This window comes from Ambystoma mexicanum, chromosome 13 (assembly GCF_040938575.1).
Source record: "Ambystoma mexicanum isolate Mex_15411 chromosome 13, UKY_AmexF1_1, whole genome shotgun sequence".
Lineage (NCBI taxonomy): Eukaryota > Metazoa > Chordata > Amphibia > Caudata > Ambystomatidae > Ambystoma > Ambystoma mexicanum.
The window spans coordinates 87,259,470-87,331,558 of record NC_090938.1 but is presented as its reverse complement, the minus strand read 5'-3'; positions in this window follow the sequence as shown (position 1 = coordinate 87,331,558).

Sequence of the window (72,089 nt, the reverse complement as noted above, 5' to 3'; positions counted from 1 at the left end):
AACCTGGAGTCCGGGTGCAGTTCGAGCTGATGGTAGCCCGCTCGTAGGTCCAACTTCGAGAATACTCTCGCCCCCTGAAGCTCTCCGATAATGTCATCTAGTGTGGGTGTAATGTGCCTCTCCCTCTTAATTGCAGCATTTGGGAGGCGCATGTCTACGCAGATCCTCACTGCCCCAGGCTGTTTTGGCTTGGGGGCCACCACTATTGGGGACACCCAGGGCGTCGGCCCCTCCACTCTCTCAATGATGTCCATCTCTACTAGTGACCGGAGTTCCTCCTCCACCTTTTCCCTTAGGTGGAACGGGATCCTGCGGTGCTTGAGGGCTGTCGGTCTGATGGACTCGTCGATATGCAGGCGCACTGGGGGTGCTTTAAGTTTCCCTATGCCCTCGAAGATGCCCGAGAACCTGTCCAATAGTGTCTCAATGTCTATCTGGTATACACCATACGCAAAATGAACCAAATTGAGGGCCTCCGACGCCGCGCAACTGAGAAGCGAGTGAGGGCTCACGTCTGTGACAAAGAACTTTGCCTTGATGGTACTATTCCCCTTCGACACAGGTGACACGAACACACCCTTGAGTGGCAGTGGGGTGTCTCCTCCAAAAGTAAATATCTTCGCCATGGACTTGTCCAGTGCCGGCGGGCCTGGAAGTTTCAGGTAATCTTCCTCTGCCAGCACGCACACAGAGGCTCCTGTGTCTATGAGTATCTGAGTCGGCACACCCAATATGTCCACCAAACACCTGAGTTGCCTCCTCCGTTTGTCTTTCGAGGCAATGTTAGAGATGAAGAACACCTCTTCTTCGTCCTCCTCCTCTTCTTCCTCTTCCTCCGCGAGTTGTAGCCTCCGTATCTCCTGTTCGAGGGCTGCAATGCTGCGCTGCCTTCTGAACCCGCCGCCTCTCATTCTCGCGGGGCCTCTCTGGGTGGGTACAGGGGCCGGTGCGCGGCACATGCGAGCATAGTGCCCTAGTCCATTGCACCGTCCGCACGACCTCGTCTTGGCGGGGCACTCCTCTGCATGTGGCAGGTCATATCCGCAATCTGGACAAATCGACCCAGGCGTGGACAGATGCCTGTTCTCTGATGCCTTCGGGGCCCACCTCTCCTTCAGCTTTGTTCTTCTGGAAACGGCAAAAGCCTCCTCCCTTGCATTCGGCCTGACCGCCGCGTCCATGCTAGCACCTCTGGATTCCGCTAGCTCATATGTCCTTCCACTGTCTAGTATCTGCTGCAGTGACCACCCCGGCTCCCTCAGCACTTGCCGCCGCAATTTGCCCGAGCTGCAGCCCTGGAGCACCTGGTTCCTTATCATCAGCTCGTCATTGTCCCAGCGACACGTGCTGGCTACCAATCGCAGTCTGGCACAGAATTGATCAAGAGATTCTTCTTCCCTTTGCTTCTCTCTGCAGAATAGGAACCTTTCGTAGTCGACATTTGACTGTGGGATGAAATGGTTTTCAAGCGCGGTCTTGACAGTGTCATACGTTACCACTGGTAGGGCGAGTGATTCATAGATGCGCATAATGTCCAGGCCAGCTGAATATAGAAGGGTTGCCCTTTTTGCATCGTCATTCGAAGTCCCAGTCGCAGTAAAGTACATTTCCAACTTCTTGACCCATAGGAGCCACCTGGGTCCCAGCTTGGACGGGGGCCCTGACATGTCAAACTCCTGCATGGGCAGCAGCGATCCCTGTTGTGTCCTCACCACTCTTGTCGCCACTTCCGTTTCATCCTCGCTGATTGTCATCTTCACAGGTCGCACAGGCACCTCTCGGGGTGGTAGAGGCCGTAAACCTGGCTGGTGTGCTCTTCGACGTACCTTCTGCTGTGGTCAGCCGCTCTAGCCTCGTGTCCAGCTTTTATTTTTTTTGGATTGTCCCCAGGTTGCTGGGGACAATCAAGAGTTCCAAAAATTTCCTTTGTGGCAGTGCACGAGCACCTTTGCAGGTCGCTACTGCCTCGAGGCAAAAAAAACGATGTGTATAGTGCGCCCACCTTTCGCACTCGATCCGCGTCGTGCACTCGCGTGCCGACGATGTGTATAGTGCGCCCACGTCCGTTGGGCAAACGCTGTGGCAACGATCCCGCCTCGTCGCCAGTTGTTGTATCTGGCCCCTAGGCCCACGCAGGCACACGCACACAGACACGGACCAAAAGAACATGCGGGACGCGATGCTGCTTGCTCCGCGTCCTGGCGGCAACTGCCGCACGGATGCACTTTATTCAACCACGCATGCGCGGGACCATAACGAGGCCCGCGCATGCGCACCAACAAACTGGGACGTCACAAACCCCAAAAACCGCTTCTGTACTGGTTTAAAATGATTGAAAATAGCCAAACCTGACTTCCTAGGGACATACGCCAAAGGTCTATTGCCAAAAATAGGGTTGCTGAATCCTGCAGTATAATGGGATTCCTGAATTGCCATCCCTATTTCAACTCGACAGGGAAAAATCTTCTCCAAAAAAAGGTGCTGTCATTTCACGACTTTTAGAGAGTGGCCCGGTAGCACAGTCTAGACAAACTTCCCGATATCCATTTCTATTTAGGAGTATTTACATGGGATTATCTCCAGTCTAAACAAGTGGGCTATGTTTGTAAACTGTGCCATGTTTGTAAACATCATTGAGACACACTGGGCATCAGGTTCGCTAAGATTCTGTCCTTTTCTCGGTTTTACTGTCACTTTACATTAGTGCATGGCCGAATACTTACATCAACCTTTGACCTGAAGCTCAATTGTATAGGGCATTAACTGGAGTGCCTTAATCCATACTTGTTTGTTTTCAAACTCCTGTAGGCTTCTTGCCAGCCTTTACCAAACCTCAGTTTCTGCACATCCAGTACCATTCTCATTCTGTGGGGGTCATTATCACCCAGATATGGTTAGGCCTTGGTTGCACTCTCTGTCCATGCATTATGGTTAACTGTGTTTAGGCCCTATATCTATTCTCATCAAGCACCTCTCCCTAACCAGTGTCCATGGTCAGGCTGATCCAGCCCAACCATCTTTTGGGTTTTTGATGGCCGCATGTGTCATTTCCTATCTGTCTTGCATCTTTCTAAATAGCTTCCCACAAATGAAGCTTCTCTCTTGTTCAAGAGCCAGCCCTGCTTCACTTGGGCCTGATTAACCATTTATGTTCACTGTTTTGTAAGGGTGATCCACATTCCTTTGGATTTCAGCAACAGCTATTATGTGTGTTTCCTTTTCTTCATGAGCTTAGGCAGTGAGGGGCTCATTCCTGGTTTGGCAGTGCTGTAAAACAGTGGTGGTAAATCTGTTTCCTGCACTGCCAAATTGTTTCAGTGAAATTACCACCGGTGGACTTATTGAGTGATAATTCCAGCGATATGTGGAGGAAAAGTGGAGGATTTGGCAGTCAGTAAATTGTGCTGGTGGTAATTGTGCCAAAAATCCCCAATGGAGATCTATGGACTTCATAAATATAGACTGTTGTAGTATTTCATGGACCCCAGAGACACAGGACTACCTGATTTATTAGTATATTGGGATCATGAGTGGCAAGCTAAAAAACAGACATGGTGTGCACTAGGAAACAATTATTTTACTTTAGTGGTATTTAGATGGTGGTATTGTTATTGGTGGTATGAAATTCAGCACCTGAAGACTGTAATATGAGGAATCAGCTCTGTATGATTTGCCCCAGTTCACAGTATTTTGGTGAAACTTGCTTTATACAACAACATCAAATACCCCCTTAGCTTTATACCTGTCTATATGCTACCATGAGCAGGACACACCATGAATAGAACAGACTGATCCAATTCCATGTATATGTTTTATAGGTAATTAGGATTCAAGAGTAATACAAACAACATATGCAATGGAATGCGTTTCTTAACATGACACTTCCTGCAATTCAAAAAAATAAACATGCATATCCCAATCAGTTTTCCCCGCGGCAACAGAACTTTTTTATACAATGAACCTGAATTAGCCTTTTGACGAAAGCTCGCCAGAACGCTGCTATTTCTAACCTTGAAGTTTATCACTTGTCTTGGCAGTTTAACAGCTTCAATTATATGTGAAGCTTGCTACTTGGACGGTGAATAAAGCACATGAGAACATGCTGTCTACATTTTTAAATGTAGAACAAAATTCTAGAGCCTGCAACTGCCTGTAATATGCACTCGCAAAACAAACAGAACACACACCTCAATTATACTGGGTTGTCACCTAAATTATGCTTGGTTCAGCATTCCTTCGCACAGCAGGGCCAGGACTCTCCCTCAGCTCAGCTGTTGAGAATCTCTCCCACCACAGGCTGCCTGGACAGTCCTCACATGGAAACCTTTCTTATCTGCTTTTGTCCCCTTCTCAGCAGGACAGTTCAGCACACACTCTTCCAAGAGACAGCCAGCATGCACACCATCAGCAAATGCAGCACACTCCTTCACCTGTTTCTCCTGCTGAAAATGGTGGTGCTGCTGATTCCCTGAAGGCAGGGGGAAATTCTAGAGCGTACCCCTCAAGCTCCACTCTAAGTCCACCTGTGCCAGATAACAGGCACAATGGGGGTGTGATGAGCTCTTTCTAAACAGATGAGGAAATGACTGAACTATTGTATGATCAGTTAGCTCACCCACAGTTGCAGGATGCAAATTTTCCCCTGTCACCTGCTCTTTACACCAATAGAGAGGGTCATGGGACTGAAACAGATATATCCATCACATCATATGCCTCTATTCCTCGACCAAAGAACTTCAAAGACCAGTCACCTTCTCCCTTACACCCTGACCCTGACAACAGCCCGAGGGCAGAAAAAGTGCTCATCACTCTAAACTATGTTCTTTCATCATTTGTTACCTTATATGAAGGCATAAAGTCAGAAGTGCACATGCACACACTTGCGCTTGGGGCTATACAGAGGAAACTCGAGTCTGCATCAAAGGAAGTGAAATTGAAGGCTCACTTCCTACCTAAAGACCAGTCATAGTATCCAGGCATATCAGATCACTCTCAGGCCATTCAGATGCTGCAAAATACTGGTAACATGTTCCAAAATAAGTGTGAAATTGACTGAGGCCTTTCAATCTCATCACCTCCATTGTTGGAAACTAACAGCCCACTAGTTCCATGTGTGAACATCAGTTCAAATCCTTCACCCCCCTCTAGCGGTACCTCCGGTAGCAACTGTCCTTTTGCATGAAAAAATTACACAGAAGCATAAAAACATTGGAACTCACTTGGGGGAAAAAGCCAAAGAACTGTAAGGCCCTGAATCACAACAGAAAGTCATCTTAAAAAATGATGGCGAAATCTAACAATCCAGGACTCGTTTCCAAAGATGAAACTGAAAGCTTTGCGATTCATACCGAAATTAAGACATCCACTGTGAAGGTGATTATAGACAGTTTTTCAGAGGGAAAGGAAGATCTAGAACTTGATGACTGGATCCATCTACAGAAAACTACTGTCTTGCATAAGGGGGTCTGTGACCTTCAATCACTGACTACTTCTGCTGCTGCTCAGCGTGAACAAGGTTTGTGACTTTCATTGGGTTCTCTCCTGGAGATAGGGTTCACAGACAGATGCATGTCAGTGGTCATGTGTCAGAAGCTTGATTCAAATCACAAAACCATTGCATATGCTAGCAACGCCTTGCCACAAGTGGAAAACAAATGTAATTAGCATGAAAGCCCTTTTGGTGACTGTTTGGGCATAACAGCATGTCCGCCTCATTATTCAAAGAGAGTGGGTGATTGTTGAGATTACTCATCAACCCCTGCAATATTCGCAGAGTGAGAGGATCGGGGAACCTAGCCCAGTCAAGAATCACATCATGAACATTTGCATTAGAGGGATTCTCTGTGGAAGTGAGATATAGGCAGAACAATAAGCATAACTCTGTAGTTGTAGATAGTACAGACAGTGCAGAGTTAGAAACACATTTGGTTACATTTGAACAATCACCACACAAGGCCTTTGATGAATAAGAGTGTAGACATTTCCCGAATGTATATGTGGATGGGTGTGTATATGGCTAGTGATCCTGAAAATGAACTGGTAGCAGGAATTGGGAATGTGTGAGTCAAATGTGAGGTATCCCATGAGTGAGCATGAGGATAGGTCCCAGGAGTAGTCTGGTGGCAGAGTTGGTCAATTTACAGGGCAGTATCCACAGCAGTAGAAAACAAATTAAAAGAAATAGTGTTGGCTACCAATTCTGACTATACCCAGAATAGTTTTGTGGACTGCTTACCGGGGTGGAAGCTGATAGGAATGATCACGTGTAGCAAAACACCACTGAAACATGGAAAGCTGATTCAGGCAATTGACAATCTTGTTCCAGAGAATGAGATGAAAATTCACTGGAGGAAGATACAAGGGCATTCCAAAACACAAGAGGAAGATCAAGAAGGGAATGGCAAGGCTGATCAATTGGCCAAAATTGGGGCAGTGATGGGGGAAATGCTTAACATTGAGAATTTGCTCGGTGAGATCCAAGTGGATGTGGTAACACATCCCAAATCTCAAGGAGTAAGTGATCAACCAGTTGTGCACTGGAGCTTTGACACGCCCGATCAGGATTTGATTAAAGCACAAAAGAAAACCCAATCACAGGTATATTGTGCCATCATGTGTCGGATGCAGAACATAATCCTTTAGAAGAGGAGGACTGCAAAGGAAGAGAGGAATTGAGAGTGAAGTTCAAGAATAGAAAGCAGTTTCAACTGCAAGATGGACTGTTGGTTCGAAAATCAATTTCAGGTCAAATCCAATTGGTGGTCCCTGTGTCATTTTGGGGGTTAATGCTACATCATGCCCATGATGTGTTAACAGCAGGACATAGAGGTTCACAGAAATCATTGTAAGTAATAAAAGAATATGCTTATTGGCCGCATATGTCCCAGGATGTGGAATTGTATTTCAAAGGGTTTATGTGCACGTAATTCAGCTTGCTTCACCAACACATAGGGCACCATTAATGAAGAGAGGTTTGACGATTCCCATGTCAGATTTGCAAATTAATTTCTTTGGCCCAGTCCAAAGGTCATCACGGGGAACACATACATGATAACAGTAAAGTGTTTGATGTCAAAATGGTTAGATGCATACCTGCACCTGATTGTAGTACACCGACTGCAGCTACATTGTTAGTGAATCACATATTTCCTAGTTTTGGTTTGCCTCCGCGAACAGGTTCAGACCGTGGAAGTCATTTTCCTAATGCAGTGATGACCAAGGTGTGGCAGATTCTGGGAGTAAAAAGGAAGTTACACTTTTTGTACCAGCCATCCTCGAGTGGTGGAGTAGAAAGATGCAACCAATCAATAATTGACATTCTTAAAATGTTTGTGGCTGAGGCAAGGTCTAGTTGGGATTTGTGACTCCATTTAGTGTTGATGAACTTTAGAGCAACACCATCAAACTCTATAAATCTCAGTCCACTTGAGATTATCACAGGCAGGAAAATGGTACTTCCTCAAAATGTGTCATACAGGGCCAATGAGAAAGTCTTGGTAAATGTATCCACAATTCATGAGGAAGAATTTGCAGCACGCATTTGTGTTTCCAAAGCGAAATTTGCAAAGAGCAGCCGAGGGTGCCAAATCATACTTTGAGAGGAAGTCATCATGAAATAGGCAACCAGGTGTCCAAATCAATTTCATGGCATCCTGGCGTGGACCATACAGGATTGTGTACAAGGTTTCACCTATAGTGTACCAAATAATGGCAAAGGAAGGGATTCTGACTGTGGAATAGTTTATCCATGCGAATCAAATAAAACCGTTTCACCTGAAACAGGAGGTGAAAAGAATGGAGCAGACTGGGAAGGCCGGTAGGGAATACGAAATGTAACAGTCACGTCAGGAGTAAGGTGAGTAGCTCACAGAGGGGATACACGTTTTCATCGTAGCAGGTAAGTAAGTGTGTTTGTTGTGGTGTGCCTGAAGGTATGAATGAAAGGTAGGGTTATACATGCGGAATAATAAAAGATATAGAAAGAATATGTGTAAAAGTGTACACAAATAATTAAACAAAAGACAAAAATGTATACATAGAGAGATTTTCTGGAACAGTCAGCAGTTCTAGATGTTTTCAAGTCCAGCTTCCGCCCTGTCATGGGAACAGATTTAGCATTGATCTCAGTTCTGGGTGATCTCTCATTGATCCTTGATCTGGGTGTTGTAGGGCTGCTTATTATGTTGGACCTCTCAGTAACGTTTGACACAAATGATCATGCTATAGTGTCTCAATGCCTAAAGAAGAGTGGGATTGGCGGTGCTGTTCTTGCTTGGTTTGGGTCTTTTCTGGATGACAGAATACAACCCCTTATCCTTACGCTGCCCCCACTACTCTTGCATTTGGGGTGCCGCAGGGTTCAGCTATTTCCCCTCTATTGTTTAATGTCTATGTCGTTCCTTTGTTAACACTCATTCATGTCCACGGCTGCTGCCTCGATGCATATGCAGATGACACACAGCTGATCCTTCATATTGATCACGACTGTGATTTTGTGTCATCTTGTCTGAGAAATCATCTCATAGTCATAGGGAATTCAATGAATGCAAATTGGCTGAAGTTAAATTCTGAGAAGACAAAAATCAAGGTCTTGGGCAAATCCCCTACTGTGTCTTCTCTATGGACAAAGGACTTCCGGCCCATCTCCTGGGGCCTTCTGTCAACCCTGGTTTCCATTGTCAAGATCCTGGGTGTGAAAATCTCCTGCGCTCTTCATAGTTCCTGAGTTAAGTGCCAGGTGCAGTGTGGACTATTTCAAACTTAGAACACTAAGGACAATTCTGCCTTACATACCAGAGAGTCTGATGTGCCAGGTGGTCTCTGCTACCATATCGGGCATTATGAACTACTGTAATGCGCTGTTCCTGTCTCAGCCCAAATCTGTGATTCAACGCTTACAGTTCCCACAGACCTCTACAGCCCACCTAGCCGTGGACCTGCCCACATTTGCCCACACCACCGGGGTGCCACGTGAGCTTCACTGGCTCCCAGTGGAAGCAAGAGCCGAATTAAAATCCAGCTTTATTTTCCTTCTTATAATCTTCGCTCTGCAGACCGTTTGTTCCTCCGTGTTCGTCAAGTGGTCACGAGCACTATTGGTGGCTGGGCATTTCTGTGGCTCTTCATCCCTTTGTAACTCCCTCCTGCTTTCTTGGCGGACCACTGCTGACCATCTGTATTTCAAGAAAAAACTCATGACCTTCTTATTTGTTTACTTAGTGGTTTCTGTGGCCCCTCTAGTCGTGGGTACCTTCAGGTGAAAATTTGACCACCAGCACCAAGATGCATTCCAATCTTTGCTGTGCTCAATACATTTCCTTAACATAACATATATATGTAAGAGGGAGACCATTTTAAGTCTTGATTCCATGCAAATTGAAAAGAAGGGAAAATCCAAAATTATTTTGATTATTTTTGCTTGGTGCTTAACTGTCTGTCTCTCTCTTCTGGTTTAGATTGGCTAACTCATTTTCTTTCATAAGTATTCTGGAGCGCAGGACAAAGAGGGGTTCCCAGAATGAAGAGGAGTCCCCGGGATGAAGAAAAGAGGCAGGACAGGCTGCCAGACACAAAAGGGAAATCCCGATGGTGGGGAGGCGGTCCCTGCGTCGCGGAAGGAGTTGTCATCTTATTGCCTTTAAAGATTTACTGGTTATAACGTGTTTATTGACCTGGACATGTGCCTCACCAGAAAATGTGCAGGTTCTGAACTAGCTGGGGCCAGCAACAGGAATTGTAATGGAGGATTCACCAAGATTCAATTCTATTAGGGAATAGACAACTTGTACAACAGAATGTATATTCAAATGTATATCAAGATAGAATTTTGGAAAACAGTTTAACTTTTACATAAATGAAATCTGAATAAGTGAGGCAATGGGTTCAAATACACAGGGAGGGGGCTCAAAGGATAGTTAAAGACATTCTAACGTAGCTGGAAAAGACATTTATGAGCATGGCGAACGTCAGGAGAATAAGAGAACACAGAATGGGAGAGTTGTTAATATCGACTGTTGTCATGATAATTGGGGCTTTAGTGGGGACACATGTTTAAACAGCAAATGCAGTATCTGTGAGCACACTGGAGGACAAGGCCTGAGAATTAGGCCAAGATTTTAACTTGATTCAGCAGAGGCTGGACAATGCTATAATGGAACAGAAGGAACTCATTCAGCATGTGAATCAAACCATTGGTACCTTGAATGATCAATCAACGCTTTGGAGCATTGGATAAATGTGATGGTTTAGCAAGGATTTTGGAGGATATTTAGAATGTTGCTAATCCAATGGAGGAGATGCTTATTAAATTTGTTTGCGAGATCCAGGATGGGGTATCCCAATTGATTCAGGGTCGTATTCTATTGTGTTTTTTTTCATCGGATATCAACCAGCAAATAATTACATTGGTAGCCCAAAGAGAAATTGGGACAATGCAGGAGAGGATTGCATTTGAAATGTGAAGCGCGATTCCCCTGTACATAGATGTAGAACAGATGGAGATTGGTTTTCCCTATGTCAACCCAGAATGTATATACCAGACCAAAATAGTCCATAATCCGGGATAAATATGCAGGAATCATGACTCCTGAAATGGTGGCCTTTTAGAAGTGGGAGACGTCGGAGGCAAATCTAGCTACTTATGTAAAATTCAAAGTGCAAAACTACATATGTCCAGGGAAACCATTCTTACCTGATGCAACAAGTGCATTGTGTGGGTTGCAGGCAGATCAGAGTGTTACTGAGGATTGTGTGATGTTTATAAGTAATCTAAAATCTGAAGAGTTGAAGCATGCCAAATTGATTAAACACAGGTGGCTGCTCAGTACATGTGCAGTGAATCATACAATCACACACCTCTATCATGAGTCGTTTGTTGTCGGGCCATTGCAGTACAATGTGTTTTTTGTCACAGTGCCTATGCGTACCCTGGTAACGGTTGATGGTCTAACATTGTTTCATGTAGGGGTGATCTGTGGGATTGGAGAGAAGAAAACATTGAGTTATTCCAAAGAAACACATATCTTATGGATCCCAATACAGAATATCTCCTGAAACATAAGGAAGCTCAAACAATAAAATTGAATATACAAAATGATAATATTATTGTAGTTGACCTTAGTTGGACGGATGGAAATGTGCACAAGTGGGAGAGGTTGCAATGGACATAAGGGTTTTTGAACATTGCGGGAGTGTCTCTGGTTGCCATTTTGATATACTTATTTGCTCTCACAATATAATTATACATCTGTTCAGATGGGTTGGCAGCAGTAAAAGATGGGAAAAGACATCTGAATGGGACACGTCATTTCTAATCAAGTAGTTTGTTCAGTAGCGTCACTGTGTTTGATCAGTGTCCTCAGCAGAAAGTTGGGGATATGTAGGAAGGGCTATGTGCTCAAGAATATCTGCTGCACGTGCTGTGTGCTGAAGGACTACATGCTACAAAATATGTGCTTCACATGCTGAGTTCTGTGTAGTGAGCTATATGGATTAGTAACATGGTTTACTAACATGGATGCTAACATTTAGCATTAGGAGCTGAATGGAGGGTGACTGTAGCATCAGCAACTGAAAGGGGGTGACTTTGGGGTACTAAATGCAAATATAGGGGTGGTTTGTGTGGGCTAGATTTGTAGGCTGCAGCCTTTGCGTGTACTAACAAAGCAGTTGGTAGATGAACAACATGCTGGCTGTTAATGGCCAGTTTCAAAATAATGTAAAATTAGGAGCTGGCATCAGTCATTGCAATGTTTAGTGCATTCAGTACAGAGAAAAGGGCCTTGGAAAAAATGATTTGTTCTAAGCAGAAAAGAGGAAAGTAGAATATGTTATGTTATTGGGAGGTGTGTTCCAAATACTGTTCAAAGGTTGTTCAAGCCTGGGCTGGACAATTACACAAGAAGGAGGCAGAAAAGTACCGGAAAGCTCTCCAAGGTTCTAGCATGTGATGAAAATGCAAGTGACTTCATGGAGGGGTTGTGACAGCTAATATCAGAGAGGCTGGAAAATGGTAGAGGGAATATACAGTAATATAGCACTGGGGGCAGTGCCACTGAAAGGCTTAAAAGGGAGTAAAAGGCAGAAGCGGGGGAAGCAGTGTTTTTTCTGAGAGCTATTTTCCTTGTCGGGTCTGCTGTTGGAGCTTTCCTGAAGAGAGGGGGACCTGCCGGGTGCTTGCTTAACCTTGACGGGTGAATCCTGTGGAATGACAGGCTGGGTTTTAGAGGAAGTAGGGGGAGCGCTGCAGAGCTGGTGTCTCTGGAGACTGGTCTAGCTTCCAAAGGGAGTTTGGAAGGCAGTGTCAAGCCAAGAACAGTGCTGGCAGAGACGAGCTGATCATTCTTAGCAGCCAGGGGGCCTAGACACTTGTAAGTATAAATATGGAAAAAATCATTCAATTGTTTAATTAATCAGCAAGAACCCTTTCTACAGGGTATTGCAATTTGGGCTGGTGTCAAACTAACACAGAAAGGCACCTCTCCATCTGTCGCTGAGGTACTGAGTGACCTAGGAAGTAGCCTGTTTTCTAAATTTGGTAACTGGAAGTACTGTTTATATCACGCAGAAGTGGTCACCTTCTCAGTATCCATGATCTCACAAACTCTTAGTTTGACAATGACCCCAACGTTAGCAAAGGGCAGGGGGAGTAAATGTGACTTGAAGCCATATCTATAATGCATCTTTCATAACCAAGGTACTAGCTGGGCGATCTTAGGTCTGTGTTGAATCAATATGAAGTCTTTTTTTCCCTCATGTGTTCATTGCCAACGTTACTTCGAATGTTTCTGTACTCACCACTGTACTTTGTTTTATACATAGTTTGATAGTCTACATGTGCATTCTTTTCCTCTGATGAATCAATATGAAAGCGCCTAAGTGAAGTGAAGAAAGGTGAAAACGTGTGGTCGCTATTTTTGTGTCTGGTTTTAGTTCATAATTTCCATTGTTACAAGTACATTATGTGTGCCTGGTGCAGTACAAAGCCTGAAGGTGTCTAGCAAAGCCTGTGGTAAAATTGTGGAAAAGTGAAAGTGGCAGGAAATACCTAACAGTACAAACAGTACAACCTGATTCGAATTGGAACATTTGTTTGTGAAGCTAAATATACTAATAAGCAAATGGTTTGACATCAATCCCAGGGGTAATTTAGTCCTAGCTGGGGATTTGAATGCTTATTTCAATATGCACAGTAGAGATGGGATATGGGTCATGGCCTCCATGGGATCTTCTACTCACGCAACTCGGAATAAAAAACACAGAGGAAGCTTATGCTTAGACTTTGCACGAGGTTGGGGGCTGCAATCTATGTTTAATACTACTCCTGCATGGTATGCAAGGGGTGCAGTTTGATAATTGATAATTTACAGGATTCCATATGTGATATGTGTGTGCAGAGATCTGATGTGGAGATCATGCAATGTTGTCCATTAAATTGCCCTGGGAAAAGACAAACAATGATGTTTGCTTATTTGCTGAGCAAGTTGAGGTGAATACCTCAGGTACACGTGTCAAATGGACCCCATATAAAATAGAGAACCTCATTACTAACATGTTGCATGATTTCATCACATATCCGCTTTCAATGATTACTTCGAATTAATATTACAAATTTCGAATGTTATGTCTCTTAGTAAGGTTTTTATGGTAAAATACAATAAACATGCATATGATATTGAAATTAAAAATCATAAAGCCTGTCTAAGAAAAGAAGTCCATGAACTAAAAAAAGGGTCTACTATTACAAAAGAGGTTATCAATAAGATAAATAAATGTAAGCAAATATATAAAAACCGTCTGATTGCTCATAGATCATCCATTGCACAAAAAGACGGGGAATTAATGTTGCAAGCAATGAGAGGTCACGACTCACGAAAATTATGGTCAATTATATATAGCACCGAAATTAGTCAGACTCAACTTACTATAAATCCCATTGACTCTCAGGTGTGGATGACATACTTTGAAAATGTATACAAAAGTCTCTGTAGCGAATACCATCTACCACATGGGGCTTATTCAGTATGGTCGGTAGACATTACAGTAAGGAATATATCAAGTCACATTAGAAAAGTGAAACCCACAACTACCCCTGACCCAAATAATTTATCCTTTGCTAATATGAAATATAACATTCCAATGTGGGCGGGGCTCCTTCATCTTATGTTTAAGGTCATCATTGGTAAAAAGACGATACCTGCATCATGGAAGATCACTAATATTTTGTTAATCTTCAAGAACTGTGATCGTCTATGACCGATGAATTACCATCCAATAACATTGACATATGTAGAGTCTAAGATTTTTGCAGGAATTGTCTTGGAGCAAATAAATATGTGGATCACTAATCAAGATATTTTAGACTGTAGACAAATTGGGTTTAGGAGTGCAGTGGGGACGGATGTAGGTGGGGCGATTGTGGCACAACTAAGGAGTATGGCGCAAAGTAAAGGCCAACAACCAATTTATATTGCCTCTATGAATTTAACAATGGCCTTTGATATGGTGGACAGGCCCACTCTTTGGAAAACGCTATTGGACTTAGGTCTGGAAAGAGGGCTACTTGATTTGATAATCTATTTATACTCCAATAGGGTTCGGAGAGTAAGGTTGAATAATATGAGTCTGATGTCAAATGAGATTTGTACACATAATGGCTTAAAGCAAGGGTGCAGACTTGCTGCCACCCTTTTTAGTTTATGTTTCTTAAGCAGGTAGTGTACTAGACACAAGTGGCCTGATTTCTCCCAAGATAGGAGGTGTGAACATGAAATGGGTTGCCTGCGCAGATGATTTTCTCTTAATGGATTGCACAAAGGTAAGCCTCCATAGAATGATTGTTACTTTTGGAAAATTCATCTGCGAAAGGAAATTGTTAATAAATCCCAGCAAAGCACTTATATTCCAGATAGGCGTTAGAGTATGTAAATCTTCAACACTAATATAGAGTTGTGGAGGTATTAGAATCAAAAATCATTCATTGTTGAGGTATCTAGGTTATATATTCTCAAACTCTCATTCGTTTAACACTATTAAAAATAATTTAATAGAAAAAGCAAAGGTATCTTCAAATCAAATAAAAGCGATTGAAAGAAGATATGGTAGATTTATCCATCAAATTAAGGTTATCCCCGTCTACCGTATGGCTTAGAATATTTACCTGGTGCTCTAACCTCATTTTTAAAAAGTATTGAAGTGATGGTATGGCGTAATGTTTTGTTCGATTTACCAAAATGTGTTCCTTTTGAAATGATACGGTACGAATTTGGGTTGTATTCACTTAAAAGCCACATGTATTGGAAAAAGTTACCCCTGTTGAGAACATTTTTATTGTCTGATAAGGACTCAATGTACCATTACTTAGGTAACAATCTGAATGGGTATTTTATGGCAGCTTTGAAAAATGAGGGTGGGAACATATTAGTAAATCTGGGTTTAACAATTGAAACTTTGATAAGGAATCCTGTAAAAGTGAAATAATTAGTGAAAGCGTTTGATTGGCTAGAAAATAACACAGTTGTGTTAATCTCGAACCTGTATTGTCAACTCATCTCGTTTTGGAAGTGGCTACCAATCCCAGAAAACTACATTGTTAAATATCCATCTCGGTCATTTAGAAACAGCACTATCCGATTTAGATTCAATGTGTTAAATGCATACGAGGTTATGAACATTCACTCAGAACCTGTGGTAGTGACCAAGGGGGTAATTCATAGAATTCAGTGCAGAAGCAGCGCACACGGCTGGCACCAAGAGGGAGCGTGCGGCAGCTTGTGCCAGCCGCGTGCGCCAAAACCCATTTTGAGGATCAGCGTATTCATGGTTACTTACATCCATAACCAGCCGTGGCACAGCGTGGTGCAGCGACCCTACAGCAGCACCAGTTATGCCCCCAACCTCGCCCCGTGCGCCAAAAACATCCGCACAAATCCCCTACATGGCGCAAATGCCAGTGGCCCAGCATACAGCCCCCCAACAACGAAAACGCGCTAAATACGCCACACAGCCCACACGCGAGAACCCAATTGCGTGCAAAACTCCCCGCGCACCCCTTGGAATACGCGTATCCCGCTCATGCAAGGCCAATCGCGTGGAAAAAAACTCTCCGCACCCCCCTCGGAATATGCATACCCCGCTCGCGCCAGGCCAATCGCGTGTAAAACTCCCTGCGCACCCCTCGGAATATGCATACACCGCTCACGCCAGGCCAATCGCGCAGATAACTCTGTGCGCACCCCTCGGAATACGCGTACCCTGCTCACACCAGGCCAATCACGTGGAAAATTCCCCGGGCACCCCTCAGAATACGTGGAACCCGCTCGCGCCAGGCCAATCGCGTGTAAAACTCCCTGCACACCCCTCAGAATATGCGTACCATGCTCACGCCAGACCAATCGCGTGTAAAACTCCATGCGCACCCCTCGGAATATGAGTACCCCGCTCGCGCCAGGCCAATCGCATGTAAAACTTCCCACGCACCCATCGGAATATGCGTACCCCGCTCGCGCCAGGCCAATCGCGTGTAAAACTCCACACGCACCCCTTGGAATACGCGTACCCCGCTCGTGCCAGGCCAAACGCGTGTAAAACTCCCTGCGCACCCCTCGGAATACGCGTACCCTGCTTGCGCCAGGACAATAGCGTGTAAAACTCCCCACGCACCCCTCAGATAACACATACCCCGCTCGCACCAGGCCAATCGTGTGTAAAACTCCATGCTCACCCCTCAGAATACGCGTACCATCGCTCGCGCCAGGCCAATTGCTTGGAAGAAGTCCCCCCTGTGGTGTGTGCTGGCTGTGGGGCATGTGCAGGGGTGATGGGCTGCCTGCGGGTCATGGTCAGGGGTGATGGGCTGCCTGTGGTACATGTGCAGGGGTCATGGGCTGCCTTTGGGTCATGGTCTTGGGTAATGGTCTGCCTGCGGGGAATGCCCAGGGTGGATGGGCTGCCTGCAGGTCATGGTCAGGGGTGATGGGCTGCCTGTGGTGCATGTGCAGGGGTGATGGGCTGCCTGCCGGTCATGGTCTGGGGTGATGGACTGCCTGCGGGGCATGCCCAGGGTGGATGGGCTGCCTGCGGGTCATGGTCAGGGGTGATGGGCTGCCTGTGGTGGATGTGCAGGGGTGATGGGCTGCTTGCAGGGTATGGGGAGGGTGAATGGACTGCCTGCGCATACTCCGGGGGTGCACGTGGAGTTTCACACGCGATTGGCCTGGCGCAAGCGGTGTATGCATATTCCGGGGGTGCGCAGGGACTTTCACACGCGATTGGCCTGGTGCGAGTCGAGTACACGTATTTCGGGTGTGTGCGGGGAGTTTTGCATGCGATTGGCCTGGCACGAGCAGGTACATGTATTTCGGGAGTGCGCGGGGAGTTTTGCACGCGATTGGCCTGGCACGAGCAGGGTAAGCGTATTTCGTGGGTGTGCAATGAGTTTTGCACATGATTGGCCTGGCGCGAGCGGGGTATGCGTATTTCGGGAGTGCGCAGGGAGTTTTGCACGCGATTGCCCTGGCGTGAGCGGGGTATGCGTATTCCGGGGGTGCGTGGGGAGTTTCACATGCAATTTGGCAGTGTGGGCCCTCCCGGGTGTGCACACCCCCCCCTCGCCATGCCCCGCAGGCAGCCCACACCACAGGGGACCACCCTACACCACTGGACATGCCCTGCAGGCAGCCCATCAACCCTGACCATGACCTGCAGGCAGCCCATCACCCCAGATCATGACCTGCAGCCAGACCGTGACCCGCAGGCAGCCTACATGGCACCATGCACTTGGGAGCCCTGACACATGTCCCCCCACCCCACCCCAATTGACGGCAAACTGCCTGCAGGCCCCGACTCATGTCCCCCACCCCACTCCCATTGACAGCAACCTGCCAGCAGGCTCCCACTCATGACCCCCACCCAACCCCCATTGACTGCAACCTTCCAGCAAGCCCCGACTCATAGAATAATGAAATGTATTAAAAATTAAACAAAATGTCAAAAAGAAAACCACACAAGCAAATGAAGAAATAATCTGAAAAAGAAAGTAAAAATCAAGGAAAAATGAAAAACCAAGACATGAAAAATGAAAAGTGGTCCATTGCCAAAGTCCATAGAAATTTATCAAAACATGAAAAGCATAAAAAACCATTACACCATGGGATGAGAAAAAAAAAAGAGTACTTACATATCTGGAACTATTTACAATGAAAGTCTGAAGGGTCCATGATCGCGAAACAAAAGGAAACCTACCTAAAATACAACTATGTACCAAAAGTGGAGCAAAGTCCGTGGATTCCAAATAATAATAAAAACCAAATGGAACCTAAACCTAAATAACTATATACAAAGGTGGCGGGCTAGTGCAACGGCTCACTCATAGATGTCCCGGGCCACGGCATCATCAGACTCCACTTCAATGTTCCGAAGGTGGGCCTCTTCCCTGGCCCCAAGCTCTCGCAGGGATGCAGCCATGGCCTCCTTCAACTCCCTGCAAGTTGCCTCGAGGCACTTGGCCCGCCTCAACACTCGGTGCATGGAGTTATCTGCCCTGACCATTGTGAGCCGGGCCCTCTCCGCCTGCCGCCGCTCAGCATCTACTTGCCGGCCCAACCGCTGCCACACGGAAGTCACTCCCAATCCTGGGTCCTCCTGCCCGCCGGCCGATGCCTGCCCCTGGGATGTTGATGGCCCCAAGCCATGATTGTTCCCACGCTGAGCCTGCTGTTGCCTCTAATGCAACTGTCTCTAGCACCACAACGGCCTCCAAGCTGATGGAATACTCTGGTGCTGCCGTGCACGTGCCCTGCTTGATGATGCCTGCACGTCCTCCATCTGCTGGGGTCCAGTTGGTGGGGTGGTCACCCCTGCTGGACCTCCGACTCCCGACTGTGGCAGGGATTTGTCCTCTACCAGCCTGGCCGCTGGCTCAGGGGCAGCTCCACAGGGGGCCAGGTGATACTTGGGCGGGAAGATGGCACAGAGGACGACTAGCACATAGGGGGTTCAGTTGAGGAGTGGGTCACAAGAAGATCCAGCACATGGATGAACCCAGTGCCGATGACCTGTCCTAGTAGGTCGACTCGGCGAAAGAGGTATTCGAAATGACATGCATTGTCCACCAGAAAACCCTGCATGTCGTCCTGTATACCACGTTGGCGCCACCCCAGCTAGGACAGGCTCAATCCGGTCACGGATTGTAACATCCACAGGGAGAGGAAGGCCAGTTGTTTTATGCGCATCCCCTCCCTGAAAACGGGTCTCGACGGAGGCATCCCTGCTGGTGCCGGATGATGCAGTCACAGGATCGGGGACAGGATTACACACAGGCACCTCCGCGGTGGCCTGTGCTGCCTCCTGTTCCTGCCCCTGGACTGCACCAATAGCATCAGTGGAACCCCTCCTTCCAGACCCCGTGTGTGGGGCTTCCATGGCCTCCTCCTCAACCAAAACCCCCACCATCCTGGATGAATCCGTGCCATCCTCCGCCGTAGGTCCATGTGTGGGCTCAGCTGCCCCTACTGCTGCCAAGGAGTCCATCTCCAAACTCTGCCTCTTGGACCTTCCCTCGGCAGCTGCGGCCATGGACGCGGCACCAGACTCCTCACTCCTGGAAGAGATCACTACGTGGGAGGGGAGCTGGGACTTGCGTCTACGGTTGGCGGTAGGATCCCTGCCGCTGTGCTCAACAGCACCGTCTCCGCCCTCTTCATCAGTCGACGCTGCAGACAGGGAGAGACAGAACATAGGCATCAGGGCACTGTACAATGGTCTGATACACACATGACAGTTGCACATGAGTGGCAGTGTCAAACTTCACAGATGGCATCACACTCCGCAAATCTCATATCATTTGAACCCACACACATGCACAAATTAATCAGGAATCATGCAGCAGGCAGCAGCATCCATACACACACGACAACATGACCATCCGAAGGTTGACATGACGTCACAAGCAACATGGGGAGTGCCAAACACATGCACACACGCCACCAGACAGACATGCATCTGTACATCTCCAACACCTGTCACAGTGCAACGATTGGCAACTATGTCACATCTGCCAATCGGGTTCCTACATGTCTGTGTCACATGCATCCATCGCGTATCACAGTCGCATACATGTCAAACACACACACATGCACATGTACACCGTACACGTACATGAAGGTGGAACCAGCATGCATGTGTCACACCCCAACCATGTCATGGTACATACACAGAAATGCTAACATGTGTGCGTCTCCACATGCAGTTGTGCAGCATGCTTTGGGACACATACACCATTGATGTGCATCACACATGACTGGACTCACATGCAGCAGGGTCATGTCCCTGCACATACACATCCATACATGGGCCTTTCCAGACATATGTCATAGCTGCACACTCCTGGCACACCTCAACATGCACTGCGTCCAATCAGCACGCATGATCACTTACCATTTGGGGATCGTGTACATGTGTTACTGGGTTATTTTTGTTGCTTGTCCTTTTAATTGGATGCTCAAGGTGTATCCCCAACACAATGGCTGCTCACTGTGCTGAGCGGTGTGTTGCAGGAGACACACACAGCACACAGGTTTGGGATTTGCGGATTTGGATTGGCCAATGTGCATCCCAACAGGCATTCCGTCTTTTGTTGATGGTAGCGCTGGTGGCATGCATTTGTGTATTACTTTTTATGTGTGGGAGGTTGTTGGTCAGTCATTTCATCTGATTCCATGTCAGGTGTGATTGTCTCAGGCCTCTTTCCATTTATCACGTGTCACTTCCTATCTAATTGGTCATGTGTTGTGCTTTTGGTTTGCTCTTTTGCTGTTGCATGCCATGTCATGGTGTGGCCGACAAGGGTGATGTGGGTTGGGAGGGTTTGGGTGACATACCAGTGATTTTCATGGCCTGTTTTGCAGGGGGTGGTGTGATATGCACCTTGCATGTGTTCCTTTTGGTCACACAGGATTGGTTATGTTTAAGTAGCTAGGGACGCACACAATGTAGCACTTCCGTGGCAACATTCTCAGGGTGGTAAGGTTGTGACAGCTGAGTGTCTCTTTGTCATCACCGATTGTCACCTGGTATGTGCCAGGCCTGTGTGTGCTCTGCAGGGGTGGGAATTTTGGTGAAAAATGTGGCCACAAGCTGGGTCCATTCTGCCTCACCAAGTGCCCTTTCCCCTCCCATGAGCAGCACCTGTGCCTGTGGTTGGGGATGTGGGACACCACCATGTACACCGGTATGCCCCGCCATGTTGCAACATTGTACAGGACACATGCTGCCACAATGATCCTGCACACTACTGTGGGTGCATATAGTAGCTGCCCGCCAGAGCAGTCAAGGGAGCAGAAGCGTGACTTGAGCACTCCGGATGTGCACTCCACTATGACCCTGGTTGCAATATGGGCAGCGTTGTATCTTACCTGGGGTGGTGTGGTGGGGTTCTGTATTGGCATCATCACGTGGTTGCTCAGAGGGTAGGCACTGTCCGCTGGGGAGGTGAGGATGGTTGTCATTAGTTGGGTTTGTATATTTGTCTGTGTGTGACATTTATGCATGTGCACAGACATTTGTACTCACCAATGAGCCGTGTGTCGCCATGCTTCCCAGCTTCCAGGTCCCCGCTTAGGGCGGACATTCTGTATATGAAACTGTCATGGGTAGACCCAGGATAGTTTGCATTGACAGAGGTGATGATTCCATGGGCATCGCATACAACCTGTACGTTCATGGAATGTCAGTGCTTGCGGTTGCGGTAGATGTTCTCAGTGGCCCTAGGTGGACGTAGGGCCACATGGGTGCAGTCTATGGCACTGAGCACTTTGGGGAAGTGTGCCACCCTGTAAAAGTCCTGGACCACGACCTGCTTTTCTGTGGGTGTTCTGGGCATGTATATGTGCCTGCGGACTGAGGGGCGCGCAGTCATGATTGCCAACACCTGGTGTAGGCAGCGTGACTGCGTGGGCTGTGAGACACCCCCAACTATGGCAGTTGTCTGCTGAAATGACCCAATAGCCAAAGAATGCAGGACATTGAGCACCTTTTCCAAGGGGCTCAGTGCTTGGGAGCACAAGGTAGGTGATGTGAGGTCATCTTCCCACTCAGTGACCAGGTCTAGGATGATACGAGGTGGAAACCTATACCTACCATAGACATTGTCATCAGGCATCCCAAAAAGGCTGGTCCTGGGAAATAAAATGCGGATCTGGCTATCCTCCTCCTCCTGCGGTGTCCCATGATCAGTGCTGCGAGAAATGGGACATTCATACTAGCTGTATATACGTGTTTGTTGTTTGTGCGCACTTTTATACTGCGCTGGGACGCTTCCGCCTGCCTTCGTGCGGCAGACATGTTTATGCCTGTCCATGTTTTTTGGCGTGCGCGGGTTTCCCCTATTCGATTCCATGAATACGTGTTGTTCGCGTACATGTGGGCGTTCTGTGTATTTCCCAGCAGTACTTCCCTAGTTACACCCTCATTTTCACGCATTGTTCCCCATTCCGCATGTTCCGCCCCCTTTTTGGTGTGTGCGTTACACGTTGTGTGCTTTCACTGTGTGCGCCACGCACAGCGTTCGGGATGTCACAGTGACGTGTGCGCCCATGTGCGCCACGTGCATTTTCAGTGCAGCTCCCTTGGAAAACACGCGCACAGAATGAATTGCTTGCGTGCGCGTGTGCTAGCTTTTTCACGCTTGCACCAGCTTGTTCCACGAATTTCGGTGCACAATTATTCCATGAATTACCCCCCAAATTCTGTCAATTTTGTAAAAAGAAAGGTGCAGTTGAGTCTCTACTACATGACTTACTGATTTGCCCGAATCTGCTGTCTCAGAGAGTATTATTCTTTTCGCAATTTACGGTTGACTCATCAAATGTGAAACGTGAGAATTTATGGCACGAAATGTTGCATGGTAACTCTGCAGCCATGAAAATAAGAGTAAATGCATTTCTGAAAAATAAATGTGCTATAGAGTAATGAGCAAGGCTATAAAAATGTTGGGTATTACGTGAAAATTGGCATTGCCTGTAAAGTATAGAATGTAAAATGTAAAATGTTTGTAAAATGTTTTTAGTTTGTGTAAAATGTGGTATTGTATAATGTGTTGTTTTAAAGGTCTTGTTACTTGAATATTTTTACCTTTTATATGATTGTAGTTGTGTTATAGTACATTTTGTAAAGGTTTAAAACAAACCAAAAACAAAGAAATGAAATGAACATACTGATATTGTGGACCTGTTGCTTCAACTGCTCCTTTAACCTTTGTCGCTATGATTTCTCATTGCTGCTTGAAATAATTTCGCCAAATTACAGAGTGTAACATGGTTGCCAATAGGCCAATTGCCCAAACTCTATCTGCTCCCCGTTTTGAAATGAGGTGTCTGCTGAAGAACTATAACGAGGTGGTGAAGGCAGGCCTTAGTACTAATTGTTCACCGGCTACCATACATACAGACTTAAATCTGGTGTATAATTCAATAGCTTAAGATGTGCATGTAGGGCCTGCCGAGTCATAAAGCTGCCTTCGCCTGTTGCCATCGAGTCACAAGACTTTTGGCCATTGAAAAAAGCCTGTGCTTATAGCATTTTGAGAGGGTGCCTGTCAAACACGTCATTTAGAGGTCGCCAGGGGTCGCACCTGCGACCCCTGAGGTCTCCTTTGCTACCCCTGTGATCTCTCTTGATAGCCATAAAAACTTTTTTATTTTTTTTAATTGAGGCTCATGGGCTGTCACCAGCAACATGTGGCTCTGTTTCTGGAGTGGCTAGTTTTCTGATAGCTTTAGCAGGTAAGATAGCTCAGTGGGTTGTGCGCAGGCTGCTGCAATGTGTGTGTGATATGCAGGGTGCAGGTTCGACTCTCGGCAAGGTCAACTCAGCCTTTCATCCTGCTGAGGTTGATAAATGAGTACCAATACAGGTTTGGTAATATTGTATGTAAATGTATGAAGCGCTTAAGCAGAAGTGCTATATAATAACACATCATTATCGTTTGGCCTTGGATATCAAAACCATATTTTTCGTTGTGTACTTAAAACAATGCTATGTGATGCCACTTCCCGTTCTGTCAAGGGGTGAAAGGTTGTGTTCCGTCGCTTACCGTTATGTCACTTTGGGGTGGGGTCAAATGTCATCATGTCCTGTGATGTCATCAGAGGTCAAGGGTCATGTGATGTCACTTCCGCTACCGCTGGCATTTTGGTGAAATGATGTCCCTGGCGCCTGTGGCTCTTAAAAACTGAGGCTGGTGTTGCGATTCCGACAGTGGGGAAGTTGGGAAGAACAGGCTGGCAGATTTGCCCCTGCATCATGCTGGTTTATCATGCAAAGCATTTTTAATGATGATTTGAGACTAGTACTGAACAGATCTGCCATCCTCACAGTTTTGTGGGAGATTCCGAACGTGGACGTAATTACCTCTGAATACATCGGTAAGGGTAAGAGTAGAGTCTGTTTCCATTGACTACATCTTCATGGATGACATGTTGCTCACTAAATAGATGCATCTTAGGGTCCAGGCTACTTCCTGGAGTGATCACTGTATGCTGGATTGTGTATTGGATTTGCAGTTGGAAGATTAGGTGGTAATAGAATTGTTTGGAACGTGGGTTCAATCACAAGATCTAATGAAAGGGGGAAACGTGTTCTAAGCTCTTCAGATTATCAACACCAATTTGGGTTGTTTACTGTCAATAACATTGACCGCGTGTTGATTTATATAATTTGACTGCTGCTTTGTGTATGAATCTTGGGGAGTGATGAATGAGTTGAGAGTACAAGCACACATCACTCTCATGTTCCTGACTCGTGTATTGCAGATACGAAGACTGAACTGAAAACCGCAATTAGGTCTCTTGGAAAAAGTGATACTCCCACTCCCATTTTAGTGAAAGAGAACGAAATCGCCAAGCTCACTCTAAGATTTAGGAATTGGGTTAAGGGCCAGAGAGCGTGACTTCAACAGCAGGATGCTGAGAGGATGTTGGATTGTTTGAGGACCAGAAATATGGCAGCGTTTTGGAACATGGTTAATATCATGAAGCGCGGGTGTAAGGGTTCCCAGGTGAATGCGGTCTCAGTGTCCACATGGGCAATACACTTTGAAATACTCTATGCTAGGGATAAAGCAGCCCTTTTTTCCAATGAACCTCCTTGAGAAAGAGAAGGCTAAACAAAATGCAATTAGTTGTTCCCCCACTATTCCTACTTGTATTTCTCCATAAACCCACTACCACTACATATGCATGCTAAGCTGATAGACCCCTGTAACCCGCAGCCCCCAACTATTCCTACAAGGGAAATCCTCTCAGTAGGGCAACCATTTTGTCCCTCCTCTTTGTGCATATTTAAACAAATGGTTGCTTTCCATCATCTTGGAGAACCGTTTTTTATACCTATATATTAGCATGGTTCTCACTTAGACCCCCAAGAACTACTGCCCCATATACATTCTCGATGCAGAGAGTAAAATCTATGCATCAGTTCTCATCTTGAGTCTTGAGCGGAGAAGGTGGGTCGCCTGAGAAAATGGCAAACCGGGTTTAGGATATCCCACGGCACTACCCTCAATGGTTTTGTGCCATGGCGGACGCTACAAATCAAATCATGTAGCTACGGTCGATCTGTGTTTCCTCGTTTGACTTAGTAAGTAGGAACCTTCTATGGTCGAAGATATACAACTGGGTCATCCCTATTGGGCTTTTGAAATGTATTATATGGCACCATGATTGCCAGTAGTGCAGGTCAGGTTAATCAACACTGGGACTATGTCCCGCAGGATTCCGTTCAGAACGGATTACGACAGAGGGCCTCATTACAAAGTTGCCGGTCCGGTAAAATCGATAATAGTATCAATGTACCACCATCGTTTAACGCACCAGAGTATTATGAGCAGCGAAGCCGGTGTCACTGGCATCGGCAGGGACCCGTTGTGACTGGCCTCCTACCTTGCCGGTATGAGCGTCGACACGTGGCAGCCGTGCCAGTGACACTGGCATGCCGCAGTGAAGTGCACATTAAGAGGTGCACGGAGATGGAAATACCAGTATGGACATGCCAGTAATAACGAACAAAATGATGCCGGTAACACCGGCATCGCGGAGCAGCCGTTAATATAGATTTGGTGTGAAGAAACCTGCCACAGGTGCAAATAATCAGTACAGGTGAAGGCAATGGAGTGTGGTACAGCACAAAAGGAGTACTCCCACACACCACACCCCTCCCAAATCCACAATGCTACCATTAGCACTTGCAATACTGGAGCAGGAGGACATGCCTGCACTGCTACTCCTTGAGGAGGCATTAATCCAGAGAATGCAGCAGAGGCGCAGCAGGAGGAGAAGGAGGGTGAGACGGGGCCAGCACATACCTATTGTGCAGGCAATTGCACCCCGCAGGCAGCCACCAATCCTTTGCCTAAGGGCCAACCCATTCAACCTAACCCCTACACAGATCCACACCCTGTACTGGCTGGACAGAGACACCATCACCACCATAGTGGACCTCATTTATGATGACCTGGTGAGCCTGATCAACATCCGGACAGCCATCGCCCCCCCTTGCTAATGGTAGTGTCTGTGTTACACTTCCTTGCCACAGGCACTTATCAGCACACAGTAGGGCAGCTGCATGGGATCCGCAACCCGGTTTCTCACGTGTGCCGAACTAGGTGCTAGATGCACTCCTGAAGCATGCAAGGAAGCACATCAATCTACCACGGACTGCAGAGGAGGTGAATGCAACCAAAATAGCATTCTTTGCTGTGGCAGGCATGCCAAATCTAATTGGTGCCCTCGACTGTACCCATGTGGAGCTCATCATCAGGCATGCTGTGGAGGTAGTGTACCGCAACAGGAAACTGTACCACTCTCTGAATGTCCAGATGGTGTGCAATGCACACAAAATCATAACGCTTTTCTGTGCACGATTCCCAGGCTCCACACATGACGTCATGGTGCTGCCCAACTCGACGCTTCCCTGCTACATGGAACGACATGCTGCCCCATGTACCTGGCTGCTGGGTGAGTCCTACCACAGGCCCATGACGGGTCTTGATTGGGGCAGTAATCCAAGCACAGTCAACGTGTCTGCTGGCAGGGCCACAAGGGGTCTTGATTGGGGGGGGGGATCCAAGCATAGGCAACGTGTCTGCTGGCAGGGCCACAAGGGGTCTTGATTAGGGGGGATACAAGCATAGGCAACATGTCTGCTGGCAGGGCCATGAGGGGTTTTGATTGGGGGGATCCAAGCATAGGCAACATGTCTGCTGGCAGGGCCCTGAGGGGTTTTGATTGGGGTTGAATCCAAGCATCGGCAACGTGTCTGCTGGCTGGGCCACGAGGGGGCTCCTAACATAATACAGGATAGCATGCATGAGGAGCAGAAGTGCAGACCACATGCATGAAACCATCATCATAAGCTTCAACAGGAATGCAATGAAGTGCAGAGAGACCAGTTTGGGCAATAGAAGGCAAAGCTGGATGAGGAATCAGACCTAGCAACCTCTACATCCCCAAGCTGCACAATAACGATTCACACACATAGAATGGCACAACAGCACACACAGCGTCCGGGGTGGAACAAACTGTGACCTCAGTAAATGACACAGAATGTAAAACACAGCCAATGCTTACAGATGTGCCAGCCCTACACAGATGTGTTCACATGCAATCAACAGACAAAGTGCATATACCGGCACATGTATCAGGAACTACATACAACATGAACCACATCTACCACAATGCACTACCCTGCAGTCACACGGCATGAAATACATGACCTTAGCAAAGGAAATCATGTGTCATGCTGCCCTGCATGAGCCAAATACATCTGCCACATAGAGAAATTTCAGTCACTGCACTCAGTCCACAGGTCCACCACAGATCATCATGCCTGTCCTGTCACCTCAAGGGGCACCTCTAAATACAATGGCTGAAGTATATGAATGATCTCAATCATCAATCATTTCCTAATGCCAAGATATGAATGAGAGGAGCAGGACTCGTCCAAAATACCTTTTCCCACCATGCCACCCCTCACCCAGCTGTGTCACAGAAACAATCATCCTGCACCCATGGGCCATTCCACCATTGTGACACAGACCTACTCATATGGGTCTAGGTGTCGATGGACATGTTCATGGTGACATGATTCATTACAATGCATTACGGGGATACCACTGTGTCACATGAAGCACAATAGGCGAATGTGTGATCAGGCACTCTACATGCACAGGCCATTCCCATTGTTAACACATCAATGTAATCCAAGGACATCAGGGACTTTTGGACTTCATCTGTTAGAGCGGTGGTTTCCAGTGAATGGTCTTTGGAAGTGAAATGGCACCCATCCCCCCACTGACCATGTATCATCCCTAAGTACACTTAGCTGTTTTTATTTTTAATTGAACATGTCATGTGCACTTATGAGTCCTTAGATGTAACAACAAAACAATCTACAAGTACCCTTTCTATTGCTCCCATGCAGGTGATGCCGGGTATCCCCTCAAGCTGTGGCTCCTGACCCCAATCAGACGACCTGCCAACAGGCATGAAGAAGACTACATCTGTGCACATACACGCACTCAGGTAACCATTGAGCAGACATTTGGGTTGTTGAAGATACGATTTCGCTGCATTTGGAGGTCTGTGGGGGTACTCATTTACGGGTTGGAGAAGGTGGATAAAATTGTGTTGGTAGGTGCCATGCTTCACAACATGTGCATGCAGCACAACGTACCCCTGCTCCATGACGTGTTCATGATGTCACCTGAGGATGAGGATGATAATGTGGAAGATGGTGGAATTCCTCAGCGTCACAACGTGAATGAAGGACATGTGATACGGCAAGATGTAATTACCTTCTACTTCTGGTGGACTGGGGTGGAGAAGGCACTGTGGTAGAGAAGGCACTGGGCATTGCTCACAATGTGAACTGTACATAAATAAATTGACACACACTCAAGAAGCAATGTCCAGTCATGTGTTTCTTTTACTCACACCAGCTGTATTGTCTGTTGAATAACTATGTACATGTTACCATTAAGGAACTACCACTACTATCCCATTAAATTGTACACACCCTCCTCCCCCACTACCCCTACTCTCAATTCGATAACACACCCTTCCCCACTACCCCAACACCCAATACACCAACACACCCTCCCCCAATACCCCAACACCCAATACCCCAACACACCCTCCCCCACTACCCCAACACCCAATACCCCAACACATCCTCCCCCACTACCACCACAACAACTGTGCAACTACTGCAAGCCAACATGCACTTCTGAGTCCTCCTAAACACACCCTCTTTTTGGAGTGGGGGAAGCCTCTGTGTGGCGTAGAAGTCACTGCGAGCAACGCACGGGGCTCGTCTGTGTTGAACTGGCCAGTGCAATGCTCGAAGAAGGGGCGGGTTGGGGGGTTTGGTCAACATTACGCTGCTCCACTATTGCGGCTGCCAACTGTGTGATGGCCTGGGCCATGGCAGCCATGACTGCATTACCCTCATGCATGCGCCTGGCCATGCATTACACCTCCTTGCTGAGGTGCCTGCTGATTGTCTTGCAGGGCATCCTGCATGGCCTGCCGTGTTTGCTCAACATCTGCCACGTACTGTGTCACCATAGCCTGCATCTCTTGCTGCCGCACTTCCATGCGTGACAGTCCCCCCTCAATGTCCCTGATGTGCCATAGCCTAGGTATTGGCAGGGGAGGTGGGCTGTGAGGGCTTGCGGGGCTGAACGCAGCTTCGTCGCTGGAGGTGTCAGGTACAGGTGCAGCACTTGTGTGTGCCAGCCTGGGTGGCGTTGATTTGTCATCCTCATGCAGGCTGTGTCCTGGGGTGTCTCCTTTCTCTTCCTCACTATGCAGTGTCAACTGGGCCTCCTCTCCCTGCTCACTCTGCATCACAGATCGTGCCTCCTCCAGCTCGCTGGCCACAGGGTTTTCCGGCTCATCCACTTGGAGTGGCTCCTGTGCCACTGATGTAGATTTTGCCCGGGGGCCTCGGTGGCAGGAGCAAGTATTGCCCTGGGAGGTTTTGCTGCCAGGAGTTGGTGTGTCCCTGGGGGGTTTTGCTGCCAGGAGTTGCTGTGGTCCGGGGGGATTTGGTGCCAGGAGTTGGTGTGGCCCGGGGGGATTTTGCTGCCAGGGATTGATGTGGCCCAGGGGGCTTTGCTGGAGGATGATGGATGCAGCTTGGGCTGCTCGCCAGCATGTGTTTCCTCTTGGCGGGTGGACTGTGCCACGGAAGGTGTGGTACCCTTATGTCTTGCCGTGGAGGAAGATGGCTCATGGCCGCAAATGGTGTCCTCCCCACTGCGCCGATGTGCAGCAGCTCTCCGGGGGAGGGGGGGGTTGTGGCGTGTTCGCCCTTGCTGTCTGTTACTGTGCCCGTGGGGGACAGTGAGGAAGGGCATCAGTTCTGGGTGTCCATACATCCGACATACATGGATGCTAGTGCACTGCGAGTCATGCGCGTTCGCATGGACATGTTTGAGGGCCTGGCATGGTGCACACAAGAATGTGTGGGGGTTGCAGTGTCGGGGCATCCTTATGGTTCGGACATGTTGTGCATGGTGTCTGTTGGGTGGGCTACGGGTGTCTAGTGGGTGCGCGTAGTGGCCATTCCACAGGGACTGTGTGCCATGTGATCTTTCATTGTGGTAATGATGTGCTCCAATTCTGTTGGCGGATGCATTGATGTGTACTCTGCATGTATCCACATGGCGGGTGTGAGAGGTCTGCATCTGGTGGTGGTGATCTGAGCATCTTTCCATGAGGTGACATGGTGGTGCGGGCTGCAGTTGTACAGTGATGTGTGTGTGGGCATGCAGATGGTGCTTGTGTTGGCATTTTAGGGGTCATGTCGGGGTGTCTGCGGATTTTGTTTGATGTGCTTGTAGCAGGTACACTGTGGTTGTGTGGAAGGAGGCTTTAGGTGGATGCAAACACTGCAGGATTTTGGTGCCAGCCTACTTATCATTTGGGTTTCACCATTATCGTTGGGGATGGTGGTGTGTGCTGTGACTTTCGGAATACGGAAAGGGACACTCACCATCATCCTCTGATGTAGCTGCTCCCATCTCTGCAGTTACGACACCCTCAATGCCCTCCATGTGGATGACAGTGCTGCAGGTCTCCTCCCAAGTGGCAAGTTTGAGGGGTGATGGGGACTGCCTCCTGAGGTCAGACCCTGGCTGTGCTCAATCGCAAGGCAGTTGCAGACCCAAAGACGAAGGTCGTCCCAGTATTTGTGACAGTCACGGACAGTCCGGGGTGTTGTCCCCACTGCTGAGACCTTGCGTGCCACCTCCTCCCATATGGCTTTCTTCCGTATTTGGGCTGGCCACCGCAGGTCAGCACAGAAGGCGATGTCTGCATGTTCGACAAGTGTGTCTGCCAACATGTTTAGCTCTACGTTGCTAAATCTAGGTTTGCACAGACGGACAGTGCCTTTCTGGTTGCCATGTTCCTCTGCTTTCTTCCTGCCTACTCAGTTGTCCTCTTGGATTGCTTTATACTGAGGATTGCAATGGATTGCATTTGTAAAGATGGCCACCGTTGCATTTCCCATTCTGGCGCGATAACGTTGTTTCCGGTGTCGGTATTACTGGCATCAGGGTGCTGGTAATTATGCCATCGTTGATGCTGGTGCTGGTTCCTGTGGCATCATCGATGCCAGTATCAGGGATTTGGGGGCCGTTAGCGGCATGCCGGTGCTAATGTTACTGGAATGCACGTGCACGCTGACTCGGAATCGAGCGTTGATTTTGGCAGCAGTGCCAAACGGACACGGTAGCACCGACATTCCAGTATTTTCATATTTTTACCGGCAAACTCGTAATGAGGCCCTTGGTGTATTTTAGCCCCCATCTATTTAATCAGTATGTATCCGATATAGGAGAATCAACCCAGATTGCTGCGTTCCTTTTGCCTAAAATAGGCAACTTGAGGACAACTTGGTTGGCGTACACTGATGATTTCTTATTGTTATACTCCACGGCAGTCGGTTTACAATGTCTTTTGACTGCCTTTGAAGGTTACGCAAACTTGAACTATTTAAAATTGAATGCTAAAAAAACAAATGTTTTGACTATTGCAGTCAAAAGATTTTACAGTTAGAGGAAATTGGGTGTTGGGTGAGACCCTTTGGGGAAAGTCTCAGATATTATATATTTAGGTTTCTACATTTGTGGTTCTCAGAATATGGCGAATGCAACTAGCTACTTTAGATATCAAACTGATTTGCTGATCTCCGAGATGATATATTCATTCATTCATTCATTTTGTCATTTGTTATAGCGCCTTTCACTGTAATGATGTTCTTAACGTGCTTTTGGTTGAATGCCCTCGGAGGGCCCAGAAATAAATAAAATGAGATTTTGGGAGGTGCTCTTATGTGTGTGTGCATTTCAGCCATTACAGTAATGCAAGTGTGGCCAAGACCCTGCTAGTCACCCATTTCTAAATGGAATGTGTATCGGCGCATCTGGGGTTTATTATGGATTAAAGGGAGTGGGTTGTGTTTATGGAGATAGAGGGTTATGTGGGAAGCAACAGTTTGATTTGTTGTCGTTAAAAGCAGCTGCACTCTTATGGCAAAGGTGATGTGCAATGGTGTTTGTGGTGTATGGGAGAGCAGGGTGTGTGGAGTGAGACCGTGCCTTAAACTAAATTGGAAAGGTGCATTGTGCAAGTGGAGAAATGGGTTATCTGTACACACAACACGGTTTACTTTCTGGGTTCCATCTATGTACAAGGAGCAGTGTTACGTTTTAAATGTGTTCTAATTGCTAGATGAATGCATAACACTCAAACTCTGAGAGGTTCTCATAATCAGAGCTTAATATCCCTAGTTCCTTCTAGTGTGAAAACAAGGTCCCCATTTCATGATTACATGTGGTAGCATGGCCTAACCTCCTGTGCTTTGGAGTTACATCCAGTGCCAACTACGAGTGAGGGGTCCGATGTGCCAGATTGTCCTACTACGGGATGATCAGCGTGAGTTTCCCAAGGTGCAATATATGTGCAATGCATTGCCCACCCTCTAAGCCCATATGAGTGTAATACCTGTCCCACTGTCAGGATTTATTCCAGGTGCAAGCTACTTTAGTGTCTACCTAAGATCATCCATGCATGCTTGGCTTCCCACAAGGAAGGTTAGGTGGCAGAGCAAGACAGCCTAAAGGAAAGAAGCGGCTAGTAGCTGACAGGAGGGTAGGTGGGGTGAGTGTGCAGGGTGGGAGGTGGGGGCTTTGGTACTGCAGGTTGACATGTGTGTCCAAGAGGCGGGAAGTAGGCACAGGGAGGCAGGGGGATAAGGAAGTCTGGGGAACAGCCAGGTGATGAGGGCTTTCCTGAAGGCCAAGTGATCTGCTATGAGGCAGAGGGGGAGGGAGTTCCAGAAAGGGAGTGCGAGCACAGAGAAACAGGCACCACCTAATCTGGAGAACTTGAATGGAGGGACTACAAGGATGTGCGCAGAGCCTGATCTGAGGATTCTGGTGGGGTGGTAGCAAGTGGGCTTGTTCTGCAGTACTTCTGAGCCTTTCTTGTGAATTGCATGGTGAGTAATGCGCATGACTTTGAAGGATGCCCATCGCCTCAGGAGCAGCACAGCGTTCGGGATGTCACAGTGACGTGTGCGCCCATGTGCGCCACGTGCATTTTCAGTGCAGCTCCCTTGGAAAACACGCGCACAGAATGAATTGGTTGCGTGCGCGTGCGCTAGCTTTTTCACGCTTGCACCAGCTTGTTCCACGAATTTCGGTGCACAATTATTCCATGAATTACCCCCCAAATTCTGTCAATTTTGTAAAAAGAAAGGTGCAGTTGAGTCTCTACTACATGACTTACTGATTTGCCCGAATCTGCTGTCTCAGAGAGTATTATTCTTTTCGCAATTTACGGTTGACTCATCAAATGTGAAACGTGAGAATTTATGGCACGAAATGTTGCATGGTAACTCTGCAGCCATGAAAATAAGAGTAAATGCATTTCTGAAAAATAAATGTGCTATAGAGTAATGAGCAAGGCTATAAAAATGTTGGGTATTACGTGAAAATTGGCATTGCCTGTAAAGTATAGAATGTAAAATGTAAAATGTTTGTAAAATGTTTTTAGTTTGTGTAAAATGTGGTATTGTATAATGTGTTGTTTTAAAGGTCTTGTTACTTGAATATTTTTACCTTTTATATGATTGTAGTTGTGTTATAGTAAATTTTGTAAAGGTTTAAAACAAACCAAAAACAAAGAAATGAAATGAACATACTGATATTGTGGACCTGTTGCTTCAACTGCTCCTTTAACCTTTGTCGCTATGATTTCTCATTGCTGCTTGAAATAATTTCGCCAAATTACAGAGTGTAACATGGTTGCCAATAGGCCAATTGCCCAAACTCTATCTGCTCCCCGTTTTGAAATGAGGTGTCTGCTGAAGAACTATAACGAGGTGGTGAAGGCAGGCCTTAGTACTAATTGTTCACCGGCTACCATACATACAGACTTAAATCTGGAGTATAATTCAATAGCTTAAGATGTGCATGTAGGGCCTGCCGAGTCATAAAGCTGCCTTCGCCTGTTGCCATCGAGCCACAAGACTTTTGGCCATTGAAAAAAGCCTGTGCTTATAGCATTTTGAGAGGGTGCCTGTCAAACACGTCATTTAGAGGTCGGCAGGGGTAGCACCTGCGACCCCTGAGGTCTCCTTTGCTACCCCTGTGGTCTCTCGTGATAGCCATAAAAACTTTTTTATTTTTTTTAATTGAGGCTCCTGGGCTGTCACCAGCAACATGTGGCTCTGTTTCTGGAGTGGCTAGTTTTCTGATAGCTTTAGCCGGTAAGATAGCTCAGTGGGTTGAGCGCAGGCTGCTGCAATGTGTGTGTTAAAATCAGGTTGCAGGTTCGACTCTCGGCAAGGTCAACTCAGCCTTTCATCCTGCTGACGTTGATAAATGAGTACCAATACAGGTTTGGTGATATTGTATGTAAATGTCTGAAGCGCTTAAGCAGAAGTGCTATATAATAACACATCATTATCGTTTGGCCTTGGATATCAAAACCATATTTTTCGTAGTGTACTTAAAACAATGGTATGTGATGCCACTTCCCGTTCTGTCAAGGGGTGAAAGGTTGTGTTCCGTCGCTTACCGTGATGTCACTTTGGGGTGGTGTCAAATGTCATCATGTCCTGTGATGTCATCAGAGGTCAAGGGTCATGTGATGTCACTTCCGCTACCGCTGGCATTTTGGTGAAATGATGTCCCTGGCGCCTGTGGCTCTTAAAAACTGAGGCTGGTGTTGCGATTCCGACAGTGGGGAAGTTGGGAAGAACAGGCTGGCAGATTTGCCCCTGCATCATGCTGGTTTATCATGCAAAGCATTTTTAATGATGATTTGAGACTAGTACTGAACAGATCTGCCATCCTCACAGTTTTGTGGGAGATTCCGAACATGGACGTAATTACCTCTGAATACATCAGTAAGAGTAGAGTCTGTTGCCATTGACTACATCTTCATGGATGACATGTTGCTCACTAAATAGATGCAGCTTAGGGTCCAGGCTACTTCCTGGAGTGATCAATGTATGCTGGATTGTGTATTGGATTTGCAGTTGGAAGATTAGGGGTAATAGAATTGTTTGGAACGTGGGTTCAATCACAAGATCTAATGAAAGGGGGAAACGTGTTCTAAGCTCTTCAGATTATCAACACCAATTTGGGTTGTTTACTGTCAATAACATTGACCGCGTGTTGATTTATAATTTGACTGCTGCTTTGTGTATGAATCTTGGGGAGTGATGAATGAGTTGAGAGTACAAGCACACATCACTCTCATGTTCCTGACTCGTGTATTGCAGATACGAAGACTGAACTGATAACCGCAATTAGGTCTCCTGGAAAAAGTGATACTCCCACTCCCATTTTAGTGAAAGAGAACGAAATCGCCAAGCTCACTCTAAGATTTAGGAATTGGGTTAAGGGCCAGAGAGCGTGACTTCAACAGCAGGATGCTGAGAGGATGTTGGATTGTTTGAGGACCAGAAATATGGCAGCGTTTTGGAACATGGTTAATATCATGAAGCGCGGGTGTAAGGGTTCCCAGGTGAATGCGGTCTCAGTGTCCACATGGGCAATACACTTTGAAATACTCTATGCTAGGGATAAAGCAGCCCTTTTTTCCAATGAACCTCCTTGAGAAAGAGAAGGCTAAACAAAATGCAATTAGTTGTTCCCCCACTATTCCTACTTGTATTTCTCCATAAACCCACTACCACTACATATGCATGCTAAGCCGATAGACCCCTGTAGCCCACAGACCCCCACTATTCCTACAAGGGAAATCCTCTCAGTAGGGCAACCATTTTGTCCCTCCTCTTTGTGCATATTTAAACAAATGGTTGCTTTCCATCATTTTGGAGAACCGTTTTTTATACCTATATATTAGCATGGTTCTCACTTAGACCCCCAAGAACTACTGCCCCATATACATTCTCGATGCAGAGAGTAAAATCTATGCATCAGTTCTCATCTTGAGTCTTGAGCGGAGAAGGTGGGTCGCCTGAGAAAATGGCAAACCGGGTTTAGGATATCCCACGGCACTACCCTCAATGGTTTTGTGCCATGGCGGACGCTACAAATCAAATCATGTAGCTACGGTCGATCTGTGTTTCCTCGTTTGACTTAGTAAGTAGGAACATTCTATGGTCGAAGATATACAACTGGGTCATCCCTATTGGGCTTTTGAAATGTATTATATGGCACCATGATTGCCAGTAGTGCAGGTCAGGTTAATCAACACTGGGACTATGTCCCGCAGGATTCCGTTCAGAACGGATTACGACAGAGGGCCTCATTACAAAGTTGCTGGTCCGGTAAAATCGATAATAGTATCAATGTACCACCATCGTTTAACGCACCAGAGTATTATGAGCAGCGAAGCCGGTGTCACTGGCATCGGCAGGGACCCGTTGTGACTGGCCTCCTACCTTGCCGGTATGAGCGTCGACACGTGGCAGCCGTGCCAGTGACACTGGCATGCCGCAGTGAAGTGCACATTAAGAGGTGCACGGAGATGGAAATACCAGTATGGACATGCCAGTAATAACGAACAAAATGATGCCGGTAACACCGGCATCGCGGAGCAGCCGTTAATATAGATTTGGTGTGAAGAAACCTGCCACAGGTGCAAATAATCAGTACAGGTGAAGGCAATGGAGTGTGGTACAGCACAAAAGGAGTACTCCCACACACCACACCCCTCCCAAATCCACAATGCTACCATTAGCACTTGCAATACTGGAGCAGGAGGACATGCCTGCACTGCTACTCCTTGAGGAGGCATTAATCCAGAGAATGCAGCAGAGGCGCAGCAGGAGGAGAAGGAGGGTGAGACGGGGCCAGCACATACCTATTGTGCAGGCAATTGCACCCCGCAGGCAGCCACCAATCCTTTGCCTAAGGGCCAACCCATTCAACCTAACCCCTACACAGATCCACACCCTGTACTGGCTGGACAGAGACACCATCACCACCATAGTGGACCTCATTTATGATGACCTGGTGAGCCTGATCAACATCCGGACAGCCATCGCCCCCCCTTGCTAATGGTAGTGTCTGTGTTACACTTCCTTGCCACAGGCACTTATCAGCACACAGTAGGGCAGCTGCATGGGATCCGCAACCCGGTTTCTCACGTGTGCCGAACTAGGTGCTAGATGCACTCCTGAAGCATGCAAGGAAGCACATCAATCTACCACGGACTGCAGAGGAGGTGAATGCAACCAAAATAGCATTCTTTGCTGTGGCAGGCATGCCAAATCTAATTGGTGCCCTCGACTGTACCCATGTGGAGCTCATCATCAGGCATGCTGTGGAGGTAGTGTACCGCAACAGGAAACTGTACCACTCTCTGAATGTCCAGATGGTGTGCAATGCACACAAAATCATAACGCTTTTCTGTGCACGATTCCCAGGCTCCACACATGACGTCATGGTGCTGCCCAACTCGACGCTTCCCTGCTACATGGAACGACATGCTGCCCCATGTACCTGGCTGCTGGGTGAGTCCTACCACAGGCCCATGACGGGTCTTGATTGGGGCAGTAATCCAAGCACAGTCAACGTGTCTGCTGGCAGGGCCACAAGGGGTCTTGATTGGGGGGGGGATCCAAGCATAGGCAACGTGTCTGCTGGCAGGGCCACAAGGGGTCTTGATTAGGGGGGATCCAAGCATAGGCAACATGTCTGCTGGCAGGGCCATGAGGGGTTTTGATTGGGGGGATCCAAGCATAGGCAACATGTCTGCTGGCAGGGCCCTGAGGGGTTTTGATTGGGGTTGAATCCAAGCATCGGCAACGTGTCTGCTGGCTGGGCCACGAGGGGGCTCCTAACATAATACAGGATAGCATGCATGAGGAGCAGAAGTGCAGACCACATGCATGAAACCATCATCATAAGCTTCAACAGGAATGCAATGAAGTGCAGAGAGACCAGTTTGGGCAATAGAAGGCAAAGCTGGATGAGGAATCAGACCTAGCAACCTCTACATCCCCAAGCTGCACAATAACGATTCACACACATAGAATGGCACAACAGCACACACAGCGTCCGGGGTGGAACAAACTGTGACCTCAGTAAATGACACAGAATGTAAAACACAGCCAATGCTTACAGATGTGCCAGCCCTACACAGATGTGTTCACATGCAATCAACAGACAAAGTGCACATACCGGCACATGTATCAGGAACTACATACAACATGAACCACATCTACCACAATGCACTACCCTGCAGTCACACGGCATGAAATACATGACCTCAGCAAAGGAAATCATGTGTCATGCTGCCCTGCCTGAGCCAAATACATCTGCCACATAGAGAAATTTCAGTCACTGCACTCAGTCCACAGGTCCACCACAGATCATCATGCCTGTCCTGTCACCTCAAGGGGCACCTCTAAATACAATGGCTGAAGTATATGAATGATCTCAATCATCAATCATTTCCTAATGCCAAGATATGAATGAGAGGAGCAGGACTCGTCCAAAATACCTTTTCCCACCATGCCACCCCTCACCCAGCTGTGTCACAGAAACAATCATCCTGCACCCATGGGCCATTCCACCATTGTGACACAGACCTACTCATATGGGTCTAGGTGTCGATGGACATGTTCATGGTGACATGATTCATTACAATGCATTACGGGGATACCACTGTGTCACATGAAGCACAATAGGCGAATGTGTGATCAGGCACTCTACATGCACAGGCCATTCCCATTGTTAACACATCAATGTAATCCAAGGACATCAGGGACTTTTGGACTTCATCTGTTAGAGCGGTGGTTTCCAGTGAATGGTCTTTGGAAGTGAAATGGCACCCATCCCCCCACTGACCATGTATCATCCCTAAGTACACTTAGCTGTTTTTATTTTTAATTGAACATGTCATGTGCACTTATGAGTCCTTAGATGTAACAACAAAACAATCTACAAGTACCCTTTCTATTGCTCCCATGCAGGTGATGCCGGGTATCCCCTCAAGCTGTGGCTCCTGACCCCAATCAGACGACCTGCCAACAGGCATGAAGAAGACTACATCTGTGCACATACACGCACTCAGGTAACCATTGAGCAGACATTTGGGTTGTTGAAGATACGATTTCGCTGCATTTGGAGGTCTGTGGGGGTACTCATTTACGGGCCGGAGAAGGTGGATAAAATTGTGTTGGTAGGTGCCATGCTTCACAACATGTGCATGCAGCACAACGTACCCCTGCTCCATGACGTGTTCATGATGTCACCTGAGGATGAGGATGATGATGGGGAAGATGGTGGAATTCCTCAGCGTCACAACGTGAATGAAGGACATGTGATACGGCAAGATGTAATTACCTTCTACTTCTGGTGGACTGGGGTGGAGAAGGCACTGTGGTAGAGAAGGCACTGGGCATTGCTCACAATGTGAACTGTACATAAATAAATTGACACACACTCAAGAAGCAATGTCCAGTCATGTGTTTCTTTTACTCACACCAGCTGTATTGTCTGTTGAATAACTATGTACATGTTACCATTAAGGAACTACCACTACTATCCCATTAAATTGTACACACCCTCCTCCCCCACTACCCCTACTCTCAATTCGATAACACACCCTTCCCCACTACCCCAACACCCAATACACCAACACACCCTCCCCCAATACCCCAACACACCCTCCCCCAATACCCCAACACCCAATACCCCAACACACCCTCCCCCACTACCCCAACACCCAATACCCCAACACATCCTCCCCCACTACCACCACAACAACTGTGCAACTACTGCAAGCCAACATGCACTTCTGAGTCCTCCTAAACACACCCTCTTTTTGGAGTGGGGGAAGCCTCTGTGTGGCGTAGAAGTCACTGCGAGCAACGCACGGGGCTCGTCTGTGTTGAACTGGCCAGTGCAATGCTCGAAGAAGGGGCGGGTTGGGGGGTTTGGTCAACATTACGCTGCTCCACTATTGCGGCTGCCAACTGTGTGATGGCCTGGGCCATGGCAGCCATGACTGCATTACCCTCATGCATGCGCCTGGCCATGCATTACACCTCCTTGCTGAGGTGCCTGCTGATTGTCTTGCAGGGCATCCTGCATGGCCTGCCGTGTTTGCTCAACATCTGCCACGTACTGTGTCACCATAGCCTGCATCTCTTGCTGCCGCACTTCCATGCGTGACAGTCCCCCCTCAATGTCCCTGATGTGCCATAGCCTAGGTATTGGCAGGGGAGGTGGGCTGTGAGGGCTTGCGGGGCTGAACGCAGCTTCGTCGCTGGAGGTGTCAGGTACAGGTGCAGCACTTGTGTGTGCCAGCCTGGGTGGCGTTGATTTGTCATCCTCATGCAGGCTGTGTCCTGGGGTGTCTCCTTTCTCTTCCTCACTATGCAGTGTCAACTGGGCCTCCTCTCCCTGCTCACTCTGCATCACAGATCGTGCCTCCTCCAGCTCGCTGGCCACAGGGTTTTCCGGCTCATCCACTTGGAGTGGCTCCTGTGCCACTGATGTAGATTTTGCCCGGGGGCCTCGGTGGCAGGAGCAAGTATTGCCCTGGGAGGTTTTGCTGCCAGGAGTTGGTGTGTCCCTGGGGGGTTTTGCTGCCAGGAGTTGCTGTGGTCCGGGGGGATTTGGTGCCAGGAGTTGGTGTGGCCCGGGGGGATTTTGCTGCCAGGGATTGATGTGGCCCAGGGGGCTTTGCTGGAGGATGATGGATGCAGCTTGGGCTGCTCGCCAGCATGTGTTTCCTCTTGGCGGGTGGACTGTGCCACGGAAGGTGTGGTACCCTTATGTCTTGCCGTGGAGGAAGATGGCTCATGGCCGCAAATGGTGTCCTCCCCACTGCGCCGATGTGCAGCAGCTCTCCGGGGGGGGGGGGTTGTGGCGTGTTCGCCCTCGCTGTCTGTTACTGTGCCCGTGGGGGACAGTGAGGAAGGGCATCAGTTCTGGGTGTCCATACATCCGACATACATGGATGCTAGTGCACTGCGAGTCATGCGCGTTCGCATGGACATGTTTGAGGGCCTGGCATGGTGCACACAAGAATGTGTGGGGGTTGCAGTGTCGGGGCATCCTTATGGTTCGGACATGTTTTGCATGGTGTCTGTTGGGTGGGCTACGGGTGTCTAGTGGGTGCGCGTAGTGGCCATTCCACAGGGACTGTGTGCCATGTGATCTTTCATTGTGGTAATGATGTGCTCCAATTCTGTTGGCGGATGCATTGATGTGTACTCTGCATGTATCCACATGGCGGGTGTGAGAGGTCTGCATCTGGTGTTGGTGATCTGAGCATCTTTCCATGAGGTGACATGGTGGTGCGGGCTGCAGTTGTACAGTGATGTGTGTGTGGGCATGCAGATGGTGCTTGTGTTGGCATTTTAGGGGTCATGTCGGGGTGTCTGCGGATTTTGTTTGATGTGCTTGTAGCAGGTACACTGTGGTTGTGTGGAAGGAGGCTTTAGGTGGATGCAAACACTGCAGGATTTTGGTGCCAGCCTACTTATCATTTGGGTTTCACCATTATCGTTGGAGATGGTGGTGTGTGCTGTGACTTTCGGAATACGGAAAGGGACACTCACCATCATCCTCTGATGTAGCTGCTCCCATCTCTGCAGTTACGACACCCTCAATGCCCTCCATGTGGATGACAGTGCTGCAGGTCTCCTCCCAAGTGGCAAGTTTGAGGGGTGATGGGGACTGCCTCCTGAGGTCAGACCCTGGCTGTGCTCAACCGCAAGGCAGTTGCAGACCCAAAGACGAAGGTCGTCCCAGTATTTGTGACAGTCACGGACAGTCCGGGGTGTTGTCCCCACTGCTGAGACCTTGCGTGCCACCTCCTCCCATATGGCTTTCTTCCGTATTTGGGCTGGCCACCGCAGGTCAGCACAGAAGGCGATGTCTGCATGTTCGACAAGTGTGTCTGCCAACATGTTTAGCTCTACGTTGCTAAATCTAGGTTTGCACAGACGGACAGTGCCTTTCTGGTTGCCATGTTCCTCTGCTTTCTTCCTGCCTACTCAGTTGTCCTCTTGGATTGCTGTATACTGAGGATTGCAATGGATTGCATTTGTAAAGATGGCCACCGTTGCATTTCCCATTCTGGCGCGATAACGTTGTTTCCGGTGTCGGTATTACTGGCATCAGGGTGCTGGTAATTATGCCATCGTTGATGCTGGTGCTGGTTCCTATGGCATCATCGATGCCAGTATCAGGGATTTGGGGGCCGTTAGCGCATGCCGGTGCTAATGTTACTGGAATGCACGTGCACTCTGACTCGGAATCGAGCGTTGATTCTGGCAGCAGTGCCAAACGGACACGGTAGCACCGGCATTCCGGTATTTTCATATTTTTACCGGCAAACTCGTAATGAGGCCCGGGGTGTATTTTAGCCCCCATCTATTTAATCAGTATGTATCCGATATAGGAGAATCAACCCAGATTGCTGCGTTCCTTTTGCCTAAAATAGGCAACCTGAGGACAACTTGGTTGGCGTACACTGATGATTTCTTATTGTTATACTCCACGGCAGTCGGTTTACAATGTCTTTTGACTGCCTTTGAAGGTTACGCAAACTTGAACTTGAAAATTGAATGCTGAAAAAACAAATGTTTTGACTATTGCAGTCAAAAGATTTTACAGTTAGAGGAAATTGGGTGTTGGGTGAGACCCTTTGGGGAAAGTCTCAGATATTATATATTTAGGTTTCTACATCTGTGGTTCTCAGAATATGGCGAATGCAACTAGCTACTTTAGATATCAAACTGATTTGCTGATCTCCCAGATGATATATTCATTCATTCATTCATCATTCATTTTGTCATTTGTTATAGCGCCTTTCACCGGAATGATGTTCTTAACGTGCTTTTGGTTGAATGCCCTCGCAGGGCCCAGAAATAAATAAAATGAGATTTTGGGAGGTGCTCTTATGTGTGTGTGCATTTCAGCCATTACAGTAATGCAAGTGTGGCCAAGACCCTGCTAGTCACCCATTTCTAAATGGAATGTGTATCGGCGCATCTAGGGTTTATTATGGATTAAAGGGAGTGGGTTGTGTTTATGGAGATAGAGGGTTATGTGAGAAGCAACAGTTTGATTTGTTGTCGTTAAAAGCAGCTGCACTCTTATGGCACAGGTGATGTGCAATGGTGTTTGTGTTGTATGGGAGAGCAGGGTGTGTGGAGTGAGACCGTGCCTTAAACTAAATTGCAAAGGTGCATTGTGCAAGTGGAGAAATGGGTTATCTGTACACACAACACGGTTTACTTTCTGGGTTCCATCTATGTACAAGGAGCAGTGTTACGTTTTAAATGTGTTCTAATTGCTAGATGAATGCATAACACTCAAACTCTGAGAGGTTCTCATAGTCAGAGCTTAATATCCCTAGTTCCTTCTAGTGCGAAAACAAGGTCCCCATTTCATGATTACATGTGGTAGCATGGCCTAACCTCCTGTGCTTTGGAGTTACATCCAGTGCCAACTACGAGTGAGGGGTCCGATGTGCCAGATTGTCCTACTACGGGATGATCAGCGTGAGTTTCCCAAGGTGCAATATATGTGCAATGCATTGCCCACCCTCTAAGCCCATATGAGTGTAATACCTGTCCCACTGTCAGGATTTATTCCAGGTGCAAGCTACTTTAGTGTCTACCTAAGATCATCCATGCATGCTTGGCTTCCCACAAGGAAGGTTAGGTGGCAGAGCAAGACAGCCTAAAGGAAAGAAGCGGCTAGTAGCTGACAGGAGGGTAGGTGGGGTGAGTGTGCAGGGTGGGAGGTGGGGGCTTTGGTACTGCAGGTTGACATGTGTGTCCAAGAGGCGGGGAGTAGGCACAGGGAGGCAGGGGGATAAGGAAGTCTGGGGAACAGCCAGGTGATGAGGGCTTTCCTGAAGGCCAAGTGGTCTGCTATGAGGCAGAGGGGGAGGGAGTTCCAGAAAGGGAGTGCGAGCACAGAGAAACAGGCACCACCTAATATGGAGAACTTGAATGGAGGGACTACAAGGATGTGCGCAGAGCCTGATCTGAGGATTCTGGTGGGGTGGTAGCAAGTGGGCTTGTTCTGCAGTACTTCTGAGCCTTTCTTGTGAATTGCATGGTGAGTAATGCGCATGACTTTGAAGGATGCCCATCGCCTCAGGAGCAGCCAGGTGAGTGTCCTTTGTGGGAGGGAGATGTGTTCTCTAGTGGAGAGTGTAATGAGGAGCTTTACTGCTGAGTCTTGAATTCATTGGAGCTTTCTCAGTTGGTATGTAGGCACGCTGAGGTAGAGGGAGTTGGAGTAGTCTGGGTGCGAGAAGATTATGGCCATTATTGCAGAAACTCTATGGGGGTAGGAGAGATAAGGAAAGACCTGCTTGAAGAAGTAGTGGTGGAAGGTGCATGATCTGGAGACAACATTTATGTGATGCGAGAGCGTCAGGTCTGAGCTAAAATTGCATCCTAGGTTTATGACTGAGGGGGGTGCAGTGGGTGTGGGTCCTACTGAGTGCAGCCATGGATAGGTTGTGGAAAGAGAGCTGTTTTGCCGCAGATTAGGATTACAGATCTTCCGGGTTTAAAGAGTAGATGATTATTCATCATCCACAGGTCAACATGTGAGCGGCAGGATGCAAGGTCTGAGTGGGGTGAGGAGGGGGAGGTGGGAATCTTGAGGATGATCTGGGTGTCTTCAGCATAATTGTAACAGGTGAGGTTGTGGGAACAAATGATTTGGGGGAGGGACAAAAGTTAGAGGTTGAAGAGGGGAGAGGGAGACTCCCTGGGGGACTCCGTGGGGGACTGGGCAGGTCACAGAAGAGAAAGGATTTTCAATTTATTTCTGCCTCTCCCTCATTGGGGCCCATTGTTTCTTCCTGCCTCCAAGATGGCTGCTAATTTTTCCATTGCCTAAGCTCCACTGGGCCTGCACTGGTATCCCCCTCCCATTGGTTGCAGAGGTCACCATAGACCAATAGCAGCAACCGGGAGGCGGGAGCATGCCCAGTGCACCCAGGCCCACAGGAGGCCCTGCATTCATTTCTCCTTCGATCCTTTGCACCTTTGGAGCCCTTGATTTTGCTCTTGAAGACCTCCTGCTGCTTTACAACGAACTCCAGCACAACCAGCACCTCTCAATGGCAAAGCGCTCCATTTTTGGTGTGTTTTGCACCTGATGGTGCGCTCAGCATTTTGTGCTCTAAAATCGAAAAATATCTTGCTGGCAAAGCACTATGTACCTGGAGAGCCCTCACATGGCTCATTTCTTCCAAAAACCCTGGTTTTCACTTTATTTCTGCCTCTCCCTCATTGGGGTCCATTGTTTCTTACTGCCTCCAAGATGGCTGCTCATGTTTCCTTTGCCTAATCTCCACTGGGCCTGCACTGGTCTCCCCCTCCCATTGGTTGCAGAGGTCGCCATAGACCAATAGCAGCAACCCGGAGGCGGGAGAACGGCCCAGCGCAGCAAGGCCCACACAAAGGCTCCTGTCAGCTTCCCTTTCTGCTTTTCAGGCTGCAACATGATATTTCTGCCACAGCCAAACCTCCATGAGGCTGCTACCCCTGGACTATTGGACTACCATGACTCTTACAACACATTCTGCCGTGGTTTAGTCCCTCCTTTCTGACTTCCTTTGTACTACCTACTCTGCTGGTATTCCTTCAGTTGTTATGTTCTCAAATTGTAGTCGTGTCTGTACTCACCCTTACCAGCTGACTTCCACTTGACTCCTTAACTACAGGACCTGCATCTATCCTGAAAGTCAAACTTTGGTGTATTTTTGCATTTAACTTGAAAGTCCAACTTGGGTGTATCTTGCAGTTAACTTGAAAGTCAAACTTGTGTGTATTTTTGCATTTAACTTGAAAGTCAAACTTTGGTGTATTTTTGCATTTAACTTGAAAGTCAAACATGGGTGTATCTTGCATTTAACTTGAAAGTCAAACTTGGGTGTATTTTTGCATTTAACTTGAAAGTCAAACTTGGATGTATCTTGCATTTAACTTGAAAGTTAAACTTGGGTGTATTTTTGCATTTAACTTGAAAGTCAAACGTGGGTGTTTTTTTGCATTTAACTTGAAAGTCAAACATGGGTGTATCTTGCATTTAACCTGAAAGGCAAACTTGGGTGTATTTTTGCATTTAACCTGAAAGTCAAACTTGGGTGTATTTTTGCATTTAACTTGAAAGTCAAACTTGGGTGTATTTTGCATTTAACTTTGGCCATTGATTGTAATCCTGCTAGCCCAGTGACTGTTCCATACCGCTGCACTTGCTTACTCCTCCCCCTGCCTCCTCTCTTCATACTCATGGCGCTGTCTGTTTCTCCCATCTATTTCAACTGCTTCTCTATCAACTATCCTTCCCTTCTCACTAAGCCTGGAATGAAGATGTTTAAAAAGGATATCTTGGCCTCCAACCCTGGTCTCCCTATTACTGATACCTATACCATGCCCTCTTCCAGACAGACCCTCACCAACATCCTCTTTGTTGTTCCTTCGCCGGATCTATGGACCCCCCATATTATCTCTGTGCTCTGTCCTGTCTCCTCCTCTCCCATAAATGGTGGCATTCGCTGGGAAGTCCTCATGCCTTCTTTTGACTCCTCTAGATTCATCCTTAACGTCTACCTAAATGGCACTGTTAAGGTCTAAGGTCCCCAGGCCAATCTCTTCCTCTTTGATAGGCGTTTCCCGCACCTCATCAAATTCCTTTCTTCTGCAGCTGTCCCTCCTCTCATTCCTTTGCTACCTTGCTCACTCTTCCCTCCTCTGCCCATCTTCTGGCTCCCTCTACAACTGCACAGGGCGTACCTCTGATTTGTACCCCTCCCTGGAAGGTCTTTAAGGCCGGCAACCTTCTTCATCTTGCCACTCTTAACTTTCGCTCAGCTCTCAAACACTCCTCTGACATATGCAACCTCCTTGAAGAACCTGACCTTGATGTTCTTGGTCTTACAGAGACATGGTTCACGGCCAGGTGTGTCATGAGCTTTGACACTCTGCTCCCTGATGGCTACAAGATCCTCTCCGCACCCAGATCCACTCGCCCTGAAGGGGGAGTAGCCTTGATCTTTCCTGAGTGGATTTCTGCCACTATAATTCCCACTCAGATCTACTCCTCTTTTGAATGCCTCGTGTGCAGGCTCTCAATATCTCCTAGCCACTCTCTTACTGTTGCCACTTTCTACCGGCCCCCTGGTCAAATCACCTCTTTTCTCTCTGAGTGGGCTGACCTCTCCTCCTCTCTCCTGGCCTCAACCACTCAACTCCTCCTCCTTGGTGACCTCAACATTCACCTTGATTCTCCCTGTTCCTCAACTTTGCTCTTTCGCGACCTCTGTGATTCCCACTCCCTCTCTATCCTCCCCTCTGGCCCAACACACTCTGCAGGGCAAACACTTGATGTCTTGATCTCCTCTAGCCTCCCCCTATCTATCCCTATCTCCACTCCCCTCTCCTGGAGTGACCACTGCCTCCTCTTCTCTCATCTCAATCTCTCTTCCCCCCAAGCCAAGCCTACCCCAACACTGCCACCTACCTTCCTGGACTTCCAGCCCATGAAGCATGTCTCAGTCGAGACTTTTGCTTCCACCATCTCCCCACCCCCTCTTCCTCTGGCTGACTCACACCCTGACACAGCCTTGTCTTCTCTCTATTCTATTTCTGATACTCTTGATGTTCTTGCCCCTGTCATGAGGATCTGCCTGAAGTCCAAAGCCAGTGCAATTCCTGGTATGACTCCGACCCAGTTACACTTAAACGTAGGTGTAGTGCGGCTGAGAGAAAATGGAGGGATTCCTGCTCATCCTCTGACAAACTGGCCTGTCGCCTACTCCAAAGGCAATACCATCTCTCTGTCCGTACCAAGAAGAGAGTCCACATTCAAGCCCGTGTCTCTGCGGCATCTAACAGCTCGGCCGAACTCTTTAGAATTTGTAAGGAGCTGGCCAACCCTGCTGCAGTCTCTACCCCTCCCCTTGCCTCTCAGGCTCTTTGCAATGCCCCGGCCTCACACTTTATCTGAAAAACCAAGGACATCCTGACCACACTCTCCTCCACTCCCTCTCCCCTCTCCGCTGGTACTCACTGACCGTCCTCCAGCCACCCACCACCCTCCTTCTCTTCCTTTCCTCTCTTCTCCCCTGCTGAGGTTGTTAGACAAGTCCAATCTATGAAAGCCTGTTCCTCTAAAACTCTCAAGGACCACATTGATACCCTCGCTCTGGCCCTTGCCGACTTCTGCAACCACTCCTTTGCCTCAGGATCCTTCCCCCTCCCCTCTTAAGCACTCCCTTGTGCATCCTCTCCTCAAGAAACCCACAGGGGATCCCTCTTGTCCGGCCAACTATTGCCCAATTTTCTTTACCCCCTTCTTGGGCAAACTCCTTGAAAAGCTGGCCATCTCTCTGCTAAACCTGATTCTGTTGGCTGTCTCCATGGCCATCAGTCTGGATTCAGATCTGGCAGAGGCATGGAAACTGCTCTCCTGAACATCCGTGAAGATCTGCTTTCCAACCTTGACTCTAGCATTCCCTCTGTTCTCATCCTACTTGATCTCTCCTCTGCCTTCGACGCGGTCAACCATACCATCCTGCTCAAACGTCTCGGGGATAACTTGAGCATCACCGATCAGGCTCTGGCCTGGCTGACTCTTTCCTCTCTGATCGACTCTCCCAGGTCCAACTTGGGTCCTTCCTATCATCTATCTTCCTCTCCACCTGTGGTGTTCCCCAGGGGTCTAACCTCTTGTCCTGGCTTTTCAACCAATACCTGGCAACTCTCGCCCGCTGTATTGCGATTTTCTGCTCAAACTTCCAGTGCTACGCAGATGACACTGAACTCATTTTCAGGCTGCCATCAGCCTCTCTCATCACTGATTGCCTAACTGCCATTCAAGATTGGTGTGCCGCCAACAATCTTTGTCTTAATGCCAGCAAGACGGAGATCCTCCTCATTGGCACACCATCACCTTCCTTTCCCCTCACTCTCTGGCCGGCCTCCCTTGGCCCTCCTCCTATACCCACCTGCGAGGCCAAGAACCTTGGTGTCACCTTTGATTCCACACTCTCCTTCTCCGCCCACATCTCTGATGTATCAAAAAAGTCAAACTTCCTACTGCACCTCTTCAGAGGTATCTTTCCTTTCATTCCCCAGAAGCTCACTGTCTCCCAAGCTCTGGTTCTCTCTAAGTTGGACTATTGCAACAGCCTCTTTCTTAATCTACCTGCCTCTACTCTCCGCCCTTTATAACTTATCCAGAACAGGACTGCAAGACTTGTCCTTGGCCTCAAGCCCTGGGATCATATCTCTCCAGCTCTGAAATCTCTCCATTGGCTCCCAGTGGATGCAAGGATTACATTCAAAACCCTCTGCATTGCCCACAAGGCTTTCTGGGGCCTGGTTCCAACATACCTTCAGCTATCCCTCTGCAAATACCTCCCATCTCGAGCACTCCGCTCCTCTACCTCTAACTCTCTCAGGGTCAGTCGTTTCGCAAAGAAACGAGCTGGGGTAGATCTCTGTCTTTGGTTGTTGCCTCCCTCTGGAACAGCCTCCCTGCTACTCTAAAACTTGAGAAGAAACATCTCTGGTTCCGGAAGCACCTCAAAACCTTCCTCTTTGCCTCTGCTTTCTCCTCCCCTCTCCCCTGTTGATTCTACTCTCCCTCGGCACCATGCACCTGGCCACACTCTGTCCTCTGGGCACAGGTACCTGCTCATCTTGCCACCCTCACACACTGCCTCCGGGCCACCCCTTGCACTGGGGTCTGTATCTGTACCCATACAGCCCTCCCCTTTTCTTCCTGCACTTTCAGACCTACCCGGCCTGCTGCCATAAACCCAGCACTTACCACTTGCTGGCTGCACTCCCATTGTTTGTTGCCTTTTTATTTATTATTTTATTATTATTTTTGTTTTTTCGTTCTCTCTCCGCACTCTCCTTTTGTTCCGCCTTGCATGACTTCTCCCCCTTTCCCGTCTACCCTGTACTTGCGTGTTCTCAATGTCACTGGGCCTAGTAAGATCGTTGTTTTTGTTCTCCCCTGTTCCCCTTCCCTTGCCTTGTCGCGCTCTGAAACACTTGTGTATGAGCCGATAGAAATAAAATATCAATATCAATATCAAAAAAGGATGCAGAGAAATTATTTGGGAGCTGTCAGAGAGGAAAGAGGCGATCCATCTGAGTGTGGAGTACCTTATGCCTAGTTCAAAGAGTCTGGTTGTGAGGATGGAGTGGTCAATAGTGTCATAGGCTGCTGCGAGGGCGAGGAGATAAGAGCAGCACAGCCCTCAGAGTGTGCTGTTATTTTAGTGTAATCACCGATAGAGACCAGGTAGGATTCAGTTCCACGGAGGGGTCTGAAGCCAGACTGGACAGGGTCAAGAAGGCAGCATGCCATGCGATCCATGAAACATTTGATGGAGATGGGTTGGTAATTGAAGGGGAGGTGGGGGTCAAGAGAGGGTTTTTGTGGTAGTGTTTGATGTGAGAGGTTTTGTATGCTGGCAGGAAGATACCTGCTGCTATTGAGTGGTTGATTATAGATCTGGCGAGTATGCCTGCACAGGTGGAGTCGAAGATTTTATTGAGGAGGGCAAGGGTCTCACAGGAAATCTGAGAGCCCTAAAATCTCAAGATGGCTGATTGCAGAGAAGGAGCTGAAGAGGGTGCAATTTGGGGGAAGTGGTGGTGAGGGCTGTTGGTATAGGACAGAAGGGGTTGGTAGTTTAGCAATGATGGCGAGGTTCTTTCAATGGCTATGTTGAAATAATGGGCAGAAAGGGTGTCGCCTGGGAGACGGGGGCAGAGTGGAACAGTGGAGGTATTCTTGATCTCAGAGTGGATCTTGTGGAGTTCTTTGCATGGCTTGTTTGCATTGGTGATGCGGGAGGTGTAGAAGGCATGTTTGGCTTTCCTAATTTCGAATCTGTAGGCTATCATCTGTATGGCCAGCGTGGCTTGGTTTTGGGTGGAAAGGTTGCTCCGCCATTGTTGTTCCAGGCGATGGTTGAGGGTTTTGAGGAATTTGAAGTGAGGGATGAACCACCTGGGGGAAAGATCTGTCTGGTGGGACTGGGGTTTGGGGTTAAGGGGGACAGAGCATCTGAGAGCCATTGGTTGAAAAGGTCTGTGGAGGGTGTCCTTCCCTGGAGGGGGAGATTGGGAAGGGAGGAGAGGAGGGCGGGGGAAATATCACGGCAGATGGTTACATTGTTCCAGAGCGAAATCCTGGGGGAGATGGCGGGGGTGGGAGGTGTTGAGGGAAAATGGGTGAAGGAGCCAGGGCTGAGAAGAGGATAGCATAGTGATCAGTCCAGATTGGGATGTTGGTGAGGGGGGAGGAGATCAGGTTGGACCAGCTGAACCCTATATGTAAGTTGTGACCTGCAATGTGGGTGGGAGCTGATAAGTGTTGGGTCTGATTTAAAGGCTTCCCTGTTGTCAAGGAGATGACAGTTCATGGTGCTGGAGGGGTGTCAAGCCACATAGTTTACAAAAGTTTGGTTATAACAGGTCTGTAAAGGAGGAGGAATATGAGGGAGAAAGAAGGAGAGGATTGGAATTTAACTAGCAGGGATTTGCAGTCATCATTGCAGGGTTGTTTCACAAACTGTAAGGGTGTGAGTTGAGGTTTGTGGAGGATGGCTATAACACCTGCTCTGCTGGCTCTTTTGTGGGTTATCAGGGAGTAGCCTGGGGCAAGACCTTGTGAGCAGAGGGAAGGAAGTCGTCAGAGAATCAGGTTTTAGTGATGAAAAGGATGTCAGGTTTTCATCAGAGGTAATGTAAAAAATCATGTGTTTGTTTCTGGCCACTGATCTGGCGTTGATGAGGATGCAAGAGAGGAGGCAAGGGAGCAATATCCTGAACATATTAAAGGTAGATATTTTAAGTACTCCTTGCTCTGAAATGAACTCATGGTGGCAACAGTAAAGACAGACACAAGCAATCCCAGTTCAAGGGTGTTTATTGAACAATGAATGCAGGGTGGAAAAACACCTAAGCTAAGCCTAAATCTAAGATGGGAGCAAGTGTTGACCATCAAATGAAAAATAGGGCAGTCCTAGTGGTGTTGTGTCAAATAAAAAGGCCTACAGTAAAAAAAAAACTATTGCTAAATCCTTACAACTAATCACAGAAAGAGTGTGGGATAGGGTTTCAATATAGAAAGAAGTGTTTGCAAATAATAAGTAAGGATGTGATTGCAAGGGGGTCTCCCTTCCCCATGTTTTCAGCACAGGGACAAGGTGGGACCTTGAAGCACAGCAAATGCTCGAACTTTCCCAGCTCACAGTTCCAAATCAACTGTCTGGTTCTTCAAGGGCCAACGCTCTTTTCAATAAAAAGTATCTTGCCTTCAAGGCCTGATGGATCCAACAAACAAAAAAACACAAACTTCTGTTTCATGTATACCTTGGGTGATGGTTTCCCCTCTGGCTCCTCCTCAGCTGAGCAATGAGCCTTCATAAAATTATATTCAACAGTTCCTTTTCAATGCTCTTTGGGTGACAACTTTACACCCCGGATATCACTCTGCCTGGGCTTGGACCGAAATGACAAGGGGGAAAGTTCACTTTCCCAGGTATTCCAATACTTCTTGTATTCACAAATCTTAATTACCATTTTAAGAATTCTTCAGACTTTGGGTCTGGGGTCTCCCTCTTCCAGGCATAGACCTTTCACAAATCTTTTTCAACCATTTTCAATTTGAATCAACTTTTGGGTGGTGACTTTCCACCCCTGGATTTCCCTCTTTTGGGCTCGGACCCCTTTCAGATGTCAGCCTCCCTCTTCCAGGTTCGCTATGACTTTTCTTACTTTCACAAAACAGTTTACTGTGGACAACCCTCTGCCAGGTTCACTCCTGTCAACACTCTGTTCATATAATCATTTCACCATGCGGAATTCATTTCCCTCAGCTTGGCAATCATCTGCCAGTCAAAGTCTTTTGACGGTACAGAGGATTTTACAAGACTCCTGTATGACCACTTTGACATCTTCTCGCCTCTTCCAAAGAGCTTCTGGTTATGGTAGTCTTTCTACCAATGGGTAATTGCCAAGAGTAATCCTGCCTGAGCACCCACATGGTGCTGGCCTCCTCTGTTGCTGGTTTTCCCTCTCTTTAGCTTTTCAAAGTTCAAGTTAGCCGTTGGCTATTAATCGATCAACACAGTTTGGTTTCTTATCAGCTTTTTCCTCGACTCACCGACTGGGATTAACTGCTTGGCTTTCTTTTCCTTCGAATAAAGGTTGGTTCCACAGATACCCGCATCTCTCCCCGGCTTGGTTATCAGTGAAGGAGGGTCTCATGTACCGTAGATATATGGTGCAGCACCCGGTGGCTATTGTTCGCGTACTTATATTTCGGTCTTCAGAGGTTTCACAGGCCTTGATCGGAAAGGGCAAGGTCATTTTTCTCCTTGTCATCCTCTGGGTATTCGCCGGTTTTTGCCTCTTCTTGACTGCCATGTTGAGTTAGCTCCCACTTAGTGTGATCCGCCTTGCTCGTATTAAACTCTCTTGCTCCACCTTTTATCCCTGTGGGGAAATGAAAGGGCCACCAGGTGTGTGTGATTTTGTTCAATTGCCTGACTTTTCCTGAACCTTAGGTTGGGACAGGGCAGGCGATCAGCTTTGGACTTAGTCAGTGGTCTTTCATGATGTATGAAGGTGCTTGTGTCAGAAAAGGGGAGTAGAGTATCTGAGTATCCTACGTGGTAGGATGGGAAAAAGGTATTATAAAACAGGAGTTTGATGTGTAACTCAGAAGGATGTGATGGATAGGTGGATAGGGTCAGTAGTATGAACGAAAATGACCAGAGTTTCTACCGTGACCTGGACAGGGGAATTGTGGGACTGGTAATGTGTTGTTAATACAGAATACTGGGGTTTCAGGAAACAATGATCAAAGGGATGAGAGGAAGAAGGGTTGGAAGTATTTGGGTACAAAATGGGAATGCATGGATTCTCTGAGATGTTTTTTTCGGGACTAATGGGGTCGGTGCTCATAGTTGGTTTACCAGAGGTGTAGGGGTGGTTGGATTTTATTAAGGGAGTTTAGTCAGGTGGCAGGGAGGTAGATGTGGAATATCGAAAGGAAATATCAGGGACTTCGCCCTTCCCTTCTTCTACCGCAATGTAGTACCGCTTCTCAACTGGGGAATTTCGCTGAGCATAACCAGACTCCCCTACCTAGGTGATCCTCCCTTGCTCATCCAGCCCCAGGATTGGGATCTGAGAGCACCAGCCCTCCATGTCTAATTGGGAGAATACCCTCAGATTTCTCACAGCTTCCACTAATCAAGTACTATGTTGGCACTGTTCTCCCAAAACTGACCTAAGGGATTGAAATGTACCCATTATATGTCCTTCAAATTCTAGAAAAAAATGGAAAGTAGAATTTGGAGCAACGTAATCTGCATCCCAAAGTCTGTGCCAACTGTAGCAATTTTAATCTAATTTAGCATGAATCTCATTACGTCATTAGCAAAGTGGAAAGTTTTGACATTTTTTTATAAAATGTTCTTGCCGCTTGCAAATTCGCTATATCTAGAGCTTAACCAGAATTTTAATAGCGGGACAGGAAAAAATTATGAACGAATTGGAACCTTTTGTGATAGAGTCTTAAAAGCAATCGGTTCTAGCAGGGTAGATTTGATGAGTGCCTTTTATAAGGTAAAGATAATCATTTTGCAATCTGATTGTTGCTCTATAATAGAGATGTTCCACAGCCAGAAGAGCATTCAAAATCTATCACAAGAACATAAATGTGTGGGGTCACTTACTCCGCATTGGAGGTTAATTCCCTACCCGAGGTTTGAGATGAGATTTTACAAGAATTCAGTGGAATCTTGAGGAATTGGTGATTTATAAGCGACAAGGGAAGTTGAGATTGCATGAAAAGATTTGGGATGATTTTCTGAGTTTGTACTAGTTCTTTGATGGTTATTTGTATATTATATTCTGAGTGTATTTAATTGCTTTGTTTAATTGATTTGCTTGTTTATCTTTGTGTAAATCTTATAAAAAAAAGAATTCAATGGAATCAATGTATGACTCAGCAGGTTCTGAATAGATATGACAAAATTGGCCCGGACTGTGTTAGCTGGCATTTTTGTGGAGTAGATAGGATAACTGAATTGTTGGAGCATTTGATGATGTTTTATGAATATAATTGAAACGCCTTACTTTTTTTGCAAAATGTGTTAAAAATAGGCAGAAAGTGAACAATAACTTGTTTTGGAAAGGTTTTTTGAGTGGCACTGCAAACACATTGGCTAAAGCCTTCGTTAGCATTGTAAATTCTTTTGGCTTGAATGATGATGATGATAAGCTTGATAATATATTGGGCCTGGCCAGGTAGATCATTTCCTTCTAGGTTGTGAATGAATTTTATATTAATCCAACCGAATTTGTACTGATGTTCTCCTTTTTCTTCTTCTATTCTGTTCTCCTTTTTGCTCTGTCCTATCTTCTTTCTTTTACTTCTTTCATAATGGTATTGATGTGTATTTTATTGTTTTTTGTTTTATTTTATTGTGATATAGTCAATTCAACTTAACACAGCTAAAAAAAATCTTTTAAAACATTCTTTAATCCAAAGGAAGTAGCATTTTCCAAATGCAGCTTCTCTCTTGAATTAAAGTCCAAAATCACGCATTTCATGATAATATGTGGATAACTTCCACAATCTCTCTCCGTAGTAAAGAAAAAATACAAGATGCATGCATGATTATAGCCCATCATACATTCCTGCCATAAAAAGTTCTCATGGGGATACTTGTCAAGCCGATGGATCGTGTTATGTAGGGAGGTGCATGCACCCAGCAAATGTCTCAGAGTTGCCAAGACCACCTCCCCACAAAGACAGTACTTCTGAGAGGTGCCAGATAGTCGGCACCAGACGCTTTCCAAGTCTCTGGTTCTAATCACATTGAATTTGACTTTTAGGTAGTCCCAGATTAAGTGGTTGCCCAAGAATTTATCAATGTAAGTGGGTCGACTCTGGTTGAGTAAAATGTGAGACACATATTCTGACGCAATATTTTTTGTGCACAAATTAACCACTGCTTGTACTGTTTTAGATTTGCATGGGATGAATCGACATCCCTTTTAACTGTTGTTGTAAATTGGATAGTAATTTTTATGTTGTAACATCGTTGTGATTGAATGATGTTTAGCCAATGAACAATAAGAAAAGTAATAATGCATAATTAATACATTTCTGTACACTTGTGAATGATCCTCTGCTATTTATGAAAACATTTTGGCATTATTAATTAATTATTTTATTTTGAATTCTTATAAAGCGCTACACACCCGTAGGCCTCAGAGCGCACATGAAGGACAGACAGACAAAGAAATAAACAGGATCGGGACATTCAGAGGGTTTAGAAAGTAAGATACTAATCAGATGAGTTAATGAGGAGAGTTTTAATGGTCTTCCTGAAGACTGGTAGGGAGAATGGAGGTTTTCAGGCAGGGGGAAGTGCTTTCCACTCTTGAGGAGCCAGACTTCAAAGTCAGTGCCTCCGAAAATGTTTAGGTCGAAAGCGAGATTGGTATAATACATTGGTGTTGTTAGAGTGCAGAACTCTGGTGGCTTGTGCAAGAGAAATTCTCCTTTCCAAGTATAGAGGGGCTGCCGAGTTTGGGCATTTGTGGGCCAGAATCTCATGTCTTATTCTCTGTTTAACTGGAAGCCAGTGTATCCTTTTTCCTGAAATTGGACACATGATCACTCTTGGCTAGACCGTATATTTCCCTAATGGCACCAATCTGTGGGGCCTGCAGACGGGCAAGATTGGATTGCGAGGTGCTGATAAGCAGGCTATTACAGTAGTCCAACTGCGAGTTGACTAATTCAGTGGCCAGAAGAGACCTGTTTTTTATGCAAATATGGCCTGATCTGATAGAGCAGTGTAACAACATATACGCAGGAGGAGCGAACACTTGAGGCATGTTGTTTCATGGACAATTTGGAATGCAGTGTAACACCAAGAGTTTTCACTGACTTCCTAATAGGGATCTGGTAGCCCATTCTAGGAAGATGGGAGTACCTAGGCTCAATTTTCTTTAGACAAGGCTTGTGTCGAGATGAGAAGTTCAGATTTCTTGGTATTCAACACAAGTGAGTTACAGGCCATCCAAGTTTGGATTTCATCATATATGTGGTTCATATTTGTGATGTCAGTGGCGTAGATACCTGTCAACTCGGATTGATATGATTTTACTGCGACAGCATTGACCGCAACGGAATTTACTGTATGAGAAATGTCTGCATATACAACTTGAATTCATGCAACGCATTGTCATTAAACATATATTTACATGACTGTGGCAAAGTGGAAATTAATATAAATATAAAACACAAAATGTGACTAGCTGCAATAAACAGAGGTCCTTCACAGAGAAAACACAATTCAGGAAGCAAAAATGGAATGGAACGTAATCACGCAATGCACACATGACAGAAACGCAGCCAATGAGAAAAGGGTTGCACTGACTGAAACTAAAAAAAATCCAGTAACGGTAATTTCTGGCAGTGAAAGAAGAAGAGCTAAAACATTGATATTCTTATGTTAATTCTTAGGAAAGTGTGACAGGTGAGCCAGGAAACCTCTAGATATATTGGTGTGATTAATAAGGATTTTAATTTCCTGAGGTAAGATTTGTATTGTGTACTAGAAAGAATGAAAACATTCCAATGTATGGAATTACAATTTATTTTAAAAGACTAACTGGTAGATTTCGTATCGTATTTCAATGTGAGAGTTACAACCTGTGAAAAATGGAAAAGGCGATTTCTATATTGTCAACAAAAGGGAAAGAACAACTGAAACACTGTGGATATATTTATATTTACAATTTGGAAAGAATGCGAAGTGAAAGAAAATGGTGGAAATGAGTGGAGTATAAAAACTACTGTAGAGGACATGCAAGTACAACAGGGGAGTATGTGGATTGCACTAGAGAGCATAATCATGAGCTTGACATAGTAAAAATAGAGGTGAAAGAAAGAATATATAATTTAAAAAGAAAGGCAAAAACCGAAGCAGATACAAGTATAGAAATGGTAAGACAAAGGCTAGGAGAACTGCCACCACATTTGGCAGGTAAAATGCCATGCTATAAATTATGAAAAGGCAGGTAATGTATCAAAGCAATAAAGAAAACAGGGTACCAAAAATTCCCGAAAAGATTGGAGAAAGTAACATCCCAGAGAGTCTGAAGATAACATTGCAAGAAGCCAAATGTCTGTATTTTGATAATGAAAGTGATGTCCAAAGCCGTTCAAAGACCTGTACAGTGTACACTTATAGGTAGATTCTGAATTCTCCCTATTAGTATTTATATTAATGAGTGAAAGAAATTGAAAAAACCTATCGGGAAATATTCACAAAATTAAAGGAAGGCTTGCCGGAAACATGCAGTTCATCAAACACTTGTAGCATGGACTTTGACCAAGCTGCAATAAAGTCAGTACAACATGTGTTCCCAACATATGAAATACAGGGATCCTATTTTCATTATTCTCAAGCACTGTGGTGTAACATACAAAAACATGATTTACAAAAGAAGTATATAATTGACAGCAAATTCCAGCATCACATACAACACCTGCATTCATTCCTAGGGAACATATTGTTAAAGCATACATTACAATTGTAAACAGTAGTTACTATCAAAAAAACAAAAAGGAAATGGGCAATTTTCTGAACTATTATGAGAAAACATGTGTTGGACCGCAAACACGTTTTGATCGTAAGGTTCCAAAGATTTAAATTGAACTATGAAATTGTTACAATGCGATATTAACTGGCTCACCAAAGACAAACAACAAGTTGGAGGGATGGCATAATGGACTGAAAGTAGCGATGAGCCATTCAAAGCCCACTCTATGGAAGTTCATATATGTACTACAAACTGAACAGGGGATTCAAGAAAACTCAATAATTCAGCAAATCAGTGGAAAGAAATTGCATAAAAAAGCACAAAGTTTTGTAAACATTCAAAAACTAAAAGAAATTGCTGAAAATGTGAATCCCTAAGTTTAAGTGATTACTTAAAGAGCATGTCATTTAATTTGAACTTTGTAACATTGTAAGAAAAACTAAGAACATTGCCATGTACATAGTTATTAGAGACAAAACATACCATAATCTGGAAAAAATGAACTTTCTAACATGAGAAATACTAAAAACCATCAGCAATATATAGTGAATAGAGACAAAACCAAGCATAACCTAGAATTAATATTTGAAATTAACTGATGAGGTATTTGGTAAGAAATTATTAAACGTTGACCAATTGTTTATGCCTATTTTGACAGATATGTGAAGTGGGATTCGATGAAGTGATTAAATATTCTTTTCGTGCATTCAACGGTAAGTCTCTACAAATTGTGATTTCATGTGATTAAATTGAAAATGACCTAATGGTTAAATAAAATAAAGAAAGGGATATAATTTACCAATGAAGTCTTCGTGGCTGTAGAAATCCAGTTAAGCAAAGACAATGAAAATCCCAGGAAAAATCTATTAAAAAGTTTCCAGGTAGTGATTCTATCCAGATAAATCCAAATGTTCCAAAAAAAATGATCCATCAACATCCAGGAAAATCCATTGAAAACAAATAATCCAGGAAAAAAAGAAAAAGAATTCCATTAAAAATATTCCAGCAATAAGGCCCACCAATAACGTCTTCAAAAGAAGAAGTTTAAAAAGGATATCTTGGCCTCCAACCCAGGTCTCCCTATGGCTGATACCTATTCCAGCGCCTCTTCCAGAAAGACCCTCACTGACATCATCCTTGTTGTTCCTTCGCCAGATCTATGGACCCCACATATGATCTCTGTGCTCTGTCCTGTCTCCTCCTCTCCCATTAATGGTGGCAAGTCCTCATGGCTTCCTTTGACTCCTCCAGAGTCATCATCAAAGTCTACCTTAATGGCACTGTCATGGTCCAAGGTCTTCAGGCCAATCTCCTCCTCTTCGATAAGCGTTCCCTCACCTCATCAACTTCCTTTCATCTCCGGCTGTCCCCTCTTCTCATTCCTTGGCTACCATGCCCACTCCTCCCTCCTCCTCTGCCTCACTTCAGGCTACCTCCACTCCTCCACAGTGCGTACCTCTGATTTGTTCCCGAACCAGAAGGTCTTTAAGGGTGGCAACCTTCATCCTCTCCACGCACAGATCCAGCCGGCCCAGAGGTGGTGTAGCCCTGATCTTTCCTGAGTGGATTCCTGCAACTACCATTCCCACGCAGACCTACTTCTCTTTCGAATGCCTTGTCTTCAGGCTCTCTCTCTCACCTAGCCACTCTCTTACTGTTGCTACTCTATACCGGCCCCCTGGTCAAATCACCTCTTTTCAATCCAAATGGGCAGACCTCTCCTGCACCATACTAGCCTCAACCACTAAACTCCTCTTACTTGTTGACCTTAACATCCACCTCGATGCTGCCTGTTCCTCATCTTTGCTCTTTCACAAACTCTGTGATTCCCTCTCCCTCTCTATCCTCCCCTCTGGCCCAACGCACTCTGCAGGTCACTCACTTGATGTCCTGATCTCTTCTGGCCTCCCCCTCTCTATCCCTCTGACCACTCCTCTCTCCTGGAGTGACCACTGCCTTCTCTCCTCTCATCTGTTACTCTCTTCTCCCAAGCCAAGCCTACCACAGCACTGCCACCTACCTTCTCGGATATCCGGCCCATGAAGCGCATGTCAGTCGAGGCTTTTGCTGCCACCTTCTCTCCCCCGCTCCTCCTCTGGCTGACTCACACCCTGACACAGCCCTATCCTTTCTCTACTCTTCTATTTCTTATACTGTTGATGCTCTTGCTCCTGTCATGAGAATCCGCTTGAAGTCCAAAGACAAGGTCAATTCCTGGTATGACTCCGACACCTAGCTACACTTAGACATAAGTGTAGGGCGGCTGAGAGGAAATGTTCATCCTCTGACAAACAGGCCTGTCGCCTGCTCCAAAGGCAATACCGACTCTCTGTCCTCACCAAGAAGAGAGTCCACATTCTAGCCCGCCTCTCGGCAGCATCTAACAACTCGGTGGAACTCTTTAAAATCTGCAAGGAGCTGGCCAACCCTGCTGCAGTCTCTACCCCTCCTCTTGCCTCCCAGGCTCTTTGCAAAGCCCTTGCCTCTCAATTTTTCTAAAAAACCCAGGACATCCTGTCCACCCTCTCGTCCACTACCCCTCTTCTCCCCTCTCAGTCTGTGAATGCTGACCCTCCTTCAGCCGCCCCCACCCCCCTCTCACCCTTTCCTCTTTTCTCCCCTGATGAGGTCACTAGACAAGTCTGATTTATGAAAGCCCCATCAAAACAGGTTCATCCCTGTTCCTCTAAAACCATCATGGACCACATTGACACCCTCACTCCGGCCTTTGCTGATTTCTGTAACCACTCCTGTGCCTCAGGATCCTTCCCCTCCCCTCTGAAGCACTCCCTTCTGCATCCTCTTCTCAAGAACCCCACAGTTGATCCTTCCTGTCCAGCCAACTATCGCCCAATATGCATTACTCCCTTTCTGGGCAAACTCCTGGAAAAGCTAGCCATCTCCCAGCTTAACCTGCATTCCGACTCTGTTGGCTGTCTCTATGACTTGTCTGGCTTCAGAGCTTCCAGAAGCATGGAAACTGCTTTCCTGAACATCCGTGAAGATCTGCTCTCTAACCTTGATTCTAACATTCCCTCTGTCCTCATCCTACTCTACCTCTCTTCTGCCTTTGACATGGTCAACCATATCATCCTGCTCTCCGTGATAACCTGGGTTTCACCGATCAGGCTTTGGCCTGACTGACCTCTTTCCTCTCTGATCGACCCTCGCAGGTCATATTGAGGTCCTTCCTATCATCTGCCTCCCTCTCTACCTGTGGAGTTGCCCAGGGGTCTAACCTCTCACTCTGGCTTTTCAACCAATACCTGGCAGCTCTCGCCCACTGCATTGACATTTTCTTCTCAAATTTCCAGTGCTACGCTGATGACACTCAATTCATCTTTAGGCTGGCCTCGGTCACCTCCTCTCCCTCTCTCATCTCGGATTGCCTTACTGCTATTCAAGATTAGTATTCCGCCAATGATCTTTGTCTGAATACCAGCAAGACGGAGATCCTCCTCATTGGCACACCTTCTCCATCCTTTCCCCTCACTCTCTGGCCGGCCTCCCTTGGCCCTCTTCGTACCCCGCTCCTGCGAGGCTAAGAACCTCGGGGTCATCCTTGATCATACACTGTCCTTCTCTGCCCACATCTCTCTTTTTTTTTACAACTTTTTAATTTAACATTTTATGTACAAAACCATAAAACCACATACATCTGTATATGAAAACAGTTTACGAAACAACTATATACATTACAAGATAGACCCCCAAACAAAATCTCAACAACCCATATTCACCCCCTTCCCACCGCCATATATACAAGTACAAAACCAAGTCTAGCATAGCTGAAGAAATTTACCCCAGATCTTCTCAAATAAACTAATTTTCCCTTCTCTTCTGTAAAGTGACCTTTCCATAGCTGCCAAATCTTGCATCTCAGTCTGCCCACATCTTTGATGTCTCTAAAAAGTCAAACTTCCTATTGCACCTCCTCAGATGTACTCTGCCCTTCCTCTGGACTATTGTAGCATCCTCTTTCTAAATCTACCTGCCTCTACTCTCCTCCCTCTGAAACTAATCCAGAACAGGACTGCAAGACTTGTCTATGGCCTCAAGCCCTGGGATCGTATCTCTCCAGATCTGAAATCTCTCCATTGGCTCCCAGTGGATGCAAGGATTAAATTCAAAACCCTCTGCATTATCCACAAAGCTTTCTGGGGCCTGGGTCCAAAATATCTTCAGCAATCCCTCCATAAATACCTCTCCTCTCGGGCTCTTCGCTCCTCTACCTCTAACTCCTCAGGGTCAGTCATTTTTAAAATAAACGAGCTGGCGGTAGATCTCTGTCTTCGGCTGGGGACTCCCTCCGGAAAAGCCTCCCTGCCACCCTAAAAGTTGAGGAGAACCATCTGTGGGTCCGGAAGCACCTTAAGTCCTTCCTCTTTGCCTCTGCCTTCACCCCCCCCGTCCCCTGCTGATCTGTTCTCTCTTGGCACTGTACACCTGGCCACCTTCTGTCCTCTGGGCGCAGGTTCCTGCTCACCCTGCCCCCACCCCGCACTGCCTCCGGCCACTCCTCCTTCTTTTTCTTCCTGCACTTATCTAACCTGCCCTGTCTGCTACCTTAAACTCAGCAGTTGCTGGATGCACTACCATTTTTGTTGCTTTTATTATTTATGTATTTATTATTATTTATTCTGTTCTCCTTTTGCTCTGCACTTTCCATTTCTCCCCATTCCTCGCACTTTTCCCCTCCCCTGCCCCATGCACTTGCGCGTACTGAATGTCACTGGGCCTGGTAAGATCGTTGTTTTGTTATCACATGTTCCCCTTACTTGCCTTGTCGCGCTCTGAAACACCTGTGTATGAGCGCAATAGAAATAAAATATCAATATCAATATAAATCCATGTAAAATGCCAGAAAACCCACCAAAAACCAATCCTTCTGCTTCAGAGAAATCCATTAAATCCAAATAATCCATGAAAAAGGCCAACTAATCCAAAAATAAAACAATTCTTCGTCATGCTGGGAAATCCGTCAAAACCAATAAATCCATAAAAAAGCCTGAAAAATCCACTAAAAATGATAGGTTGACATACGAAAACAATTTAAACTATTGCAAATCCAAGAAAGTCCAGCCACATGCCTGATCAGATCCACAAAAGTGAAGAAAACGGCAGATAAGAAATTCTGTTTACGTCATAATGAAAAATCCCATAGACGGAGGCGACACCAAATAGGCAAATACAATACTATACTTATTATTTAGAAATCAAATTAAATTGTATGACACTCAATGCCCATATATATTATTACAATTAATGTATGTATTTCGATTGTGATTACAAATAAAAGATTGATAGATCAAAATAAATTATTACAAATGTTATTTAGATTTATTATTACACACAAAAGCCTAATATATTATTACAATTATTGTTTATTAGTGATTGCATGCTAGAAAATGTATAGTAGGTCAAAATGTTTAGTAGGTCAAAATGTATCGACTCCTCTGCTCTCCCCCTCTTCCCTCCCTATTTCCTGCACTTTTCTTCACTGCAATTGCACATCCGTATTCCACAAAGCCTAGTAGGACCATGCCTGTATTTTCCTGTTTTGCCATTGTTAGTATTTTCCCTGTTCCCTTTCAATTGATCCTTGTGGCGCTTTGAAACACACTTCTGTTGTATAAGGCGTCTAACAAATGCTCAATAAAAATCAAATAAAATAAATGTCAGCTAGAATGCTGATAGTGTGGAAAGTTTAAGAACAATGAACTGCTGAAGTTTACATCGACAGAAGAACTACGGTGCTGAGAGACGCACGGCAGTGTTAGGCATTGCAGGATGCTTATGCTTTATACTTTTTATATTGTCTAAACTATGGAACCTAGCCACATGCCAGATTTCAGGTGTGTAGCATGTTGGGAAGTATGCTGAACATTTTGATAAGGCATACGCACATCCACATACGGTGGGGGTAAGCATGTCAGACGCTTACAAAAACATTGTAATAATATATATTTTAGACTTTTTACATTGTCTACACCATGGAACCTACCCACATGCCAAATTTCAGGTGTGTAGCATGTTGGGAAGTATGCTGAACATTTCAAATAGACACACACAAATATCCACATATGGCAGGGGTAAGCATTGCAGACCGCCTATTTTTTATACTTCTTGTATATTCTACACCATGGAATCTACCCACATGCCAGATTTCAGGTTTGTAGAATATTGGGAAGTATATGAACATTTTTGAACAGACACCCACACATTTCCACATGTGGCAGGGGAAAGCATTGCAGACCGCTTAAATTAAAAACCATTCTAAAAATGTAAATCTCATACTTTTTACATTGTCTGCACCAGGTCACCTACCCACATGGCAAATTTCAGATTGTTAGCATGTTGGGAAGTATGCTGAACATTTTCAAAAAGACACACACACACATATTCACGTATGGCAGGGTTAAAAATTGCAGACTGCTTAAAAAACAATAAAGTCTAAAAATGTTTATTTTGTACTTATTACATTGTATACACCATGAGCTTACCCAGATGTCAAATTTCAGGTTTGTAGCATGTTGAGAAGTATGCTGTACATTTCGAAAAGACACACACACACAGATATCTACATGTGGCAGGGGTAAGCATTGCAGACCACTTAAAAAATTACATTTAGAACATTTTATATTTTATAATTTTTCCATTGTCTACATCATGGAACCTACCCACAGGACAAATGTCAGGTTTGTAGCAGGTTGGGAAGTATGTTGAACATTTCGAACAGACACATACACATATCCACATATGACAGGGATAGACATTGCAGATCACATATCCTTTACACTTTTTGCATTGTCTACACCATGGAACCTACCCACATTCCAGAGTTCAGGTGTGTATCATGTTGGGAAGTATGGTCAACATTTTGAACAGACACACACTCATATCCACATATGGCAGGGGTAAGCATTGCAGACAGCTATACCTTTTACATTGTCTACACTATAGGACCTACAAACATTCAAAATTTCAGGTTTGTAGCATGTTGGGAAGTATGTTGAACATTTCAAAAAGACACACACACATATTCACATATGTCAAGGTGAAAGCATTGCACACTGCTTAAAGAAGAATACAATCTAAAAATGTATAATTGATACTTTTACCATTGTCTACACAATGTAACTTACCCACATGCCCAATATCAGGTGCGTAGTATGTAGGGAAATATGCTGAATATTTCGAACACGCACACACAAACATATCCACATACGGCAGGAGTGAACATTTCAGACCGCTTAAATAAACATTCTAAAAATGTATATATTATACTTTTTATATTGTCTACACAATGGAACCTACCCACACACCAAATTTCAGGTTTGTAGCTTGTTGGAACGTAAAAGACACAGACGACAGGGGTAAGAATTGCAGGCCACTTGAAGAAAAAAAACCAGAAATATGTATATCTTATACTTTTTGTATTGTCTATATCATGAAACCTACCCACAAGTAACATTTTAGGTTTTAAGCATATTCTGAAGTATGCTTATATTTCAAAGAGGCACACACTCATATCCACATATGGCAGGGGTAAGCATTGCAGACCGCTTATCTTTAATAATGTTTACATTGTCTATACCATGGAACTTATCCACATGCCAAATTTCAGGTTTGTAGCATGTTGTGAAGTATGCTGAAAATTCACACACGCATATGCACATATGGCAGGGGTAAGAATCACAGACCATTTAACAAGAAATTCTAAAAATGTATATTTTATACTTTTACATTGTCTACACCATGCAACCAACCCACATGCCAAAATTTCAGGTTTGTAGCATTTTGGAAAGTATGCTGAACATTTTGAAAACACACGTCTATATCATGAAACCTACTCACATATAACATTTTAGGTTTTATGCATGTTGTGAAGTATGCTTACATTTCAAAGAGGCACACACACATATCCTCATATGGCAGGGGTAAGCATTGTAGACTGCTTATCTTTTATAATTTTTACATTGTCTATACCATGGAACTTACCCATATGCCAAAGTTAAGGTTTGTAACATGTTGGAAAGTATGCTGAACATTTCGAAAAGTCACATACACATATTCACATATGGCAGGGGTAAGCATTGCAGACTGCTTTAAAAAAAGTAATAATTAGTAAAATGTATATCTTATACTTTTTACATAATGGAACAAACTCATATGTCAAATTTCTATTTTGTAGCAAGTTGGCAAGCAAACTGAACATTTAGAATAACTCGCACACATATCCACATAGGGCAGAGGTAAGCATTGCAGACTGCTTATTGTTTATACCTTTTGCATTGTCTACACCATGGAACCTACCCACATGGCAAATTTCAGGTTTGTGGCATGTTGCGAAGTTTGCTGAACATTTTGAACAGACACACGCACAATTTCCCTTTTATATATAGACACATATGTGTTAGTTCTATGATTGGGTTAGACATATCTGATGGCTCCTTCTGGGCCTGACCGACTTCAGATAATACTATCAATAACATCATCACATTGGGCCTCATTACGACCCAGGCGGTAATTTACCGCCTGGGTCATACCTTAACCACCATGGCGTAAACTACGTTTACGCCATGGTGGTTGGTGGACTTACCACCCCATTCCGAGGTTGGCGGGGCGGTAAGTCCCCAATCCCCATTTACCCTTCCCCATTCCCATTTTTGCCCCATAGGGCAATATTGGAGTGGGGAAGGCGTTAATTACGCCACCGTAAATTACGGTGGTGTAATTAACAACAAGGTCCCTTAGCGCCATGGATTTTAACACCTGCTAAAAGCAGGTGTTAAATCCTCCATGGCGCTAAGGGACCTCGGAATCAGGCAGTAAGGGTCGGCGCTGTTTACGCCGCCATAAACCCCTTACCGCCTGGGTCCTAATGAGGCCCATTGACACTTAATTGGTTGGTGCTGTTCATTATGGGCAGTGTGACACAAGGGGTTTTTATTGGCTGGAAATTCCCTAACCCAGCTTGGACATTCTGACAGACGTCAAGGTACGATGAGAAATAGACATTAGGTGGAGACATTTCCCCAATGTTTACTTCAATGGGTGTTGACACTTATGTTGTCTATGGGCCTTCAAACCTTGGCTTTTGCCACTTCCTAGTTACATTTCCATGGAGGACCAGGTCTCCATGGTACCATTGGGGAGGTTGTAATAAACTATCTGTGTCAATATGTCCTTCTAAATCTTTGGTGATTCTTGTTGAGCCCCCTGTCACATCTGTACCTGTCAGGAGATACATTTCAGAGAGTCTTTCACAGTCATGAAATATTTCTGCAACTCATTAGCAAGCACTAATGCTGAATTCTCAGCATCCAATCAAACACATGTGAGAGGAGCAATTGGTTTGTTCATTCTTTCTTCTGTCACCAGCTCGTGGTGTGTCAGGTCGTGGTCAGAGCGATGGATGGTTGTGTAAGGCAAAGCGGGCCAAAGGAAGGCAGTGCAATCAATGTTTATGTAAAGCCTCTTTTTTTGTAATATGTTCATTCAAGAGGCCATTTAGGTACTCGTAAATTCCATATGCTTGAGGATGATCAACAGATGAAAATGTCTGTCTTATCACCAAGTGAGTTATAATCTGTTGAAACACTGAGTTTACAAAATTGGGCCTGTTATCGGAATGTAGCACTTCACATCCTCCCCATCTAGGAAATACCTCTCATGCAAGGAATTTTGCTGCAGATATGGCATCTGGTCCAGCGGGAAAAATGGCATATTGCCACTATCATATAATGGTAGCCATTACAATTTTGGAGCACATCCATATAATCGATATGCAAATGCTGAAATGGTCCAGTTGGGTGAGGTATTGCTCCTCTCACTGTTTTTAATGCAGGACCAGCAGTACATTTTTGGCACAATATACAGTTAACAATAACCTTAGACACATGCTCCTGTAAATCTGGGATAAACCAATCATCTGAAAGTGTTGCCGCAAGACACTCCCTTGTGATGTGTGCTGGACAATGTAACTGTCCATTGCTACTGTGAGCAACTCAATAGGCATGACAGGTTTCCCATTGCTGTCCTGTCACCAAATCAATTCTGCGGTTGATAATGAGCACCCCCTTTTCTTCCATAATCCTGCTCCTCTGGTGAGGCACGTCCCTGCAGCTCTGCAATTTGTGTTATTAGCAGTTTATGAGCATTATTTCATCATCATGCTATGTGTGTATTTATTAGGGGAAATTGTAATGTCTGACATCTTGGGGAAATGTGCTGCCCTTTTGACTTCTGCATCTGCAGCTTCGTTGCCACTGGAAATCATATCTGTACCTCTCATGTGGGCTGCACAGTTCACTACAGCGACTGCCGAGGGACATTTTGTACTGGCATGGAATCTGCATGCTGGAAGCTACTCCTTTTGACAGACATGAGTGTACTGTTGATGTCAGGTTGGCGTAGTCAGAATACACAGTAGGCACCTCTTCAAGCACTAAAATCACAGCAACCAATTCTGCTGCTTGCGCTGAAAAATGTGCTGGCAATCTTACACTTTCCACCACCTTAAACCCTCTAACCCCCTTTGCCTTTACTACTCCCGTCCCACTATGTCTCAATCCAGAACTTTGATGAATCATCAAGGAACCATCAATGAAAGAAATTATACGCCCATCTAGGGCCTTTTACATGGGGCATGTCATCATAATGAACAGTGTGGGTAGTGCAATCATGTACATTATCACCCGACTGCCCTATTTCTGCCATAAATGGTGCAGAATTAATTATACAGCACCTAGCAATTTTGATTGATGGGTTTGATATTATTACCTCATAGCCAGACACTATCTGTAGTCTATGTGCTTTTAGGCTTTTCAAGAATTGCAAAAAGTGTTGTTATGTTGGACAATTTCTCAATGGCAAATGTAGCTTACATCTATGCTTGCTCACATGGGTAATGGATGTATAGTCTTTTCATCGAATTGCTTTTATTGAATAGATTTTCCATCACATTTTTTCCATCACATTTTTTTCAAAAAAAAATTCAATTCATATTTTTCGATGGAAAATCATTCGATGGAAAATCATTCAATGAAAAGACTGGATACATGGGTAACGGCCTCTCATTACTGGATGCAGGAACTAACTGTAAAGATGCCACTGCTGTGTGTCCCATTGACGTTTTCTATGTGAAAACAGCCATCATCACAACTCCATTTGAATGGGAGAAAAGGAAATCATCTTTACTATAATCGGTGATCCATAAAACGGGAGCTGTACTTATTGCTTGTTTCAATTCATCATAAGCATCTGTCATCTCACCAGTCCATATAATTCCACTTTTCTCTTTCTGTGCTTCTTTCAGTACTTCTAAGTACGGCTCAACATATTTGCTGTAGTCGAAGACCCATATCCGACCCATATCCAAAAATAATTGCAGAGTCCTAAAAACTGCTGTAGCTCTTTTACTGTATTTCACTGGGGCATATTGTTAATAGCTTCTGCTATTTCAGGTGCCACCTACCTTTGATACTATCTGGCCCAAGTACAATACTTCTTCCTGATAATTTTGCAGTTTCTCTTTGTCCATCTTGTACCCCCTTTCAGCAGGAACTGTCAATAGCTTCACTGATTCTTTCCTGCACTCTTCCTTTGTGGAACTGCAAACTAGTAGATCATGCTATCAATTTGTAAGTTCCCCAAATCTTTCTGCAACACCCTAGTAAACACACTACCAAACTCACAGTACCCCTGAGGGTACTAATTCTGCAATAAGTAAATCATAAATGTAATACTGTGAATGTTCATGCAGATGAATGGAGAAAAAAAACATTTTTCAAATCAATCACTTGTAAAATAATTGGCTGTAGGAGATATATTACACAAAGTTGTGGCAGGATTTGGCACCAATGGGAATTCTGATTCAAAAATATTATTCAAAGGACTTAAATCTTGTATAAATCTCCAAGACACTTCTTTTGCCATTTTCTATTGGGTACACCTTTGTGTTGCATGGCGATTCTGAATGCGCCAATATACTGTGTCGCACCAAGGGGGCAATAGTTTCAGAAATACCCTCTTCAGTTCGTTTGGACTAGGGATACTGTTTTACACGTGGTAAAATAGCACCTTCCTTCACTTTTAATTTGACTGCTCCTACTCCTTTTACTAAACGGTCATTGTATCGATCACTGGTCCATAAATAATTTGGTACTTTTGACAAATCCTTCTGTAAAAATGATGGTGTCTTCCTCTCCAGAAAAATCACATGGGGCACCTTTCTAGACTCTCTTTGCAACTGGTATATATTGCAAATGTCCAAAATTGCGTCATAGTCTGAATAGTCATCTTAAAACAGCTCATCATCAGTCAAGTCAGTAAGTCTATGTGATGAATCGAGTCCTATTCCTGTCTGCCAACTTACTCCATCATTAGTTCCCTGCAAAATCACTCGAACCTCTCTCACTAGTGCTGCCTCTAATTCAATTGTAATAATTTGCCCTTGTACCATTTCAGTGGGTACCTATGGTCTATACAAGAATTCTATGGGTAGTCTGAACAATTATCCTGTATTCTTGGAAGCCAGGCCAATAACAACTGTGCCCTATAAAGAAATATCTCAGGGTTTACTGGCACCCCTCTTTGTGTCTTCTGACAATAGAATGCTCACACAAAGTCATGCACGTTTACAAAAATGAATAACTGCTGTCAAACATATTATTCCCTCATTAAAGTATTAAATTGTCATGTTTAGCTTGCTGTCATGATGCTTACCCCCGGGCATCAAGACCAAGGCCCTCAGCTCTGGGAGCAGGCATCCAGACATTTGTTTAAACCTCAGCACCCCCGGCTAGGGGCTGTCTGGGTTCAGTCCTGGCGCTTTAGGCGCCAGGCTCATCATAGAAATCAGTCCTGGCGCCTTAGGCGCCAGGCTCATAGAC